Source organism: Ranitomeya variabilis, chromosome 4 (assembly GCF_051348905.1).
Source record: "Ranitomeya variabilis isolate aRanVar5 chromosome 4, aRanVar5.hap1, whole genome shotgun sequence".
Lineage (NCBI taxonomy): Eukaryota > Metazoa > Chordata > Amphibia > Anura > Dendrobatidae > Ranitomeya > Ranitomeya variabilis.
Window position 1 is genome coordinate 623,501,577 of NC_135235.1, and position 72,089 is coordinate 623,573,665.

The following is a 72,089-nucleotide window of genomic DNA, read 5'->3' on the forward strand; positions in this document are numbered from 1 at the left end:
CAGAAAATAATCTGCAGCATGTGAATTCTCTGTGCGTTTTTGTCTTGGGTTTTTCACCCATTGAATGCACTGAAAAAAAACGCACAATAAAGGCAATTTTTTTGAGGTTGCGTTTTATTTTGTCAAGAGATGCAGAAATGGTGCAGAAATTTCTGCAATCAAACACTAAACATGTGCACACACCCTAAACCTCTAAGGCCGCAACGCCAGGTGTCAGCTATGTGGTGGCGGTACTGGGTGTTATGATATCCGATCGGATATTAATGACATCCTAAAGATAGCTCATCAATATCTCCACCCGATAAACCCCTTCAAGCGGTTACACTGTAGAAGAAAACCATGACTGTTCCCTTCCATAAACAGCTCCACACCTGTCATTAGGTATGCCTGGAATTTCATCTGAGCGCCACTGAAATTAATAATTGCAATACCACGCACAACCTGTGGACAAATGTGGTGCTGTTCCTGGAAAAATCAAAGATGGAATCATTCATTTTCACAGCTTGTTTACATTTATTGTTTCAATATTCCTCTAGTCTTTTACCGAAGCATATAATTTAGATGAATCAAAATGAGTATTTTTCTAAAATTATATTAGTATGGTGTTTCCATTTTTTTTACATACACCTTAAATAATCTGTTTTATAGTCCTTCATATTTGGTGCTAACCACGCAGTCTCAAGCAAAAATTGTCAGTACTGAGTTTTCTAATGGCACTATAGACCAGCCATGGTTGACTTATTTTGAGGCTTAGAATTATCTTCTTTTAGCCAAAATCTAAACCCAGAAGGTGCCATGTATTATTGAAGTATCTTACAGTCCAGCACAAACCTCCATCTTTGCCTGCAGCAAAATCCAGTCTAGGTTTATCCAACGAACTTAAGTGCCAAAGATGTCCATCCCTGTGCGTCTCACAGCATATCTATATCTGGAGGCAAAACCCGTCTTCATGTGATGGTCACCACATTTTAGATGGTGCAATTTTACTCCTGGTCCGAAACCTCCGAAGAAGGGCAACCTCATACTCATGTTTTTTTGACCAACAATATCCATGGAAGTACTGCCGCCAAGACAGCCACGAGAAATATCAATAATAGGATCATTATTAAAGATGGAGAACGACAACAATTCGCCCGGGCATCAACACTGTGGGTTTCAGTGTTAGTAGTGACAATGTCTTCACTGCTCTCCATGAGTTGGCCTTGATCACTGATTATAAAAACTTGAGAGCCACAATTATGACCTATTAGATCTGGGTTGGTATCATCAGAACATGTACACCTGCATGGGTCTTGAGAACTATGTGGCCCGGTTGTTTCAGGAATGGGTATGACCAATGTGTTAGGGTTCCCTACTATGGTAGAATGCGTAAGACAGGAAAGACTGTGAGGAACCTCTAGAATCTGATTGAGTTCTCCAGTTTTTGGTGGCAAAATAAGTCCCCTCTTGCTGAGGAATGTCACATAGCGGCACAGCGGACATATGATATTCTTCTTTATTGAACCCTCTTTTTTGGCCGTCATGAGATACTTCACCAGGCAATCATGGCAGAAGGAATGACCACAACTCAACCTCCGCTCTGAGACATTGGGGTTCTGTAGACGTTCATAGCACACAGGACACTCGTTTGTGGGAGTCTCCTTGCCAATTTCTTCACCTGACATGGCTTTCAAATATTTCCTACACAGTAAAAGAAAAAAATGTAGATGAGATTGTAGTCTTGGCATATTTTCTTATATAACACACACTGTCTGGTGATGTATGGGATATTTGTGGTTGACTAGATCCAACCACACATTAGACTAAAGTCAGAATAACCCACTGATATCAGTGGGATCATCCGACAATCTAATATGTACAGGGACCTCCTGATTCTCCCTCCGGCAGATGAATTCAAAAGAGAGAAGGATCTGGGTGGTTGAATTTCAGCAGCGGATAGTTTTTATTCCTGGTAGTTAAAGCCACCACCAGAGGATTCTGGCAGCGACTCTGTCATAGAGGGCAAAGAAGCACTTGGCCAAGTCAAACATTCCTGTGTACTAGCTTATTTACAAAAACCTACAAAATCACCTACAGGTTATGACTTTACTACTTGTTGTTTACTAAATGCCAGCATTCTATTTAGCATTTAGTTAATACTATCTCTTGATGTGAACACTCTATTTTTATGAGACTCAAATTAGCACTTTAGCATTGCACAAGCACTTTAACCTCGGAAAAAAGCAGCTCTTTACAGTACCAGCAAAGTGAATGAGATTTCTGAAATCTCATGTAGATGCTGCTAAGATTTTTCTTGCATATTTGAACCTTCAGGCTATGTGCCCATGTTGCCGAAATGCTGCGGAAATGTCCGCAGCATTTCCGAAACTCCCTGCCACGGGTAAAACGCATGCGGAATTCGCATGCATTTTCCCGCAAAACCCAAGCGTTTTGCAAGCGTTTTTAGCTTGCAGAATACTTGCGCGTTACAAGCGATTTGAGGCATCGCTTGGAAAAGTGATTGACAGGTTGGTCACACTTGTCAGGCATAGTGCGTTTTTTCAAATCTACAACGTGATTTATTTCAGCATTTTTCAAACATTCAAATGAATAGAAAAAATTTGCAAGTAAAATGCATTAAAAAAGGTATACAAAATCTAGCGCAATTTTTGAAGCATTTTTCGAGACAGCTCTTAGCTATCTAAAGTGTAATTGGGTGTTCCCACGTTTAAAAGTTATCCCATAACCCTGGTATAGGGCATAACTTTCCAATCACTGGGGGGGTCCAACTGCCGTGGCCCCACCAATCCCAAGGAGTAGGGCTCTCCTGTTTGAATGGAGCAGAGGTCAATCATGCACAGTACTACTCTTATTCATTCTTAATGGAAGCGCTGAAGATTGCCAAGTGCAGTGCTTGGCTGATCTTAAGTGTTTTAATTAGAATGAACGAAGAGTCATAATCGACCTCCGCTCCCTTTGGACAGGAGACAACTTTCAAACCTGAGAAAACCCCCTTTACGAGAAGTAAGTCTGATAGTGTAAGTTCTCATCTTAGAAGGTCGTTCTCTCACTTGCAGATGGGTCACACAATTTGCTCAAAATATGCTTTTCGAACTTCAGATTTATAAGTATAGTTTATGCTGCAGAAATGCAATTAATAATTTATATATTCAGTGTTCATATATGTGGTAGTGCTCGTAGTGTGCTGCTGCATCCTTTGTAAGTGTATCTAAATTTACATGTGATACAAATGTCTATTCTGGTGTATCTAAGCATTTCATGTGTGATGTTGTGCTGCTGATCTTAGACTACCATGTGTGATACAGTCTTACCAGCTGATGAGCTAACACTTCTAAGCCAACCATGTGTGATACTTATCTACTGAGCGGGTGTATCTCATCCAACCATGTGCGATACTATTTACTGTTTCAATTGATATAAGCCTCAATATGTAACACAGTTTTAAAGAACTACACAGGACTCCTTCTGCTATCATAGTCTAATATATCTAAGCCTATCATGTGTGTAACTATTTGCTGAGCAGATGTATCTAAGTCTGTGACGTGTGATACACTTTTAAAGAACCACCCAAAACTACATCCCCCATTATGTAAAGCCTATGCTGCGTGACACTGTATATAAGTTACTATATTTTATATAGATTGCTATATCTTGAATATAATGTGAAGAAACAAACATAAAAAGCATAAAACACAGTCAGACATCACAAGCGGAAACTCATTAATGTTGTCTCTAAAAATACCTCATATTAGGTAAGAGTTTAAGCTACGTTCTTTTCGCACAGCCGAAACTTGACTGGTCAACCATCAATCATTAATGGGGGACTTACTAGTTGTGGCTCCAGAAAGCCAAAGGTTTGTTCTCCTTGTCAACGTCTTCTCCGTCTGGAGAGGCTGAAAGCAGAAGAAGACGACTGAAACTGAACAGGGTGTTTTCTACGTTATACGAAAGGCATTTTCCTCATCATCCAATACAGCGATTCCTTGAACTGACGTGAATAATCACTGAATGCTGCTTAACCTGTTTTTTTGCCTACTGGGTTTGGCATGGAGCTGGGAGTCTATCCATCTTTCCATGCCATGTAGTAACATGGCTCCTTTGGTATCACCTGAATTTGCACTGTTCACTCACTTTTTTAGTTTTGTCCGAGACTGGCAAAAGGCCCATCATTGTCTGAAGAATTATAAGTGTAGTCAAAGAAGTACATTTAACTTACAGAGCTCCTTAAAGACTGACTGATGGATGGGGAATACATGGCAAAAGCTTTCTTACAGACTATGGGTACACTATTAAAGAAGGCTCTAAAGAAGGTGAGCAGACAAGTGGTCAAGTGACCCAACAAGATGGATAATGATTAGTGATGAGCGAATATACTCGTTACTCGAGATTTCCCTAGCACGCTCGGGTGTCCTCCGAGTATTTTTTAGTGCTCGGAAATTTAGTTTTTATTGCCGCAGCTGAAAGATTTATCTGTTAGCCAGCATAAGTACATGTGGGGATTCCCTAGCAACCAGGCATCCCCCACATGTACTTATGCTGGCTAACAGATGTAAATCATTCAGCTGCGGCAATAAAAAATAAATCTCCGAGCACCAAAAAATACTCGGAGGACCCCCGAGCGTGTTCGGGAAATCTCGAGTAACGAGTATATTCGCTGATCACTAATAATGATCCTTAACATGACCCATACAGTATGTTCATGATGGGATGGCACAGTACTTACAAGGCAGTATCGATTGATGCATACCTCTGTAAACTCTTCCAAATGTACTGTATTTTGGCTTAATTGCTTTATAGTATAGCAGCATGGGTGAGGAGTATGGAATTGTTAAACGTTGTTAACAAGTTTACCAACCCTTGGGTGCCAGTTGTGAACTCTATATCAGGAGATGAAGCATAAAGGTGTCCATACATATAAGAACCAGCCGACTATCCTATGAGTATGGTGCCCTCAAGACTCTCCACCATCAGAGAAAAGAAGGGTTGGGTATGTTGACTTGTAATGCCTGATACCTTTGTTCTTAAGGAAGAACATTAGATTATGACCCATCAAACCCTCCAATATCGGTAGGATAGGCCGAACGTCTAATGTGACTGATGGGGAGATAAGGATGTCCTTGTGTTCTTCAGGTAAATAACTTGCTGGCAAAAGTGTCTTAAGGCCCCCATACACATTAGACTAATGTTGACTGAACCCACCAATATCAACAGGTACAGCCAAAAATGTAATATGTAGGGGGGAACCGACCAACTGATCGTCAAGGGAGATGTTGATTTGGATCGGACTGCGGATCTCATTGTTCTCCTTGAGATCACATTGTTCTCCCAGAGATAAGACTTTCTCATAGAGAACACAAGAGCTCTCAGCCGACTGAGTGCCCCTGAGTATGGTACAGTCAGTTGAGATGGTTGTCAGACGAACAGTTGGCCGAAGCTACGTTCTGCAGACAGCTATCTAATGTGTATGGCCGAGCTTTACTCCGCTCTCTATAAAGAACACATCAATCTTTAGCCCAGCCAAACATTCATGTGTAGAAATTAGTTGGGTGAGATAGGCATAGGTCAAACGAGCATTCAGTCAACAGTTATTGAACGTGTATGGGCACCTTTACTTCCCTGTGCACATTGACAATACATGTATTCTTGGCCTAGCTGAGCAGACCTGTATATTGGGGATATCTGAAGGTATAGGGGTCTTCCAAATGAGCATTCATATGACAGCTAGCTATTGAAGGTGCATAGGCAGCATTAGTGTAGCCCTGGGCATCATGGCTTTGAAGACAATTAACGAGCGAGATTACTTTTAAGTAGATTCTAGTGAAAGTCAGGAGTAATTTAGTGATTATCTAGTCTTAAGGCCCCGTCTCACATAGCGAGATCGCTAGCGAGATCGCTGCTGAGTCACAAGTTTTGTGACGCAACAGCGACCTCCATAGCGATCTCGCTATGTGTGACACGTACCAGCGATCAGGCCCCTGCTGCGAGATCGCTGGTCGTGTCGGAATGGCCTGGACCTTTTTTTGGTCGTTGAGGCCCCGCTGACATTGCTGAATCGGTGTGTGTGACACCGATCCAGCGATGTCTTCACTGGTAACCAGGGTAAACATCGGGTTACTAAGCGCAGGGCCGCGCTTAGTAACCCGATGTTTACCCTGGTTACCAAAAAAAACAAACACTACATACTCGCCTTTCGGTGTCCAGGTCCCTTGCCGTCTGCTTCCTGCTCTCACTGACTGCCGCCGTACAGTGAGAAGTGAGAGCGCAGCAGTGACGTCACCGCTGCGCTCTGCTCTCAGTGTACGGCGGCTCAGTCAGAGCAGGAAGCAGACGGCAAGGGACCTGGACACCGAAAGGCGAGTATGTAGTGTTTGTTTTTTTTGGTAACCAGGGTAAACATCGGGTTACTAAGCGCGGCCCTGCGCTTAGTAACCCGATGTTTACCCTGGTTACCGGGTGCTGCAGGGGGACTTCGGCATCGTTGATGACAGTTTCAACGATGCCGAAGTCGTTCCCCTGATCGTTGGTCGCTGGGGAGAGCGGTCTGTGTGACAGCTCCCCAGCGACCACACAGCGACTTACCAACGATCACGGCCAGGTCGTATCGCTGGTCGTGATCGTTGGTAAATCGCTTAGTGAGACGGGGCCTTTAGTGAAGTAACAAACATAATTAACTTTTTAAGGGCCTTCTACGACATTGGTGAATTGGAGTTTCTAGGCAGGAAGTTTTCCCATTTCTTGTGAGGAAATACCTTCTCCTAGAAGGAAGACATTTACAGGGGACAGAAAGAGACAATAACTTCTCTAGGTGACAACTGCACATTCCACTGGATGATGGAGACCCACTTTATGAATCGACTTTTGCTTTGAAAATTCTTGCAGATATTTTGTGATGTAAAATACTAGTCAAATTATGGGAAATTCTGATTTTTTTTACCAGTTTCCCTTAAAGAAGACCTGATTCTTGCCAATAATATGTATTGTGTTAGCCAAGGGGGTTTGATCCTTATGAACATTTAATATGGCATGGGGCGGAAGCCATGGCCCGGTACCCATTTTTCACGTCCCCCCACATTACTTGCAGATGGGGGTCCTGGCTGGATGTGTGTTCTGCGACTATGGTGGCAATATGATACCAATGACTTCGGTTGGCCAGGACAAAATGTTGGAAGACCACCAGTCAAAAATAAGCAGTCTTTTATTGAACATTAACTTGGTAGGAATTATGTACAATAGATAGAGGGTGCATAACGTCGCGAACAATTCCTTTTGACATGGAGCATCTTCACACACATTTTCTCTTACCTTCCCTAGGCTCACTGGTTTCTTCCTCCTCAGCTAGCATCTCTACCTTAACCACAACCCAACACAATGCTTCTGAGCTTCCCAAGCCCCCCAAATACTGGCCCCACAGTCCAATAAGTGAGAGACCTATACTTCAACCCATGGTTCTGCATCCTTTTCCCCTTAGGGAAGCTACTTTTGCCTCTATGACCGTGACTTAGCTTCTGAGCTACTGACACCAGGGGCACTTTCTTTATCTCCTGTTTCCTGTTCCATCCTATCCCATTACACCTCTGTCTTGCGAACTCGGTGCCGTCTTGCTAAGCGTCTTGTCCCAGGACCCGTCTCCAGTGCATCACTCTGTCCTTCTATTGCTTATCTTGTCCCTGCTCAGGATTACGCCATCAACTGCCTTGGTCTTGTCTCATGTCAGGGACATCCACTTCATGTAGCCTAACTCTCTGGTAAGACCATAGGTTTGCTTCTAGTGCTAAGCCCTATCTTACTTCCTGACAGGAAAATGTCTATGTCCCTTCACTTTAGCCACTCCCACTCTGGGCTAGTCCTAACTATTAACTTTAACTCTCCCTACTGTCTGTCAAACTACAACGCTGTCACTAATAACTAATAATGTCTTAACACACATTCTTACTAGGAAATGCTAGATGACTGATTTTTTTCCAGTAGATAAGCCAACCACCCACTCAAACAGTGAACAGGCCTGATTTAGCTGTTAAGAAGGTCAGCCACCCTCATTGACAACGGCACTGGTTACATTCCGACATAAGAAATGCTGCCAAGTGTCAAACCCAAACTGGGAGTGGAGCTTGAGGGACCCAGCACTGGAACTGGCACTTCTATTAGGGCACAATTGTTAATTGAAGAATTAACGCAAGCTCAATCACACCTGATGTCAAGGCACAGAAGGGGGCTGGCTTAGCTACTGAAATCAACAAGCTCCCTGCACACACAGCATTTGAGCTTAGTTTAAAGCTATGACTACAACAATATAAATTGTCACATACAGTATAGGAGAATATTGGCTTTCTGGCTTTGTGTTCCTGCAACAGTCAATGGAACATTATAATGAAGAATCAATATTTAAGCAATTTCCTGGTATTTTCTTTGTACCAACAATCTCAACCCCACATTGCTTTGCTCAGAAAGAGTGGAGCTCACATTCCTTGAGAAATCAAATGTATGTACAAACATGAAAAGGAAGCCACTTTCTGATATATCTATCTATCTATCTATCTATCTATCTATCTATCTATCTATCTATCTATCTATCTATCTATCTCTCTCTCTCTCTCTCTCTCTATATATATATATATATATATATATATATATATATATATATATATATATGTATGTATATAGTACAGACCAAAAGTTTAGACACACCTTCTCATTTAAAGATTTTTCTGCATTTTCATGACTATCAAAATTGTACATTCACACTGAAGGCATCAAAACTATGAATTAACACATGTGGAATTATATACTTAACAAAAAAAGAGTGAAACAACTGAAAATATGTCTTAGATTCTAGGTTCTTCCAAGTAGCCACCTTTTGCTTTGATGACTGCTTTGCACACTCTTGGCATTCTCTTGATGAGCTTCAAGAGGTAGTCACCGGGAATGGTCTTCCAACAATCTTGAAGGAGTTCCCTGAGATGCTTAGCACTTGTTGGCCCTTTTGCTTTCACTCTGCAGTCCAGCTCATCCCAAACCATCTCGATTGGGTTCAGGTCTGGTGACTGTGGAGGCCAGGTCTTCTGGCGTAGCACCCCATCACTCTCCTTCTCACACCTGGAGGTGTGTTTGGGGTCATTGTCTTGTTGGAAAATAAATGATGGTCCAACTAAACGCAAACCGGATGGAATAGCATGCAGCTGCAAGATGCTGTGGTAGCCATGCTGGTTCTGTATGCCTTCAATTTTGAATAAATCCCCAACAGTGTCACCAGCAAAGCCCCCCCACACCATCATACTTCCTCCTCCATGCTTCACGATGGGAACCAGGCATGTAGAGTCCATCCGTTCACCTTTTCTGCGTCGCACGAAGACACAGTGGTTGGAACCAAAGATCTCAAATTTGGACTCATCAGACCAAAGCACAGATTTCCACTGGTCTAATGTTCATTCCTTGTGTTCTTTAGCCCAAACAAGTCTCTTCTGCTTGTTGCCTGTCCTTAGCAGTGGTTTCCTAGCAGCTGTTTTACCATGAAGGCCTGCTGCACAAAGTCTCCTCTTAACAGTTGTTGTAGAGATGTGTCTGCTGCTAGAACTCATTGTGGCATTGACCTGGTCTCTAATCTGAGCTGCTGTTAACCTGCGATTTCTGAGGCTGATGACTTGGATAAACTTATCCTCAGAAGCAGAGGTGACTCTTGGTCTTCCTTTCCTGGGGCGGTCCTCATGTGAGCCAGTTTCTTTGTAGCGCTTGATGGATTTGCAACTGCACTTGGGGACACTTTCAAAGTTTTCACAATTTTTCAGACTGACTGACCTTCATTTCTTAAAGGAATGATGGCCACTCGTTTTTCTTTTGTTAGCTGTTTTTTTCTTGCCATAATACAAATTCTAACAGTCTATTCAGTAGGACTATCAGCCGTGTATCCACCAGACTTCTGCTCAGCACAACTGATGGTCCCAACCCCATTTATAAGGCAAGAAATCCCACTTATTAAACCTGACAGGGCACACCTGTGAAGTGAAAACCATTCCCGGTGACTACCTCTTGAAGCTCATCAAGAGAATGCCAAGAGTGTGCAAAGCAGTCATCAATGCAAAAGGTGGCTACTTTAAAGAATCTAGAATATAAGACATATTTTCAGTTGTTTCACACTTTTTTAAGTATATAATTCTACATGTGTTAATTAATAGTTTTGATGCCTTCAGTGTGAATGTACAATTTTCATAGTCATGAAAATCCAGAAAAATCTTTAAATGAGAAGGTGTGTCCAAACTTTTGGTCTGTACTGTATACTGTATGTATATATACAGCAATCGCTGCCTAGGCGGAGGCCACTGACCCATGTCCGGGTAAATGTAATAATCTACAGATCTTTTTCTAATGCAGCTGACCTGAACTGAGCTTACAGACAGAGCGGAAGTACTTAGTTCACTTATTATTGTGCCAACTCCAGATACCTGCTGGGTTTAGCACTGTTTCTGATCCCTATAGATGGCCTTAATGCTCAAAATACACTGTGGAGTGGTCAGTTGTAGGACGACTTATAATTCAGAGCACAAATCTCTGCCTAATTCTGCCTGACCAAGTCCTCCCTTTCACCCGGGATAAGGGTTTAGTTTGTTGCCCTATCGTTATATCTAAACTAGCTATTGAACCCGTTCTACGCCCTGGTGGCGAGCATTTATATTGGTATATGGTCTCCATCCTGTCATGTGCTGCTCCACCGTGTCATGTGCTGCTCCATCCTGCGCCCCCATCCTGTCATGTGCTGCTCCACCGTGTCATGTGCTGCTCCATCCTGCGCCCCCATCCTGTCATGTGCTGCTCCACCGTGTCATGTTCTGCTCCATCCTGCGCCCCCATCCTGTCATGTGCTGCTCCACCGTGTCATGTGCTGCTCCATCCTGCACCCCCATCCTGTCATGTGCTGCTCCACCGTGTCATGTGCTGCTCCATCCTGCGCCCCCATCCTGTCATGTGCTGCTCCACCGTGTCATGTGCTACTCCATCCTGCATCCCCATACTGTCATGTGCTCCAATCCTGCGCCCCCATCCTATCATGTGCTGCTCCATCCTGCGCCCCCATCAGTGCGGGCGGCTGTGCTGAGTGCGGGCGGCTGTGCTGAGTGCGGGCGGCTGTGCTGAGTGCAGGCGGCTGTGCGTGGCTGTGGGTGGCTGTGCTGGGTGCGGTGGCTGTGCTGGGTGCGGTGGCTGTGCTGGGTGCAGCGGCTGTGCGTGGCTGTGGGCGGCTGTGCTGGGTGTGGCGGCTGTGCTGGGTGCGGCGGCTGTGCGTGGCTGTGCTGGGTGCGGCGGCTGTGCTGGGTGCGGCGGCTGTGCGTGGCTGTGGGAGTCTGTGCTCGGTGCGGCGGCTGTGCTCGGTGCGGCGGCTGTGCTGGGTGCGGCGGCTGTGGGTGGCTGTGCAGGGTGCGGCGGCTGTGCTGGGTGCGGCGGCTGTGCGTGGCTGTGCTGGGTGCGGCGGCTGTGGTGGTTGCGGCGGCTGTGGGTGGCTGTGCGTGGCTGTGCTGGGTGCGGCGGCTGTGCGTGGCTGTGCTGGGTGCGGCGGCTGTGGTGGTTGCGGCGGCTGTGGGTGGCTGTGCGTGGCTGTGCTGGGTGCGGCGGCTGTGGACGGCTGTGCTGGGTGCGGCGGCTGTGGACGGCTGTGCTGGGTGCGGCGGCTGTCGCCACCTGATTCATTTCCGCCGCCATTTTCTTGGTCCTGCTCCCGGAATCAGCGCCTGCGCAGTCCGCGCTTTCCGGCGCCATTTTCTTGAAGACACACTGCAATGTGTCTTCTAGAAAATGGCGCCGGAAAGCGCGGACTGCGCAGGCGCCGATTCCGGGAGCAGGACCAAGAAAATGGCGGCGGAAATGAATCAGGTGGCGTAAGTAACAAATAGCTGTGACATGAAGTGCCACAGCCTCATGGCACAGCAATTTGTTACTTGTGCTACCTCATTCATTTCCGGCGCCATTTTCTGTGTCCTCCTGGTGCCGGAATCGGCGCCTGCGCAGTCCGCGCTTTCCGGCGCCATTTTCTTGAAGACACACTGCAATGTGTCTTCAAGAAAATGGCGCCGGAAAGCGCGGACTGCGCAGGCGCCGATTCCGGGAGCAGGGGGACATTCATGGCCCGGAAGCGTGTCGGTGGAACGGGACAGGTAAGTATACTCACCCTCCGCCTCCTTGCTCGTCCCTGCTTCTCTGTTGGAGATCGCGGTGTGCGTTCAGCGCTTACGCATACCGCGATCTCCTGGGAGCGTCGCTCTGTGGGGTCCAGACTGCGCCGGCGCTTGCCCTTGCGCAGTCTATAAAGGCTTCGGACAGAGTGACGCTCCCAGCGTTATATTATAGATGTGCAGGCTGAAGGAAAGTGGCTCATTGGTTCTCTCCCCAGCAACCAGAGAAAATAATATAATAGTCCCTTACCCCAGCTATACCCTTGCTTATAGGGCACTATAATTAGGGTCTTATTAAGCAAAGACTTTTACCTTGAATATATGGTCCTATTATACCCATACAGTCATATTAGATAAGATAACGGGCAAAAGGCACATCCATTATTACTTTTATCAAGGGATTGACTAAGATCTAACTTTATGACTCCTAGTTTCTAATACCTAGGTTAGCACTAACTTAAGCATATATTGAGGCTTCCATTTATACCATAAAGTAATTGCTTAAAAAGTCTTAAATGAGTTGTCCCATGAGCAATGTACATTTTAATTAATAGATCTTGGAATAATAATAAGTTCCACAATTGGGTGTGTTCATAAAAATTATCTGTGCCAAGATAATCTTATAAACAGGGCCGGACTGGGACTAAAATTCAGCCCTGGCATTTGAAGTCACACAGGCCCACTTGTCACATGGTGACTGTATAATATCTTTGTACACTTGTAGGCTACAAGAAGTGAGGGGAGTGTAACACGACTATATAACATATAATTACAGCTGTATCCAGCATTACAGCTCAGCCCCCATAGAATGTAATACAGCACAGCCCCCATAGAATGTAATACAGCCAGCCCCCATAGACTATAATACAGCACAGCCCCATAGAATGTAATGCTGCACAGCCCCCATAGAATGTAATGCAGCACAGCCCCCATAGAATGTAATGCAGCCAGCCACCATACAATATAATGCAGCACAGCCCCATAGAATGTAATGCAGCACAGCCCCCATACAATATAATGCAGCACAGCCCCATAGAATGTAATGCAGCACAGCCCCATAGAATGTAATGCAGCACAGCCCCCATACAATATAATGCAGCACAGGCCCATAGAATGGAATGCAGCACAGCCCCATAGAATATAATGCAGCACAGGCCCATAGAATATAATGCAGCACAGGCCCATAGAATATAATGCAGCACAGGCCCATAGAATATAATGCAGCACAGGCCCATAGAATGGAATGCAGCACAGCCCCATAGAATATAATGCAGCACAGCCCCATAGAATATAATGCAGCACAGGCCCATAGAATATAATGCAGCAGAGGCCCATAGAATGGAATGCAGCCAGCCCCATAGAATATAATGCAACAGAGGCCCATAGAATGGAATGCAGCACAGCCCCATAGAATATAATGCAGCACAGGCCCATAGAATATAATGCAGCACAGGCCCATAGAATGGAATGCAGCACAGCCCCCCCCCCCCCCAATAGCTCCACAATCCAGTCATCACTCATTGATAAAAAAAAACAACAAAACACTCTACTCACCTCTCTCCTCGTGCCCCGCGCTGCTCTGGCTCTGGTCTCAGCAGTCGCAGTCTGCCCGCCCGGTCACACAGCAGGTGCGCGATGATATGACGTCATCGCGCACCCGCAGTGTCAGTGGCAGGCAGAGCGGGGAATGATGGGAGAGGAAGCGTCAGCAGACGCTCTCTCCTCCATCATTGCATTCAACTGTACCGGCGTCTATGACGCCGGTATAGTTGAATGCGGGGCCGGGAGTGCGCCGACAGCGGCACACTCGAGCGGCCCACTACTGCCACCGGCCCTTCTGGCATTTGCCAGAACTGCCCGATGGCCAGTCCGGCCCTGCTTATAAACATAAATGTGCCCCATGCTATGTACTGTCTTATTTTCTGTGCCCTACCATTCAGACAGATGCCTCAGCTCCTGGGCAGGGGAGGGATCATAAGTCACTTATGATAAGTGAGTATACAGACATCACAGCAAGTGCTGACAGCTGCTTCTTACTGAGGTAACACATTTCTCTGCCTGTTTTAACACAGGAATGAGTGTTTCTCCAGTGTCTCCAGCCCTCTGAGCTCTTCACATACAAGCTCAGTGTCCCCTGGAGGTCCTACATCACTGACTTGATTTATGATGAGTTCAGAGGGCTGGAGACACCACAGAAACATTTGCTCCTGTGTTTAAAATAGGCAGGAAAATGTGTTACCTCAGAAAAAACAACTGCAAGCCAGTGTTTTGAAGACTGTATACTTAGTTATCATAAATCACTTATGCTTCTTAACCCCATCGTGACATGCACCGCACTAGTACTGCTCTGCTGGAGATGCGTTCACGCAAACTGCAGTACTAGTACGGCAGCATGACCGTGGGCTCATGCTGAACGCCTCGGCAATCGGGTGCGGGTGTCAGCTGTATGTGACAGCTGAAACCCCGCAGTAACGGTCACAATCAGTGCTAGCACTGATCATGGGCATTTAACCCCTCTGATGTTGCTGTCAGTAGAGACAGCGGCATAGAGAAGCATTGCGCAGGGAGGGGGCTCCCTGTGCGCTACCATCAGGACAACGCGATGCGATCGCATTGTCTTGATGGTCTCCATGGAGACCCCCCAGCTCCAAGATGGCTGTGGGGTCCTGCAGGTAAGGTGGCTTGTGAGTGCCTGCTGAGAGCAGGTGTTAGCATGCCTCCTTACCTGCCTGTCAGATCGCTGATCTGATGCTCTGCAGTGCAGAGTATCAGATCAGCAATCTGATGTTATAAAGTAATGTCCCATACTGGTACAATGTAAAAAAGTAAAAAAAAAAAATATTACAAAGTGTAAAAATATTTTTTTTTTAAATCCCTGAATAAAGAATTTTTTTTTTTCCAATAAATACATTTATTTCTGTAAATTAAAGAAACAATAAAAGTACACATGTTTTGTATCGCCGTCTCTGTAACGACCTGCTCTATAAAACTGTCCCACTAGGTAACCCCTTCAGTGAACCCCGTAAAAAATAAATAAAAAACGAGTCAAAAAACAATGCTTTATCTTCATATCGCCGAATAAAAAGTGCAATATAAAGCGATAAAAAAGGATGTAAATAAAAATGTTACAGCTGAAAACGTCATCTTGTCCTGCAAAAAAACAAGCTGCCATACAGCTCCATCAGCTGAAAAATAAAAAAGTTATAGCTCTCAGAATAAAGCAATGCAAAAATAATAATTTTTTTCTATAAAATAGTTTTTGTGTAAAAGCGCCAAAACATAAAAAAATGATATAAATGAGGTATCGCCTCATAAAGAATAAAGCTGCCGTACCAATTTTACCGCACACGGAATGGTATAAAAAAAAGCAATTCCTGAATTGCTGATTCTTGTTTATTCTGTCTCCCAAAAATCGGAATAGGAAACGATGAAAAATGTCATGTGCCCGAAAATGGTACCAATAGAAACGTCAGCTCGTCCCGCAAAAAACAAGCCCTCACATGACTCTGTCGGCCAAAATATGACAAAATGATAGCTCTCACAATATGGTGACACAAAAACTAGTTTTCACAATAATAAGCGTCTTTTAATATGTGACAGAAGCCAAACATAAAAACCCGATATAAATCTGGTATTGCTGTAATCGCATCAACCCAAAGAATAAAGTTGCCTAATCACTTATACTGCATGAGGAATGACATAAAAAAAATAGAAATAAAACCAATTCTTCACATGCTGTTGATTTTTTCATTCTGCCTCTAAAAGATCGCAGTAAGGCTCGGTGCATATTTATCCTGCGCTCTCCGCTGAGCGTTTACATCGGGGTGTCCATGTAAATCTCTGAAATACGTGATTCATACAGAACCTCAGGCCAAAAATTCCCTATATTGATGCAGATGTAGGCACTGTGGACTCCATCTGACCTGTGATCTGGTGGTGTACATCTTTTTAGAATTGCATAAAAGTGCCATCAGCCACAGTTTTGTGCTTCTGAAAAGAAGGACACCGTGGAACAGAGGCCAGACGGAGTCCAAAGTAACTCTGCTGCCTCATTATAGTGATTGGATCCATCGGGGGTTTCATCTGAATCACGTCATTCAGAGATTTAGATGGAAACTCCAAAGTAAGTGGTCAGCGTAGAGCGCTGAATAACTGTGATCTCAAACGTTATGTAAAGTGTTCCCAATAAAAGCTTACACTCAATTCACTGTCATCTGTTAACTGAAATATAGGGGGCTTCCACGTTACTGGTAGCACAAAGGCTTTGGAAAAGTGAAATGGCTCCTCACCTGCCAATAGAAATTCAACAAATTCTCCACTCCCAAATCCAAATGCCCCCTCCCTTCTGAGCCCCAGTGTGCCTAAACAACATTTAGCGCCCACATGTTTGGCATTTCTGTAGTGATGAGTGCCCGTCTAATTTACAGGTGCCTGCCTCCAGATGCATGAGCTGGGCATAATGTGCTGGTCACTACAGCGTACTGGTCACTACAACGGCAGTTTGCAATTTTCACTCAGCAACATCCACTGCTGCTCTGCTTGTTTCTGACAAACACCTGCAGCGCCCCAGAGTCCTGGTCGTTGCAGTACTGATGCTCCGCCGCTAAGGGGGGCTATGGTACGTCTGATGGCACTGAAGGAGTTCACCTGACCAGGTATCACAGACACCAATACACTTCACAGTCTGGCCTCCAGGGGGAGCTAAGGGCGCTATGTATTAGGCCACTCCTCACAGTCTGGTAAAACTGGGGGTTGGATAGGAAGTTAGTCAGAAAGCTGACTGGGTTGGAACCAGGCAACATCCTGTGGCAGAGGGTGTTGCAGGGGAAGATTCAGGGGGGTCCCTGTCAGGGGTGGGATCCTGACAGAGGCCTAGCGAACAGAGAGAACGTTACGGGACCGCACCTGCACCTGATCGCGGCGGTACCCTAAGAAAGGACAAGAAGCGAGGTTTATTGTGCTGAGTGAGAAACGAGATCAACACAACAAGGAGAAACACCAGTAGGAGTCGTGCTGTAAGACCGAGGCAACATCCTACTGAGGCGCGTAGCCGGTGGCCGGAACGCCGAGGAAGTATAGAGCTCCAGGCCTAACTTCAAACCTACGGCAGGACAGTCAGTTATAGGCGGGCTGTCTCACCCAAATCACCTAAGAAGACATAGGGGGCAACAACAGGAGAGGGGCGACACTAGGGTCCAGGAAGAGCTCCGAGCCTACCCGTCATACGGGTGCGTCCTAGCCATATCATCTGGGGGACGAAGAAGAACATCATAATCGAGTTGTGAGGGAACTTCAGAAACAGACACAACAGTTGTGGGGACTATCCCATAAGCACAGCAGGGGAGGACCACAGCACACAAGCGCTAGAAGGTAGGCACAGATTTCCACCTGCAAAGGGAACTCTGGAGGTGCCATCGGACCGGCCGGACTTGCGCAGCCCGGTTAACCGTATTCCGGACTGAGGATCCTGAAGCCTTCAGTAAAGAGGTAAAGAGACTGCAACCTGGTGTCCTTGTTATTTACTGCGACCTGCACCGCACCATAACATCACCCCCACCAACACCTTCATTGTACGCCCCTCAGCAGGGTCACGGACCGGGTCTAGCCACCGTGACAATCCCAGAGCAGAGACTCAGAGGCCCGGTACCGGGTACCCCTCGGCCCTGCGGCAGTGGGGGCGCTACACACCCATGGAGTAAAAATCATCACTACATCTGTAGATAAATTCCCAAAGGGTTATAATTTCCAAAATGGGGTCTCTTGAGGGGGGGAAGGGGGTGTCTGCTTTTTAGCATTTATGGGCTCTTATGGAATCCACAAGCTAGTCTAGGAAAATCTGCGCTACAAGAGGCAAACAGCGCTCTGTCCCTCCTAAGTCACTGCTTATAGCAAAGTAGTACTGTACAGTCACATATGGGGTATTTCTACATTCAGCAGAAATTGTGGGACAAATTCTTGGTGCCATTTTTACCCATATCCCAGTGTGAAAATGTAAAAGTTGGGGCTAAAACACAATCTTGGTGGTAAAAATGTAGATTATTTTTTCTTCACTGCCCAATGGCATAAAAGTTTGTGACACACCTGTGGTGTTAATATAATCACTGCACCCCTAAAGGTTTAATTGGTAAAATGGGGTCACTTATGGAGGGTTCTGCTGCTCTGGCACTTCAGCAGCTCTGCCAATGTAACATGGCTCCCTCAAACAAGTGCAGCAAAATGTAATATGGCGCTACTTCCTTTCTGGGCTTTGCACTGGACCTCAAAAGTAGTTTTCAACCACATATGGGGTATTGGTGAACTCAGAACTCAATTGCACAACAAACTTTGGGGTCCATTTTTTTTTCTTTTGCCCTTGTGAAAATACAAAATTTGTAGCTAAAAAAGATTTTTGTGGGAAAAATGTGATTTTCTTTTATTTTCACAGCGTAACGTTATAAACTTCTATGAAGCACCTGGGGGTTCAAGATGCTCAGTATACATCTAGATAAGTTCCCTAAGGTGTCTAGTTTCCAAAATGTGTCACTTGTTGGGTGTTTCCACTGTTTAGGCACATCAGGGGCTCTTCAATTGTGACGTGGCAACCGCTAATTATTCCAGCTATTTTACATTCAAAAAGTCAAATGGCGCTCCTTCACTTCCGAGCCCTGCTGTGTGCCCAAACAGTAGATTTCCGTCACATATGGGGTATCGTCATGCTCAGGAGAAATTGCACAACATAATGTATGGTCCATTTTTTCCTGTTACCCTTGCGAAAGTAAAAAAAAAAAAAATAGGTCTAAAGGAAAATTTTTGTGAAAGAAAAGTAAATGTTTGCTTTTACCTTCCACATTCCACCTGAATGGTTAATAAACTTCTTGAATGTGGTTTTGAGCACCTTGAGGGGTGCAGTTTTTAGAATGGTGTCATTTGGGGTATTTTCTGTCATATAGGCCTCTCAAAGTCACTTCAAGTGTGAGGTGGTCCTTAAAAAAAATGGTTTTGCAAATTTAGTTGTAAAAATTAGAAATCGTCAACTTTTAACCCTTATACCTTCCTAACAAAAATAAATTATGTTTCCAAAATTGTGCTGATGTAAAGAATACATATGGGAAATGTTATTTATTAACTATTTTGTGCGATATGACTCTCTCATTTAAGAGCATAACAATTAAATTTTGAAAATTGCAAAATTTTGGCCAAATTTCCATTTTTTTCACAAATAAACGCGTCATAGCAAAGAAATTTTACCACCATCATAAAGTACAATATGTCACGAGAAAACATTCTTGGAATCACCAGGATCCGTTGAAGCGTTCCAGAGTTATGACCTCATAAAGTGACCGTGGTCAGAATTGTAAAAATTGGCCTGGTCATGAAGGTGAAAATAGTCTTCGGGGCAAAGCCGTTAACCTGTCCAGGAGCTGTGGTATGCATCGACCATGTGCCTGTACAGTCAGACATATAAGACATAGCAGCTGCATATTTACAAGATTATCTCAGCACAGGCACCTTTTTTATTAACTCATCCAACTGTGGATCGTATTATTATTACAAGGTCTATTAATTAAAATCTACTTTAAGGTCTAACTAGGAAATGAAAACAATGCAAAAGTCACTGGGTTTGAAAAGTACTTCCCTGTAATGATAACCCAGTTTCTACCAGCAAACACTGACTCTCTTTGTATCGTTTGGCACCAGTTCAAAAAAAATCTGAATAATACCACAAAAATCTTGTTCATGTTGTTTTCACTTGTATTTCCTCGAAAAATTTGCTAAAGCTGCACCTGAAGTGACTGCCGAGTAGAGTTTGGTACATTTTATAACTACAGACTTTAAAGGGAGGCTCCAGCAGGTTAGTCTTCTAGACCCTTTAACATAAAGAAGAATGAGAGACCGGTGACCTCTGTTCACAGATTCTCAGCCGAAGTGCTTTTCCTAAGGATTTTGTTTCTCCCAAATCAAGTCATAGATCTGAAACTACACCTACCAGGCACTGATGAGATGTCCAGTGGATATTCTGTAAATGTTTTAGTTGAGAATACCCATCTATTAAGACTGTTGGCCCACTCTTCAAGTTGACTGGGAGGAGAAACTGTGCCCCTCCACACCTTGCTCCATTCTGTCATCAAAATTGTAATTGGTCATGGGGCTCTCTTTAAAGGTGGAACATCCCAGCATCAAGCACATTAAACTTTCTGGTAACATATTTTTCTGGTGAGGATTATGGGGGGTTCGTTAGTGACCAGGAGATTTGCAATCATCTCCGGAAGATCTCCCCTATTCTTTATAGAGGCTACAAGACATTCCGGGAGAGTTGACCAAGGAGAACATGGCCAGCACTCTAAACAAGGAGTCAGGGGATGCCACAAGTGTGTGACAACTCTAAATCTGATAACATCACAATAGAAGAACTAATCCTTGGTTGGGGACCAGTTGAACGCAATGATGGAAGAGGGACCCATCCGCTTTCTCCTCCATCATTTTCCTTCTTCATTTAAGCTCTGACGTCTTAGCGCAGATGGCATCACTAGTTCGCTGAGCCGAGCAGTCAAGAGCTTCAGAACACATGCTATGGAAACCAAAGCAGGGGGGAAATTAGGAAAGGTGAGTATTTATTTATTTTTTAAATAAGTGAGGACATTGTGGGATCTATTATACTGTATGGTATATGACTCCCATTATACTGTATGGAGGACTACGTGAGTCCCATTATACTGTGTGGAGGACTATGTGGGGCCCATTATTCTGTATGGAAGGCTATGTTGGGCCCATTACACTGTATGGAGCGCTATATGGAGTCCATTATACTATATGGAAGGATATGTTGAGGCCATTTCACTATTTGGAGGGCTATGTGGGGGCTATTATATTAACGTGAAGGCCATCATACTGTTTGCAAGTGTATCTGGGGGGGATTATACTGTTTGCAGGTTTATGTGGATGCCATTATGCTGCTTGCAGATCTATGTGGGGGCCATTATACAGTGTGGAGGGTTTTGTTGGTTCCATTATACTGTTTGCTGGTCTATGTGCGGTGCCATTATACTGTTTGCACGTCTATGTGGGGGTCCACTATTTTGTTTGGAGGATTATACGGGTACCATTAAACTGTTTGCTGGGCTATGTGGGGTCTATCATACTGTGTGGGGGACTGTGGGGGGGGGGGGTGGCCATCATGCTGTTTGGAGGGCTGTGTGGTGGACATTATACTATTTAGAGGGCTAATGGGGGCCATTATATAGTGTGGAGGGTTGTATTGGGGCATCATGCTGTGTGGGGGCCATTATACTTTATGGAAGAATTCACTCTGAGGATATCATACTGTGTTTGGGGGCTCTTTTGTTAGCATGATACTTTATGGAGGCAATGAAAAGGAAATCTAGTTGCTTCAATAGGAGGAAAAATTACTTTGTAAGGGCTGCAAAGTTGTGAGTTATGCCCTTCTGTGATACCGCTGAACATTATTTAATTTTTTGGGGGGAGGCTACAGGGGCAGAAATAGAACTTTTGCTATAGGGCCCCATGATTTCATAGTCCCTCCTAGAGGGGGTACTATGCGATTACGACTTGCCTTTACAATACATTTGATTTAGACCATAGGTAGAGAGAACAACAAATTTGTTTACCTAGAGAACTCCTTTAAGATTGAGATGGACCAATATGTTTTTAGGCAAACAAAAAAAAATTATATGAGTAAAAAGTCATTATGCTGTGGCTATGTGGCTAATGGACACCTTTAAAGGGTTATTTAAGATACGATATTTTATTACTTGTCTCTAAGCTTACCCTAAGCACTATAAACAGATTTGTAATTCATTTATATTGAAAATTCTGTCCCTATCTAATGTAATGTATTCATCTTGTGTGGGCTGCTCATATGTGGCAATTATGCATAAATGATTAAGCAAAAGCCATCCTCGTTCCCTCAAATGATTGAGCAAAAGCTATCCTCGTTCCCTCAAATGATTGAGAAAAAGCTATCCTCGTTCCCTTTTCTGCTGTGCTTGGAGCTCCTGATTATCTCTGCCTATCAGACAAGTCCTGAGTACAGCAGAAGAGGGGATTGCACTTCTCTTATGCTGCACCATGGAGCTGTATATACCTGAGGCTGAGCGGAGATAATGTGCTGCAAGAAGGAGACAGTATAAAGAGAGGGCTGAGAGGAGCGATGTACTGTAGAGACCAAGAAGAGCATTGTGCTGTTGGGGGAGGCTGAATATAGAGAGGGCTGAGAGGAATGATATACTAAAGGAAGAGGCTGTATACAGAGAGGGTTGAGAGGAGCGATATATTGCAGGAAGAGACTGTATATATGGGAGCTAAGAGGTGAGATTTTCTGCAAGATGAGTCTATGTGAAGAAGGCTGAGGGGAACAATATACTACAAGAAGAAGCTGTTTACAGAGAAGGCTGAGAACAGTGAAATATTGCAAGATGAGGCTGTATATAATTTGGCTGAGAGGAGCAGTTTTTTGCAGGAAGTCACTGTGTATAGGGAGGCCAAGAGGAGTGAGATGCTGCAGGATGGGGCTGTATATACACAGGCTAATATGGGAGATTAATATGCTACAGGATGGGGCTATATATCAAGGTGGCTGAGAGCAGGGATGTGCCGCAGTATGTGAGTTGTTTAAAGAGAAGAAGAGAGAAGTAATGTACTGCAGGAGAAAGCTGGATATAGAGGAGCTAAGAGGAATTATGTGTTGCGGGATGAGGTTGTGTATCGAAGCAGCTGAGAGAAACAGTGTGCTGTAGGATGGGGCTGTATATAAAGGGGCTATGAGGAGTATTATGCTGCATGATTAGGTTCTATATTAATGCAGCTGAGAAGAGCAATGTGCTGCAAGTTGGCGCTGTATGTAGAGAAGCTAACAGGAGTGATATGTTGATATGAGTGACAGGAGCTATGGGCAGCAGGATAGGACTTAGAGAAGTGATGCACTCACATAACAGATGATGTGCAGACTCAAGAGAAGCCAGAGTCGCGCTGGTCAGAGAAGAAGTTCTGAGGGGTGGGGTAAGAGCATTCAGAGAAGGATAAGAATGATGGGAAGTGTAGTTTGTAAAGACAAATCAGCGCTCAATAAAACAAATAAAGCTGAGGGCTATTTTTACAATACCTATATAAAATGATTTTCTAGTTAGTTATATGGCCATGTTGGAGATTTTTTAGATTTTGACATAGATCTCAGCAAAACGCCTTTCAGTGATGAAGAGCAAAAGTTATCACTTTAGCCTCATTATATATGGAAGATGATAGTGAGAGGCACAACATGGTGCCCTTATCATAAAACTTGTACTGATTTAGGGTACTGTCACACAGTGCCATTTTAATCGCTACGATGGTACGATTCGTGACGTTCCAGCGATATCCATACGATATCGCTGTGTCTGACACGCTACTGCGATCAGACACCCTGCTGAGAATCGTACGTCGTAGCAGATCGTTTGGAACTTTCTTTCGTCGCTTGATCACCTGCTGACATCGCTGGATCGTTGTGTGTGACAGCGATCCAGCGATGTGTTCGCTTGTAACCAGGGTAAACATCGGGTAACTAAGCGCAGGGCCGCGCTTAGTAACCCGATGTTTACCCTGGTTACCAGCGTAAACGTAAAAAAAACAAACAGTACATACTCACATTCCGGTGTCTGTCCCCCGGCGTCTCAGCTTCTCTGCAGTGTGAGCGCCGGCCAGCCGGAAAGCGAGCACAGCGGTGACGCGGTGACGTCACCGCTGTGCTTTCCGGCTATGGCGCTTACACAGTGGAGAGAAGCAGAACGCCGGGGGACAGACACCGGAATGTAAGTATGTACTGTTTGTTTTTTTTACGTTTACGCTGGTAACCAGGGTAAACATCGGGTTACTAAGCGCGGCCCTGCGCTTAGTAACCCGATGTTTACCCTGGTTACCCGGGGACTTCGGCATCGCTCCAGCGCCGTGATTGCACAGTGTGACCGCAGTCTACGACGCTGGAGCGATAATCATACGATGCTGCGACGTCACGGATCGTGCCGTCGTAGCGATCAAACTTGCACTGTGTGACAGTACCCTTAGAAAGGGCCATTAGTGTTGTTGAGACATCTCAATACCTATGGCCACAGCTGGAGAATGAGACAGACGGTGAGAGACTGAGACAGTGGATAAAGTCAGTAATACATGGTATCTCCGTTTCACCTTTGCTTTTGAGACATCACATTCACATAGACCCCACACTGTGGCAGCCGAGGCTCCACCATAGTGGGGGGTCAATCTACAGAAGTTGCAGAATGGAGATTGTGGTTGAATCACAAGAATTGGGGCAAAGAAATGCTCACGTTGCAAGGATCGAAAGGGGACAAGGAAAGTCAGCTGACCTCATCCATTCGCACGGGATTACCTGTGTTTGCCAACACTTGCCGTGTTTTTTAACAGACCTATTAAAAGCTACGTTTGTTACTTTTTATCACTGCTTCTGTGAAATTCATCGCTGGAGATCTATTCCTTCCTTTTCCCTCTAAGAAATGCTCACATGACAGCAGATTTTTAGGAGGTCTCGAATATTGCCCTAGATAACCAAGAGATTTGCACCTGGATCACTCAAGGCCATATCATCTGAGCCAAGGGAATATGGGAACAGAAACTATCTGTCACCACTTTCGATAACCGCCTTTCATATGCCCTAAATAATAGCAGAAATTCGCCCTGATCGATAGCCTCTTTTAGCAGTCAGTGCAGAGTCTCTTGTTTTAACAGTCCTCTTGTGTCAATAACGAATATCACTCTTAAGGGGCAATGATTAATAGATTACCTTTCCTGTAGTAAGGACCTCATGAAAAAGGTTTTTCAAAGAAGACAACCTACTGAACCCTTAAGGCCCCGTCTCACATAGCGAGATCGCTAGCGAGATCGCTGCTGAGTCACAAGTTTTGTGACGCAACAGCGACCTCCATAGCGATCTCGCTATGTGTGACACGTACCAGCGATCAGGCCCCTGCTGCGAGATCGCTGGTCGTGTCGGAATGGCCTGGACCTTTTTTTGGTCGTTGAGGCCCCGCTGACATCGCTGAATCGGTGTGTGTGACACCGATCCAGCGATGTCTTCACTGGTAACCAGGGTAAACATCGGGTTACTAAGCGCAGGGCCGCGCTTAGTAACCCGATGTTTACCCTGGTTACCAGCGTAAATGTAAAAAAAAACAAACAATACATACTCGCCTTCTGATGTCCGTCAGGTCCCTCGCCGTCTGCTTCCTGCTCTCACTGACTGCCGGCCGTACAGTGAGAAGTGAGAGCACAGCAGTGACGTCACCGCTGCGCTCTGCTCTCACTGTACGGCGGCTCAGTCAGAGCAGGAAGCAGACGGCAAGGGACCTGGACACCGAAAGGCGAGTATGTACTGTTTGTTTTTTTTGGTAACCAGGGTAAACATCGGGTTACTAAGCGCGGCCCTGCGCTTAGTAACCCGATGTTTACCCTGGTTACCCGGGTGCTGCAGGGGGACTTCGGCATCGTTGAAGACAGTTTCAACGATGCCGAACTCGTTCCCCTGATCGTTGGTCGCTGGGGAGAGCGGTCTGTGTGACAGCTCCCCAGCGACCACACAGCGACTTACCAACGATCACGGCCAGGTCATATCGCTGGTCGTGATCGTTGGTAAATCGCTAAGTGAGACGGGGCCTTTAAGCCATTTAATTATTGACATGGTGGACTATGCAGATTCCAAGCATTAGTAAAATTGTTAAAACTTCTATGACCTCTTTTTGGCACTGTCACAGAATGAAAAGAGAGAGTCCACAAGAGAGTCAAATGCTGGCACTCAAGAGACAGTACTGAGAGATGTCATAGACCGAAAACAACATATACAGGCAAACAGACATATACTGGCTTAAGAATTACCTCCTTTGATGGTTCAATGTTCACACGTGGAATTTTACAGCGCTTTTTCTGCTGCATTTTTTCCTGTGGCAAAAACACTTTGTTTTACAGTACTAGCAATGAAAATGTGTTTTAAAAAGGTCAAGCACACGCTTCGTTTTTTCCTTGCCGTTTTGAAATCTGCAGCATGTGAATTCTTTCAGTATTTTTGCAACGTTTTGCACATATTCTAATGAACAGGTAAAAAACGCAAGTAAAAAGGCAGCAAAAATACACAAATGTTATGCAGCGTTTTTCCTGCCAAAATTCAGAGAAAAAAAAACGCTCCAAAGACTCCACATGTGAACAAACCCTGGGTGTTCAGTTATAAATGTGGAGAGAGTAGAGTGACATATGTTGTGTCATGTAATAACTCCTTCATGTACGTGTCTAGTGAGTGCCACATGATTAGGCATCGCTCCAGAACCATTCATCAACTATTGATGCAAAACACTAATTTTCCAGTGAATCATCACTTGAAAAATAATCGAGGCCATGTGTCTAAAACTCCACGTACAATAATAGTATCAGAAACCTAGAGCGTAACATTAACCCGAACCTAAAAGGAAATTACGATGTAAAGAACATGGATGAAGTTCTTCCGGTTGGACTTCAGAGAAGTCTCATGTTTTCCTTCTTTGATGGTGGCCATTAATACAGTGGGTACGGAAAGTATTCAGAGCCCTTTAAATTTTTCACTCTTTGTTTCATTGCAGCCATTTGGTAAATTCAAAAAAGTTCATTTTTCCTCATTAATGTACACTCTGCACCCCATCTTGACTGAAAAAAAAACAGAAATGTAGAAATGTTTGCAAATGTATTAAAAAAAGAAAAACTGAAATATCACATGGTCATAAGTATTCAGACCCTTTGCTCAGACACTTAAATTTAAGTCACATGCGGCCATTTCCTTGTGATCCTCCTTGAGATGGTTCTACTCCTTCAATGGAGTCCAGCTGTGTTTAATTAAACTGATAGGACTTGATTTGGAAAGGCACACACCTGTCTATATAAGACCTCACAGGTCACAGTGCATGTCAGACCAAATGAGAATCATAAGGTCAAAGGAACTGGCCAAGGAACTCAGAGACAGAATTGTGGCAAGGCACAGATCTGGCCAAGGTTACAAAAGAATTTCTGCAGTACTCAAGGTTCCTAAGACCACAGTGGAATCCATAATCCTTAAATGGAAGAAGTTTGGGACCATCAGAAGTCTTCCTAGACCTGGCCGTCCAGCCAAACTGAGCAATCGTGGGAGAAGAGCTTGTGTGAGAGAGGTAAAGAAGAACCCCAAAATCACTGTGGCTGAGCTCCACAGATGCAGTAGGGAGATGGGAGAAAGTTACACAAAGTCAACTATCACTGCAGCTCTCCACCAGTCAGGCCTTTATGCCAGAGAGACCAGACGGAAGCCTCTCCTCAGTGCAAGACATATGAAAGCACGCATAGAGTTTGCTAAAAAACACATGAAGGACTCCCAGACTATGAGAAGTAAGATTTTCTGGTCTTATGAGGCAAAGATAGAACCTTTTGTTGATAATTCTAAGAGGTATGTATGGAGAAAACCAGGCACTGCTCATCACCTGCCCAATACAATCCCAACAGTGAAACATGGTGGCAGCATCATGCTGTGGGGGTGTTTTTCAGCTGCAGGGACAGAATGACTGGTTGCAATTGAAGGAACATGAATGCAGCCAAGTACAGAGATATCCTGGACGAAAACCTCTTCCAGAGTGCTCTGGACCTCAGACTAGGCCGAAGGTTCATCTTCCAACAAGACAATGACCCTAAGCACACAGATAAAATAACAAAGAATTGGCTTCAGAACAACTCTGTGACCATTCTTGACTGACCCAGCCAGAGCCCTGACCTAAACCCAATTGAGCATCTCTGGAGAAGCCTGAAAATGGCTGACCACCAATGTTCACCATCCAACCTGACGTAACTGGAGAGGATCTGCAAGGAAGACTGGCAGAGGATCCCCAAATCCAGGTGTTAAAAACTTGTTGCATCATTCCCAGGAAGACTCATGGCTGTACTAGCTCAAAAGGTGCTTCCTCTCAATACTGAGCAAAGGGTCTGAATACTTATGACCATGTGATATCTGAGTTTTTCATTCAATAAGTTTGCAAACATTTCTACATTTCTGTTTTTTTTTCAGTCAAGATGGGGTGCAGAGTGTACATTAATGAAAAAAAAAAAACCTTTTTGGAATTTACCAAATAGCTGCAATGAAACAAAGAGTGAAAAATGTAAAGGGGTCTGAATACTTTCCGTACACACTGTACAATATAAATAAATATAAAGGATAATATTAATAACAACATGCTAAGTAGCAATGTACACCTCATGATAACAGTGAATGTATTATAAACATTGCAGTATACAACAGGAAATGTCTTCTAACAATTCACAATGGTACAATCGTTAATCCCGACCCTCTTTATTAACCTCTCCCAAGGACAATTTAGCAGTAAGCTGAGAGTCAACCTAAATTAACATCACAAAGCCGGATGGTTTCTGTCTTCTGGAGGAGGAACACACATTATTTGATCAAGGATAATAAAGAAAATCTCAGTTACTGAGATCAATAGATGAATGTTGGCCAAGTGATGGTTTAGAAGATCGTCCAAGGGCTCTCTCTCCTGACTCCTTCATACACAGGAGAGCTCCCTCTGTGGGACAGCTGCCAGACTCCTCTGGTGGTGACTTATCTCAAGAAGAATAAAAAGATCGAAGTATGAAATCGGGCATGTTGAATCCTTGACATTAGAAGCAAACCCATAGATATTGGTGTGTTCGTCCAACGTTAATCTGTGTACATTGGCCTTACTTCTGCACCGCCCATACTAGAGGTTCCTCATTGGAAATCCAAGGTACCAGAGCAATCTTTCCCTTAACATCATCTGTTGTGTGAGAGTCAGGAGGACATTAGACTTTTTGCCGATCCCGCAGATATAGGCAGGTCTTTAGCCTAATGTATGTGGAAGCCTTACAAGTGCCCATACAATTTCATTAGGTGTCAAACTAACTCTTGCTTGTACTATAGATATTCCTTCCAACTTCAGCCACGCACACATGTGTTAAAGCAATAAACTACTGCCATATATCTCTGGTGCTGGTTCATCTTCCCTGAGAACAAAAGGATTGGGCATTGAAACTAAACATACCAAACCCTTCTCTCCCCTCACATCATCTGAGAATTGGGAGACCACCATATACATAACTGGCTGGGTTCATGCTTTGCTCTCATGTATATGGGCAGCTTAAAGGTGGCCTGATGTCGGTGAAGGACATGTCTCTGTCCGTGAACCACCTATAAACTGAAGTAAATGGACAAACTCAACTTCTGTAGTACCTCAAGTTTGGGGGTCAATTGATTTTTAGTTGTTTCTTGGAGCCACTTTAATAAAGATGCTACAAGAAAACTCTATATCGTTCCCAGCATCTTATCTTTTACATCAGTAAAGCATATGTGAATTTTATTGTAGCCTGTATTCCGACAATAAACCATCAGTCCCATTTGAGCAGAATAACAGAATACAGACTGCCATAAAAAGCATTTATTTATTGGATGTTCTGGTGTAATCGCAAAATGTTAGTAAAAGTCAGTAAATGCGAGAGATATTAGCTTCATATAAAAATAAAAATAATTACCGGTATTAGCAATTATAATTAATAACTGTAGTTTGTATTATTATTACTATTATTAAATAATTATTTAATAATAGTAATAATAATACAAACTACAGTAATAATATTTACATTTATTGCAATTATTTAAATTATTGTATATTAATTACAATACTAAAAATAATTCTGATTATTCATAATTATTACAAATCTATTATTACTAGACCTTTTTGCTATGTTAAAGATAAAATATTTAAATTGTTGTAGTAAATTATATTGACAAAATCTATAATTTAAAAAAAACAACAACAATATATCACTTGCAATCAATTATACTAAAGCATAGCTGTATATATAGTTTCCTGTATATTAAAATATAATTCCTAAATGTGTAATAATAATAACTACAACTATATGACGTAAACTGGTGATATAAATTATTAGCTTGAATGACTATAATGATAAATGTTTGCAGAAAAATATATCAATAAAAGAAAAAGAAAAAGAAATGTAAAATTAATTTTAAGTATTCATGATAGTGAAAAAAAGAAGAGCTTCGTAAAATAAAAATTCATAATTAATTAGATAAATACATAATAAACATAGGCATGCACAATACATTATGAAATGTGGTCTACAGCACCTGAGCAGTGACTCCGCTGTCACACTATAGGACCACGTGGAGATCTGTCTCAGCTTCATCTGATAAACTCTTTTCCAGTCCTGAGATTTTTGTCAGTCCTTGGGCTCCGCCTCATTGCTGGATTACAGGGGTGCGGCCTGTATTGTTGGCCCACAGGAACCTCCTCAGCCACATGTGTAGGACTCAGCTGTGCAGTACAATAGTTATACACGGGGTGGAACAAGTTAATGCCTGACAAGCTTTCACAGAATCTGAAAAATTGTGAATTTCTAAAAAATATCAGGGGAGGAATAGGAGTTGATAGTGAAAAAAATATATCATGAGAAAGAAATCACGGTGCGTTAGCTGCGTAAGGGGGTATATATATTTTCCTGAAACCCAAGGCTTGTAACCACTATGAGTAATAAACTGAATAGGATAGCGGTTTTATTTAGATATTGACTAGCAGTATTATGTATGAGGCTGTTATTTAGTGACAGTATATTGGTATTATTTCATCACTATATGGTAGTACTATGGAGCACTGTACAGTATATTATTCTTCCCGTGTATGATGGTGGTGGTGGCAGAGCAGTGTATTGCATTTCTGAAATAAATAATACCGTAATACAGTGCTTTTAATTAAAAGGGCCAATCAGGATTTTAAAAAAGACCCCAAAACAGGGAATGTAGTAAAAAATTTAATTACAGTCTCACATGGTAAATTGTTTAAAGCAATTATGGGTCTTAATTTTCTGTCCCGCATTGTTGGCGTGCTAATTAGCTGCGGCCAATCACTGTTCAATGGAGTATTGGCACGTGACCACTGAAGCCAGTGAGAACCGCGGTGTGCACTAGAAGCTAGTCTGGACTATGTCCCTGCAGGACAGAAATCTAAGGGCACCCATACTCATACACAGAAAGCTCAGCCTGCCTAAGCGTTGTGTTCTCAGAGCCGCTGCGGTCTAGCTGGGTAACAAAAAGATTGACCGTATCCTTCTCTCGCATGACAAATTTGACAAATTCATATTTCCAAGATCGTATGAAGTCGGGGCATCTCTGCTTGTTCCTTCCACTTCTAGAAGCTATGTATGTGCGGGTGGTGAATGTAGCAAAAAGAGTCCTTCAAAGGTCAGATCAAGACAACCATATAAAAAAATTGTCAGAGTTTCATCCAGAAAGAACCATATAAAAAAATTGTCAGTTTCATCCAGAAAACTTGGATGTTTTGCCAAGCGCTCATCTGTTCTCTGTGATAAAGCCGTCATCAAAAATCTTTTGCGGTGGATTATTTCTGTGATAAGAAAGCGATCAGCAGTCTGAAATCAGACATACCTGATCAACATCTCCCACCTGAAAATCAGTTGACGACATACACCTTAGACTGATGGCCAATCCCCAAGACATAGGCAATTGTGGCCGATATTAGTCATGGGGGGCTTTATTGCACCACATTCTCACATTCTCCCAGTTAACCCACTTTCTTGTGGCTCTTTAGGGTGATTTCCACTCCCAGGTGACTTGTTTGAATAGTGTCTACTTTCTGGGGCGTGGATTCCGCCACCCATTCCTGGATGAACCACTGGAGCTGTGTCCACATTCTCATGCGATGATGTCTACTGTGAGTTGAGTCACTGGCACAGAGTCTACTCTCTGATACCTCTATAATTATGACTCCAATCCCAGGTAACCCATTAAAGCGGTCTCCAACTTCTTCTGACTCAATTGGATGATGTCTACTTTCTGTTGGAGATGGTGCCCTCTTAGAGATCCAATGACAGTGTTATACACCCGTTTATCCTTTGTTTGCTGATTAAACCTTCGTCTGCTATAAGCTCAACGAGATTCCCTCAGGATTTGTTCTTATTCTCATTCTTATGTCTCATTCCGACACGACCAGCGATCTCACAGCAGGGGCCTGATCGCTGGCACGTGTCACACATAGCGAGATCGCTACTAAGGTCGCTGTTGCGTCACAAAACTAGTGACTCAGCAGCGATCTCGCTAGCGATCTCGCTATGTGAGACGGGGCCTTTACGCTGCAGCAATATCTTGGACTGGTTAGATTTTTTCAGTTCCTGTGTTTGTCCACACCCTCGGATCTGTGTGTTCTGCTCCATTTGCCTGCCATCCAGCTTTACCCCGTGGTCCTGGACCTTGCTATTCCACATGCCATTTTCCCGGTCCTGTCCACTGTGCCAACACCTTCGGTACCTGTGTTCACCCTTACCAGCGGCTTAGTGAATCCACTTCACCAGGTGAGGCCTAGCACACGGTGTCTAAACGTTATTGACTCTATTGGATAGTTTCCTATTTCTTCCGCTGAGATTGTAACCTTTCTGTGTTGCAAAAAAATGCACGTTGTGAAGCAAAAAATCTGGCGAGCATTAGGGGTGTGTTATTACATGGGGTGAGTCAGCTGCCCTTGATGTAGGAGGTGCATCAATTTCCTTGTTACCAAATACTTATAACCATCATGAATAACAAAAATCATTGCACAGCAGTTTAATTTCGAAGTTGCAGACCGTTTGGTCACGGAATGTTGGTATTATTTGAGTTCTATATTGTCTCACTGTACAACATATTATTTTTCCCCATGTATGATGATGGTGGCAGCACCAATGTATTGCATTTTTGGATAGGAAATAATACCACAATATGATGCTTATAAATAACAGAAAAAAAAAGGCACGAAAACAAACTAATTTACGGTATACTCACTTGTTAAATCTCTCACAGATCTATCGCCTCCAGTCCAGTGATCCCTCCCACTTAAATTCAACAGCCTGGATTCTTCATTCCGCCCAACATCATCTGCTGGTGGAGGGTTGGCAGACCCCCATAAACATATGAGTGTTTACCAATAATGCCAAAATTGGCGCATTTCATCAACTTTTATCCAATGTGTATGATAGTCTTAAATCGACCAGACCACAGGAGCTGCATTGATGTCTTGGCAGGGAATTTACAAATTGAATAATATCTACTGTTTTGTGGTCACTTTTTTAACATCTTTAAAGGGTAACCATCATTTTAATATTTATTTCATAAATCAATAATAGAGATGAAAAAAATAAACTTTGTAATATATCTTATCAGAGAATTTCCTCGACTGATCATTTATTTTAAAAATTCTCAATTCACAGGTAAAATCTGTCTTCAATGAAAACAGACTTTAATTAACGTTAATTAATTAACAGCCATAAATTGAGAGTGTAAGAACAATCCAGGATGAGAAGGAAGCAAATTTTTCTGATAAAATATATCAAAAAGCTTTTTATTTTCAGGTATACTATTGATTTAGGAAATAAAAATTAAAACTACAGTTACTCTTTAAAGGGAACCTGTCAGTAGTATCAACCCTCCTAAGCTGTCTATATGGGCATGTAGGCCATAGGAAGCTGAATAGATTGACACTTTGAAATGTGCTATCTGATGTCTTATTCCAGAGTAATTCATGATTTTGCTTAATATGTAAATGAGCTGTTAAGATCTATTGGGCCGGACATAGATCTCCCTGAGAATCTGCTTCCAGAACTTATTTGAAACGTTATGGGACGTTACCAATGTGAGACATGTAATGACTGACAGTCTGCTCTGCTCATCTATGTTTTTCACTGTAAACGCCGCCAGATATCAAGGTATCATTTTATTCAACTGTCTATGACCTACATGCCCATATAGACAGTTTAGAAGGGTTGATCCTACCGACATATTCCCTTTAAGAACTATTTATAGGTGTTAGGGCACATGATCCAACATACCGTAGGTACAATATTCCAGAACTTCAGGAGATGAATACTACGATATATCCAACTGATGTACGAAAATGGGTTTAATTTTTTTAATGTTTTTTTTAGCTGCATATTCACATAAAAGTGACTCTATCTTGTTCCGACCCACACAGCCGGTTTCAGCTAAGACTTTACAATACTCTCAGATTTGACCTTTGTTGGTAAAGCAGTAAAATGTTTCTACATTATGATATGTGTATTAAACAGAAAAATCCGTGAGCGCTGACATGGCCACAGTTACGAGTTTAATTTGTTTTATATCATGTCTATCTGATGTCACATCAATAACGCTATGTTTTATGTTTGGTTACATTACAGATAGAATGAGAGATTGGAGTTATTGCCAAATGTATGAAAGATAACAACATTAGGTAAGGTGGAAAATGCAATAGAATGAGATTGTTTTCCAAGAATAGTGCAGATTCTACATCTCTACGTTAGATATGGAGTCAAAGTCCAGCCCTAGGTTCATTGAGGAACACAAACTGTTAGTTTGAGATGCTCTATCTTGGAGGGGATTTTTGGAAATGATTTTTAGAGAATAATACCTATCACATGCTTTCTTAGTCACCTGAAAATAATTGTTATCCTACTGAGTCACTGTAAGTTTCACATCATCCACCTGGATCACCAGCCATGGCATGTTATCCCACTGAGTCAACATAGAATAATTGCAACCTCAATGGAAGGTATAATAAACTATTTCATTGACCCACTAGAGATCAGACACTGTGACAGTTGGCCACTCGGAAAGGGAATCATCTTATTGAGCCATCTGAGGGTAGACATCATCCCATCGAGCCTCCAGAAGTAGATACATTTTAAACGGGTGGGTGGCACAATTATTGGGCCACCAGAGAGAAGATGCTTTTCCTATGAGTCACCTGGGAGTACACATTGTCCCATTGAGAAGGTTGAGACAGCTTTAGTGGGTCAACTGCGAGTGGATGGCACAATTATGGATCCTTCAGAATGCAGATATTATTTCAGGGAGTCACCGAACAGTAGATAACAAGGCATTGAGTCATGTGAAAGTGGACACCATTTTGGTGGCTCCTCTTGGGAATGAGTGTCACAATTGTAGATCCACCATAGAGCAGACACTATTCCAAGGAGTCATTTTGGAGTAGACATTATCCCACTCTGCGACGAAAGGTTGGACACCGTTTTAGTGAGGCACCTAGGAGAAGGCACCATCTTATCAAGCAACCAGAAAGTAATCACTATTCTTGTGAGCCACCTGGGAGTAGATATCATCCAAATGTGCCATTAGAAAGTATACACAGTTTCAATATATCATCTTGGAGTGGGTGACACAATTACTGAGCCACGAAAAAATAGATACTATTCCTATGGGGCAACTGAGATAAATACTATCCCACGGAGCGACAAGAAAATGGACATTACTCCATTAAGCCACCGGAGGGGACAAATGCCTTCTAATATTTTGGATTTTCATATAATTTGACCATGTTGAGTTATATGCATCAGATACCCTTATTTCTTGAACGCACACTTAAGGCTATGTTCACACTAAGTGTTTTTACAGCGTTTATTAAAGCAAATTTTCAGCTGCGTTTTACAGTACCAGCAAAGTCTATGAGACTTCAGAAATCTCATGCATACACCTTGTTTTTTTTGTCATCAGTATTTTGCATATTTTTTTTGCACAATAGAGCATGTCACTTCTTTCAGCGTTTTTTCAGCGTTTTTCACCCCTTGAAAGCAATGAGTGGTAAAAGAAGTGTTGAAAATCCGCACCAAAAACCAGAGGTATCAGGTTTTGCTGCATTTTTTTTGTGCCAAAACCTGAAAGTAGAATGAGATTTTATTTTTGCACTAAACTTTATCAGCATGCATAAGAGACAAATGTAGCATGACAAATACGCAGGAAAAAAAACAACACAACAAATGCATGAAAAACCAAGGAAAACCTGCTTTTTTTTCTGCAGCTTCTTTCCTGCAGGAAGGAAAGCCTGCAGACAGAAAAAAATGCTGAAAAAAGGCCAAGTGAGTTTCCTATGAGATAAGGAAACTGTTGTTGTTTAGTAAGACAAAGGTCCTTCCAAAGAGATGTTCTGTCAATGTTTTTACGTATTCCAAGCAGCACCTGTAATTGAATACCTGCCAACATGTCAACATGGACTTGACCAAGAAAATGATTACAGACCCTTTCATTTACTAAAGTTTCCCCATCTTGCCATGAGCTTCATATTCCTGTTAAGACCCCCCATACGTTTTGTACTAATGTCGGCCAAACCCGCTGATATCAACAGGTTCAGCCAATTGTTTAATGTGTATGGAGGTGCCAGACGACTGATGCTCGGTAGAGATATCGATTGCGAGTGTTGGCCAAGCAAGTACTCCTGAGTCTGGGAGAGTCAGCCGAGAAGGCTATCGGACGATCGGTCGAAGCATCATTTGGCCAAGACCCATCTAATGTATATAGCCAGATTTATACTAGCACTTTCACACTGAAACAAAACAATGGGTGGTATTGGAACTGGAGAAGACACCAAACCCATTAAGAAACTTTGATTGGATCCAACCTGCTGACAAACTACAAAACACTATGCATTGTTACTGAAATTTGACCTAAAAATTTAGGATAAATTAGTACAGTCCACAAAATATACAATCCACTTGCTACCATATTTTCACCACAGCATTCCCCTCAGGCCTTTCCAGAGAACCATTCTCCAGTCGCCAGCCAGTAGATGATCCTCGCTTCATCCTTACACTTTTAGATTCTACCCTGCTTGCATTTGATGATCCTAGGATTTGTAATCTGTTTATGTAATTTTTTTCCCATAGCTTGGTCTTGTGTGACCTGTTTGTATCTCCTTCTCTCAATACACAAAAAAGTAATAAAAAATAAATTGTGTCAGAGCTATAAATTCTTTGGACGGAGCATTGTTTCATAATTTTGTGTGATAAGAACAATAACTTGTTTTATTAAAGGTCAAAGTTTATTAATAATATCATCAGTTTCAGAAATCTCTAAGTTATGCTATCTCCCTATACTGTACAGTATATCATGGAACTATATCAGAAGATTATAGGATCATGAGATACTGGAGCACCTGCTAGGGCCGTGGGATACTCGGTACCGGGTTGGCACAGTTCTTAAAGGGGTTGTCTCGTCGGAAGTGACCCGGTCCGTGGCCCTGGGCATCCAATTAAAGGGGATAAAGTGTAGTGGGAAATAAAGTCTAATATAGTAATGTTCGTGACGCTACCTGTGGTAATCGGCCAGGGATGGCCGACGCTGCTTAAAGGGATCCGCTGGGGCCGATGGTGGTGCAGCTTAGATGTTTTTTTTCCCCACAGGTGGAGCGGAGGCCCCAGTGCTACCAGGACAGTCTATGAGTGGTTGTAGATGTTTGGGTGCAGGAAATAATTGGAGGACACAGGATTTGCAGTCTCTACCTTTTAATTGTCAGTGCAGTCTGGGGCGCAGGTTACAGGTGATCTTTGAAATCCGGACAGCCTGGAAGCGGTTCAGAATCCCCCTAGCCAGGTGGGGTTGGAAGCCTTCCTTCTGTGCTGAATTCTGCGTTCTTGATACTTTAGCTTTCCTCAAGTCCCTCTCTCAATCTGTCCCTCAGGTGGGACACTACCCGCATGGCAGGCAGCTGGAGCCTTTTTACAGGTGTCCCTTTCTCATAGTGACTCCGGGCTCTAATCTGCTGCTGTGCCTTCGGGTGTTAGATGGGCCAAGAGACCTGCAATCTCCTGCCCTCCGGTTTCAGCAGTGGGGCATACAGTTCCCACACAACCTCAGACCCCGGTGTCCGGTTTCTTGCACTTAATCCTGTGGGTGAGCTCAATCACTGCTCCACTCCCAGTTTCTCTTCCCTTTGCTTCTTCTCCCTTCACTGTCTAACACAGACTGACCTCTAACTTCTCCTCCACACCACAACTTATAGGGAAGCTACCCTGAAACTGGGTTTAGAGCTTCCCCTTCTGGCCTGGAGTCAGGAAAGTGTTGTATGCTAGTGTTGCCTGCCAAGGGGATTCCTTCTCACTTCCAGGCATGGAATCACCCTCCCAGGGAGGCAGGCAATACCAATGTGGTATCCGGATTCCTGGGGTGTCACATTCCCCACATTAAATCCAGTACTCCGGAACTGGGAAAACATAAACAATAAACAGGTGAAGACATACAAACATTTTTGAAATGCAATTCAACTGTAACAGGTAAACAGGTAACATAATCTTTTCTTCCCTTTATGGGAGGCTCTTTTGTTTAAATGTTGCATAAATAATAAAATACAAAAAGTACAAACATATTGAAGGTGCAAAAATAGCATTTAAGTGTAAAACATAACATTTTAAACAGGTCTATGTAGCAGGTTGTGAGATCCCGTACCAGGGTGTCCTCACCAACTGTAATGATATGGAGCACCAGGTCCAAACCCCTAACGTAGGCTTGGGCGTGCTGCAAGCCATAACTATTCAGACTATTCTTCGGCTACGCCAAACGGTTTTGGTTCTTGGTCACTTTCAAATAAACAGGCTTCTACCCACGCTGCCAGTGCATGGTAAAACCAATAAGGGACACTTTAAGAAGTGTTAACTATGTACAATAATAGTTTTTGGGTCACTCATCATTCAAGATCCTTCAGTCTTTCCAACTTGCAACACCTAACCAGGTAACAGTAGCTTTCAATATTTACATTTTCCTCTGGTGACAATGCCAATTTACTTTTTCTTCTCCTAAGGCAGGACCTGAGTACTGCCACCCTCTGGATGCGCAAGCACGGGGTCATATCTGGCCATGGGCACACTGTGATAAGCCAAGACAGTTGATTCCCCCACAGGTGTTTGGGTGGACTGATGACGCTGAGTAACTGACCTGGCCGGGCCTGTTGCTGCACCTGTAGGGACTGATGCTGCAGCCGGGTCTACAACCTCTGGTCGCTTTTGTACTGGGATGCACTTTTTACAGTCAAGAGCGTACCATCCTTTGTTGCCGATGTGGCGGGTGTAAGCTACCTTGTCACTGGGTAAAGGTTTCGGTTAGGGTGGCCTTCCATCGGGTGGGACTCTATGTCCCTTCAGTTGCCAAAAATGTCATTTAACATCCCCGACTCTTTGATGAAGCCTTTCTTTAAATTAAAGACGACTACTTCTCCCTGTCATAGTGGTCCCCTGTCTGTCTGTGGGATTTTACGGGTTTGGGCCTTTGCCTGCAGATTCCTTTTCTCATACTCTGCCTGCTGGGCCAGGTACTGTTGTCTTTCCTGCTCCCACAATCTACAGTGCTCCAGCCAGGTCATGGTGGGCATTTCCCCCCGGAGCTCTATCATATTCACCCCGGTTGGTCCCCTTACAAACACTACGGGTTCGATGTATTTAACCTGGAGCCCACTGGTTGGAGTTAATGGGACTGTCATTTAGTCAAGGCTGCCGTCCCCTTGATCCCAGCGAAGTTGATGAGTCACTCCTCCGGGCATTGGAGTTGGTGGGGGCGGTAAGGGACCTACCAGGGTGTCATCTGGCGCAGGAGCTGCGTGGAACTTGACGCCGGAGTACCCTTGGTAGCTGCGTGGAACTTGACGCCGGAGTACCCTTGGTGCTCAGTGACAATTCGACCGAGGAACCCAAAACCCTGATCGGGAGTGTATAGCGGTGAAGATGACTCGAGCCTAGCTGCTGGTTCTTCCGCCGCTGGGGTCAGGTCCGCACCCCTTACCTTCTCTTCCAGGGTGCCGGATCTTTTCCCCTGCTCCAAGACATACGATGTCGTTGGCGGTCGCCTGGTAAGCTTTCTCAGGAAGGCCTCCTTCCATCCTGTCACTGCCGCCAGCTGCGTCCTCATGAGCTGACGGGTGAGCGCCTCCACTTCCACATCTAGGAGGTCCGAATCCAACACCGGTGGCTGGGAAGGATCATCTGAGGGTCGGCTGAGGGAGTCCTCCTGCTCCACCCCACGCATCGGTGCCTGTCCTCCATTCCCCGCCATGTTGCTTCCTGGGTCTCCTGCGTTAGTCTCGTTTCCCGTGGTTTTGCTGTACCACGCCCATCTTCGTGGGCAGTTCCTTGGTCTGGATGGGTGGTTTCTTTTTCTCTTCTTCCCGCCATCCCAAACGAGGAGGCGGATTTCTCTAGTAGATGGCCATATTTCCATCATATAGTAGTATTGGTGATGGGCGGTCATGGCTTTTGCGCTGTTCTTCCAAGCTCCACCCACGACCGCATGCCCTCCTCCACCTGCACGCCACATGCTGGTGCAATGGTGGCAATCTCTCAGTCCAACGATTTCTCAGTTAAACACAGTCTTTTAGGCACACAAGACCCAGTTCGATGGGTCAGTCCATCGTGTTCACTACGCCAAAATGGAGTGCCCACTAGGGCCGTGGGATACTTGGTACTGGTTCGGCACAGTTCTTAAAGGGGTGTTCACGTCAGCAATGACCTGGTCCGTGGCCCTGGGTGTCCAATAAAAGGGGTTAAAGTGCAGTGGGAAATAAAGTCTAATGTAGTAATGTTCATGATGCCACCTGTGGTACTCGGCCAGGGATGGCTGATCCTGCTTAAAGGGATCCGCTGAGGCCGATGGTGATGCCGCTTAGATGGTTTTGCTCCCCACAGGTGCAGCGGAGGCCCCAGGGCTACCAGGACAGTCTATGAGTGGTTGTAGATTTTGGGGTGCAGGAAATAATTGGAGGACACAGGATTTGCAGTCTCTTTACCTTTTAATTGCCAGTGCAGTCCAGGGTGCAGGTTACAGGTGATCTTTGAAATCCGGGCAGCCTGGAAGCGGTTCAGAATCCCCCTAGCCAGGTGGGGTTGGAAGCCTTCCTTTTGCGCTGAATTCTGGGTTCTTGATGCCTTAGCTTTCCTCAAATCCCTCTCTCAATCCCTTTCTCGTGGTGACTCTGGGCTCTAATCTGCTGCTGTGCCTTCGGGTATTAGATGGGCCATAAGACCTGTGATCTTCTGCCCTCTGGTTTCAGATGTGGGGCATACAGTTCCCACAAAACCTCAGACCCCAGTGTCCGGTTTCTTGCGCTTAATCCAGGGGGTGAGCTCAGCTCCACTCCCAGTTTCTCCTTTGCTTCTTCTCCCCTCACTGTCTCACACAGCCTGACCTCTAACTCCTCTTCCACACCAGAACTTATAGAGAAGCTACCCTGAAACCAGGTTTAGAGCTCCCCCTTCTGGCCTGGAGTAAGGAAAGTGTTGTATGCCAGTGTTACCTGCCAAGGGGATTCCTTCTCGCTTCCAGGCATGGCATCATCCTCCACGGGAGGCAGGCAATACCACCACCAGCTAGTTGGAGAATGTAGAAAGTCCATCATAACAGCACTGTATATGTGAAAGTTTCCTGGGTTGGTGCTACTGTTGGCGTCCACATGAGTTTGCATTTTCTGAGGTCGTTGTGAGTTTTCATGGTCTTTGCTGTTCTCTGTGCAATATCTACTGCCGTTTTAGGAAATTTTCTGGAGCAACATCTCTTGGAGTTCTGCATATTATCACTTACACAACCCATGTATATGCTTTACCTGCTATAATATCCGGTGGTGTATTGTGAATATTTTTTAATTAAATTGGTTATGAATACAAGTCCGGGTGTATGCATACTTGTGTAACTAATTGGATGTCATATTTAGAAGCCAGAACAGATAGCACGTACAACGGTTGCTGTCATATTAGATTTATGCTGTAATCCTGTGACAGCGACAATGGTATAAATATTATTAGTCTGAATTATACACAAGGCATTAATCTGTTATCTCTACACAACAACCAAACGATACTGCCTCATATGTAAAAAAATAAAATAACTATTACTATTATACTGCCACCTGTGAATAATATAATTACTATAATACTGCTCCTATGTACAAGAATATAACTACTATAATTCTGCTCCTATGTACAAGAATATAACTACCATAATACTGCTTCTATATAAAAAAAAGAATATAACTACTATAATACTGTCCCAATGTACAAGAATATAACTACTATAATACTGCTTCATCTGTACAAGAATATAACTACTATAAGGGTATGTGCACACGTTGCGGATTTTGCTGCGGATCCGCAGCGGATTGGCCGCTGCGGATTGGCCGCTGCGGATTCGCAGCAGTTTTCCCTGAGTTTACAGTACCATGTAAACCTATGGAAAACAAAATCCGCTGTGCACATGCTGTGGAAAAAAACACGCGGAAACGTAGCATTGTTTATTCCGCAACATGTCAATTCTTTGTGCTTATTCTGCTGCGGTTTACACCTGCTCCATAATAGGAATCCGCAGGTGTAAAACTGCAAGTGGAATCCGCACAAAATCCGCCAAAAAAATCGCAGTAAATCCGCGGTAATTCCGCAGGAAATCCGCAGTGCGGTTTACCTGCGGAATTACCAAAATCAGTCCGAAAAAATCCGCAGAGTAATCCGCAGCATGTGCACATACCCTAATCCTGTCCCTATGTACAAGAATATAACTTCTATAATACTGCTTCATATGTACAAGAATATAACTACTATAATACTGTTCCTATGCACAAGAACATAACTACTATAATCCTGTCCCTATGTACAAGGATATACCTACTATAATACTGTCCCCTATGTACAAGAATATAACTACTATAATACACTGTGTGCAGAATTATTAGGCAAGCATTTATTTACTAGCATTTATCTATTATTATACTGCCCATATGTACATGAATATAACTACTATAATGCTGCCCCCTGTGTACAAGTATATAACTACTATAATACTGCCCCTATGTACAAGTATGTATATGTACAAGTATATAACTACTGTAATACTGCCCCTATTTACAAGAAGATAACTACTATAATACTGCTCCTATGTGCAAGAATATAACTATTACTGTACTGTCCCTATGTGCAAGAATATAACTACTATAATACCATTCTCTATGTACAAAAATATATCTACTATAATACTGCCCCTACGTGCAAGAATATAACTACTTTGATACTGTCCCTATGTACAAGAATATAACTACTGTAATACTGACCCTATGTACAAGAATGTAACTGCTATAATACTGTCCCTATGTGCAAGAAAATAACCACTATAATAATGCCTCTATATACAAGAATATAACTACTATAATAGTATTCATATGTACAAGAATATAACAACTATAATCCTGTCCTTATGTACAAGAATATAACTACTATAATCCTGTCCTTATGTACATGACTATAACTACTATAATCCTGTCCCTGTGTACATAAATATAAGTACTTTAATACTGCCCCATGTACAAGTATATAACTGCTATAATACTGTCCTCTTATGTACAAGAATATAGCTACTATAATACTGCCCCTAAGTACAAGAATATAACTACTATAATACTGCCCCTATATACAAGAATATAACTACTATAATATTGCTTCTATATACAAGAATATAACTACTATAATACTGCCCCTAAGTACAAGAATATAACTACTATAATACTGCCCCTATGTGCCAGAATATAACTACTATAATACTGCCCCATGTACAAGAATATAACTACTATAATACTGCTCCTATGTACAAGAATATAACTACTATAATACTGCTCCTATGTACAAGAATATAACTACTATAATACTGCTTCATATGTACAAGAATATAACTACTATAATACTGTTCCTATGCACAAGAATATAACTATTATAATACAGCCCATCTATGGATAAGAATATACATTTGACCAGAAAGAAATATTTCATATACTTTACCTAAAATGCTAATTATTTCAGCAATGTCTGTGTGATATTTCAATGCGTTCTAAGAGCTGGGGTTTTATTTCTCCTTCCTCATTGATTTTGACTTCCAATTTACATGAGTTAGGGTTTCTTCAGTTCAGAGTCAGGACTTGTCCGGCAATAACCAGTCTGCAGCCAGAATCTGCATGATGTATCATATTGTGTTTTAAGATAAAGGGGAGATTAGGAGGACCAATAATAAGGGTTTTGATGGTGACCTCCTGTTGACCGCTGACCTCTCCCTAAATGGCATCTGTTGAATCTAAACATAGCTAATACAATTTATGGTCAGAAAATGTTTAGTAAATATATTCCCAGTTGCTATCTCTTACATGTTATGATGTACATAGTAATTTCCAGGAATTATTTCCCCAAATACCAAGAAAGATAAAGAGAAAACATTATTTCACAAAACGTGAGTATATAGATATTATAGGTATATAGATATTATATAATAAAAGTTGCCTCTGAATATCTTCCTCAAGGTTTCAGGGATTGCTATATATTTTCATATATAGGAGGCAGTATTATAGTAGTTATATTCTTGTATATAGGGGACAGTATTATAGTAGTTATATTCTTGTACATAGAGGCAGTATTATAGTAGTTATATTCTTGTACATAGGTGGCAGTATTATAGTAGTTATATTCTTGTACATAGGAGGCAGTATTATAGTAGTTATATTCTTGTACATAGGGGCAATATTATAGTAGTTATATTCTTGTACATAGGAGCAGTATTATAGTAGTTATTTTCTTGTACATAGGAGCAGTATTATAGTAGTTATATTCTTGTACATAGGGGCAGTATTATAGTAGTTATATTCTTGCACATAGGATCAGTATTATAGTAGTTATATTCTTGTACATAGGAGCAGTATTATAGTAGTTATATTCTTGTACATAGGGGGCAGTATTATAGTAGTTATATTCTTGTACATAGGGACAGTATTATAGTAGTTATATTCTTGTATATAGGTGCAGTATTATAGTAGTTATTTTCTTGTACATAGGAGCAGTATTATAGTAGTTATATTCTTGTACATAGGAGCAGTATTATAGTAGTTATTTTCTTGTACATAGGAGCAGTATTATAGTAGTTATATTCTTGCACATAGGATCAGTATTATACTAGTTATATTCTTGTACATAGGAGCAGTATTATAGTAGTTATATTCTTGTACATAGGGGGCAGTATTATAGTAGTTATATTCTTGTACATAGGGACAGTATTATAGTAGTTCTATTCTTGTATATAGGTGCAGTATTATAGTATTATTATTATTATTTTTTATTATTATAGCGCCATTTATTCCATGGTGCTTTACATTGGAGGAGGGGTATACATAATAAAAACAAGTACAATAATCTTGAACAATGCAAGTCACAGCTGGTACAGGAGGAGAGAGGACCCTGCCCGCGAGGGCTCACAATCTACAAGGGATGGGTGAGGATACGGTAGGTGAGGATAGAGCCGGTCGTGCAGTGGTTTGGTCGATCGGTGGTTACTGCAGGTTGTAGGCTTGCCGGAAGAGGTAGGTCTTCAGGTTTTTTTGAAAGTTTTGATGGTAGGTGAAAGTCTGATATGTTGTGGTAGAGAGTTCCAGAGTAGGGGTGATGCGCGAGAGAAATCTTGTATGCGATTGTGGGAAGAGGAGATAAGAGGGGAGTGGAGAAGGCGATCTTGTGAGGATCGGAGGTTGCGTGTTGGTAAGTACAGGGAGACGAGGTCACAGATGTATGGAGGAGACAGGTTGTGGATGGCTTTGTATGTCATGGTTAGGCTTTTGTACTCGAGTCTCTAGGTAATGGGGAGCCTGTGAAGTGATTGACAGAGGTGAGAGGCCGGGGAATAGCGGGGGGACAGGTGGATTAGTCAGGTAGCTGAGTTTAGAATAGATTGGAGGGGTGAGAGAGTGTTAGAGGGGAGGCCACAGAGCAGGAGGTTACAGTAGTCGAGGCGGGAGATGATGAGGGCATGGACTAGGGTTTTTGCAGATTCTTGGTTTAGGAATGTACGGACGTGAAATATTTTGGAGTTGAAGGTGGCAGGAAATTGAAAGGGCTTGGATATGTGGTTTGAAGGAGAGATCAGTGTCAAGGATTTCCCCGAGGTAGCGAGCTTGTGGGACTGGGGAGAGTGGGCAGCCGTTTAATGTAATGGATAGGTTCGTTGGGGGGGTCGCGTGAAATGGGCGAAAGACAATTAATTCTGTTTTGTCCATGTTAGGTTTTACAAATCTAGCGGAGAAGAAGGATGAAATAGCGGACATACATTGAGGGATTCTGGTTAGTAGGGAGGTGATATCTGGTCCAGAGATGTAGATCTGTGTGTCATCAGCATAGAGATGATACTGAAAATCGTGAGATTCTATGAGCTGTCCCAGGCCAAAAGCGTAAATGGAGAAGAGCAGGGGCCCTAGTACTGTACCTTGAGGGACTCTGACAGATAGGGGGCGAGGTGAGGAGGTGGTGTGTGAATGGGAGACGCTGAATTTTCGGTCAGTTAGGTATGACGAGATCCAGCATAGGGCCAAGTCTGTGATGCCAAGGGATGAGAGGGTCTGTAGTAATAGGGAATGGTCCACTGTGTCAAAGGCAGAGGACAGGTCCAGGAGGAGGAGGATAGAGTAGTGTCGCTTGCTCTTGGCGGTTAATAGGTCATTGGTGACCTTAGTTAGGGCAGTTTCAGTGGAGTGGTGTGACCGGAAGCCTGATTGTAAGTGGTCGAAGAGGGAGCAGGAAGTTAGATGGGAGGACAGTTCAAGATGGACGTGTTGTTCCAGTAGTTTTGAGGCATAGGGGAGAAGTGATATAGGGCGATAGCTAGATACAGAGGATGGGTCAAGAGAGGGCTTTTTGAGGATAGGTGTGATTGAGGCGTGTTTAAAGCTTGAGGGGAAAACACCAGTTGTTAGTGATAGTTAGAAGAGATGGGTTAGAGTTGGGATGAAGACTGTGGCGAGGTTTGGGATGAAGTGGGAAGGGATTGTGTCAAGAGCACAGGTGGTGAGATGCGATCTTGAGAGTAGAGTGGAGCGTCGATCTTCTGTAATGGTGGAGAAGTTGGTTTTGGAGGTGGAGGGCTGGGTAGTTGGGAGGAAGGGCTCTGGGGGTTACGACTAAAACTGTCTCTGATGTTCTCAATCTTCTGCTTGAAAAATAAGGCAAAGTCTTCAGCTGAGATGAGTGGGGAGGGAGGAGGTGCTGGGGGACGGAGGAGAGAGTTGAAGGTGTTGAATAACTGTTTAAGGTTGTTATAGTAGCTATTTTCTTATATATAGGAGTAGTATTATAGTAGTTATATTCTTGTACATAGGAGCAGTATTATAGTAGTTATATTCTTGCACATAGGGGCAGTATTATAGTAGTTAGATTCTTGTACATAGGATCAGTATTATAGTAGTTATATTTTTGTACATGGGGGCAGTATTATAGTAGTTATATTCTTGTACATAGGAGCAGTATTATTATAGTAGTTATATTCGTGTACATAGGAGCAGTATTATAGTAGTTATATTCTTGTACATAGAGGCAGTATTATAGTAGTTATATTCTTGTACATAGGGGCAGAATTAGGCTATGTGCACACGTTGAGTATTTGCTTTCGGAAATTTCTGCAAGGTTTCTGCATTTTTTTTGCCTCTTTTTTGTATGTATTTTTTTGTTCTCGTTTTTGCGTGCATTTTTCTATAGCAATGAAGGGTTTTTATTAGCTAAATAAAGATTTTTTTAAGTTTTGTGCTGTAATTTTTTAGATCAATATCACCTTTTTCATTCTGATGCAGTAGCATCAGGGTAATGGGATTAGGGCTTGGAGTCAGCAGCTATCATAGACACCTAGCTGTCGGCTTAGTAATGAAAAGGTGTCAGCCCGACATTGTCATTACTAAGCCGATAATTAAACACAAACACACACACACACATTGTCACCAGCCTATGTAGGAGCATTAACAGAATGAACGTACATAGGCTGTAACCAGACAACAACTGTTAATTTTAAAGATAAAAAACTTGCATGGCCTCCCGCAGTTAAATTAGTTTAATAACCAACAGAGGGAAATCTGACAGCTGAAGGCTGATGTTAATATTCTGGGGAGGAGCCAATAGCCATAAAGGTTCCCAGGCTATTAATATCAGCTCACAGCTGTTTGCTTAGCCTTTACTGGCTAGTTTACAGGGGGACCCTAGAAAAAAATTGACATAGGATCCCCCTATAAAATCTAACCAGCAAAGGCTAGGCAAACAGCTGCGCTCTGATATTAATAGCCATGGATATTGGCCCCTCCCAGACTAAAAACATCAGCTCTCATCTATACGATGTGCCAAATATGGCGCTTAACCTCGCCTTTCCCTCTTGCCCTGTAGCGGTGGCAAGTGGGGTTCATATTTGTGGGGTTGATGTCACCTTTGTATTGTCGGGTGAAATCAAGCCCACAGGTTAGTAATGGAGAGGCATCTATAAGACACCTATCCATTAGTAACCCCATAGTTATATTGTATAGACACCCAGAATAAATTCCTTAATTTGAAATAATGACAGACTCCTTTAATGAATCTTAATTAAACCATACTTACCGAATGCCTAATCCAACGAAGCCAACATCTCATGCAACAAAAATAAAATAATAAACCACAATATTCCTCACCTGTCCGCCGAGAAGATAATCCATTATGTCCCATGATGTGTTGTGAATTCTGCTCTTGGGCTCCCTCCGGTGGTTGTTAGTGGTAGTGCAGTTGTCTTGGAGTTGTAATCCAGGGCAGGTGTTTCTGCTGATTGCAGCTCTACTAGGTATTTAGGGTTGCAGGATCCATTACTTCTGGCCAGTTGTTCATTGTTCTTGGAGGGATTGTATCTCTTTCTGGTTCCTCATGCTCTGCTGCCAATTCATCTAAGATAAGTGCCTGTTTTTTTGTCTCTGTGCACACATGCAGTGTGCTTTGTAATTCATTGCAATTCATTGTGTTTTTGTCCAGCTTAGACTTTGTTTTTGAGAATCCAGCATGACTGAAAAATCAAAACAAAGTGAAAACGCATCAAAAACACACTGTGTGCACATAGCCTTATAGTAATATTCTTGTAAATAGAAGCAGTATTATAGTAGTTATATTCATGTAAATAGGGGGCAGTATTCTAGTAGTTATATTCGTATATATAGGGGCAGTATAATAGTAGTTATTTTCTTATATATAGGGGCAGTATTATAGTAGTTATATTCTTGTACATAGGGCAGTATTATAGTAGTTATATTCTTGTACATATGAGCTGTATATAGTTGTTATATTCTTGTACATAGGAGCAGTATTATAGTAGTTATATTCTTGTATATAGAGGGCAGTATTATAGTAGTTATATTCTTGTACATAGGAGCAGTATTATAGTAGTTATATTCATGTAAATAGGGGGCAGTATTCTAGTAGTTGCATACTTATATATAGGGGCAGTATTATAGTAGTTATATTATTGTACATAGGAGCAGTATTATAGTACAATATAGTAGGCAAAGGAAAAATGACAGAGACATAAAAGAAAAGAGAGACCAGGTAAGTCTTCAACATTGTGACTCTTTCTCTGTTGGTCAGCCTCCAGTTCTTCCATCGCTGAACCTTTGCATTTCCGGTTTCCAATTTCTCCTCCCAATTTAGCGTGGCATTATCATCCCTCCCAAATTTAACCCCTAGGATCTTAATATGGGTGGAGGCTTTGGCAAACTGCGGCAGATCAAAGCTGGGATCAGTATCTAATGTCCACAAAGCTTGACTCTTCTCAAGGTTGACCAGAGACCTGGAGGCCTCTGAGTTAAGCCCCGGTCACACTAAGTGAGGTCGCTAGCGAGATCGCTGCTGAGTCACAAGTTTTGTGACGCAACAGCGACCTCAGTAGCGATCTCGCTATGTTTGACACGTAGCAGCGACCAGGCCCCTGCTGTGAGATCGCTGGTCGTGTCGGAATGGCGTGGACCTTTTTTTGATCGTTGAGGTCCCGCTGGGTAGCACACATCGCTGTGTTTGACACCTTACCAACGACCTCGTTGACTACAACGTCACACAGGACGTCCCTCATCTAGGTCTGAATCGTCATAATAGCTGCCATGTGACAGGGTCACAACGACCAACGACATCGTTGTACAGGTCGCTACAGGTCGCCGCATCGCTGCTGCGTAGTTGGGAAGATCTCACTGTTTGACATCTCACCAGCGACCACATAGCGACGCAGCAACGATCCCTGACAGGTCGTATCGTTGTCGGGATCGCTTTAGCGTCGCTAAGTGTGACGGGGCCTTAACTTCTGAAAGACGCAGATAACATCTGCACCTCTCGAGGATTAGAGATCACCAAGGTCACATCATCTGCATAGGCAACAACATTCAGAGACAGGCAGTGGGGGACTGGCACCCCCTGAAAATCGCACTCCTGCAGTAACCTCAGACACGGGTCTAGGACTCAGTGGGCAACCCTGTCTCACCCCCACCCCAACTCCAAAAGTGTCACCCTGCCAACCATTAATCAGAGGAAAGCTCACCACCTCTCTGTACAACATCTTCAGCCAATCCACAAATTGTCCCGGAATACCGTACTTTGACAAAGTGGCCCACAGATAGTCATGATCAATCCTGTCAAAGGCTTTAGCCTGGTCCAGATTAACAACATATTTCCCACACCGCAGAGCTTTACATCTCTCAAACATCTCCCGTATCGAGATGACTGCTCCAGAGATGTTCCGCCCTTTTACTGTGCCAAACTGAGAGCCTGCAACAGTGCCGGGGACAAACAGACTAATCTGGAAAATAGGATCTTTGCTAGAATCTTCCTGTCCACATTCATGAGGGAAATCGGCCTCCAGTTCTTGATGTCGCTCGGCTCTTTCCCTTTAGACAGCAGAAATAACAAGGACACTCTCATTGATGGAGGCATCAGGTGATTTTCTAGACAACTTCTATACACATCCACGAGGATTGGAGCCAGGAGGTCTCTGAATTTCCTATAAAATTCTGCTGTTATGCCATCTGGACCCGGTGCCTTCTTCAGATGTAATTTATCAATAGCCTCCTTAACTTCCTCCACCGTTAATTCTGCTGTCAAAGGAGAAAAGTCCAGATCATTAGTATCAGGCACAGGAGTTGCCTCCAAGAATTGAACCACCTTATTTTTATCCAAAACTTTCCCCTGAAACAAATCAGCATAGTAAGATCTCACCACCTCCAGGATACCCTCCCTGTGAATCCTGCAATACACCCTGGAAGTCAGTTAGACCCGTAACCATTTTTTTGACTACCCTCTCCCTGCAATTCTCAAAGGGATCAGGGGCCCCTAAGGAACCATAATCCCGTTCAAGAACCAGGGAGGTATACCTGCTATACTGATACTGCCTTATCTCAGATTTCAGTCAGTCGATCTTCACTTTGTCATCCCCGCCCGCTGAATATAGTGACTCCAATTCTTTAAGCAGCTTTAGGTACTGGCTGTACTTATTCCTCCCTTTATTAACTGACAGTCTCTTTAAGAGGGATCTGATATCCTCCTTGACGTCCTCCCACCGGTCGGTCATGTTGTCATAGAAGTCAACCCTATCTACTGCTCCTGTTGGAACATGAATACGTGAATTTTGGCTCTCGACATCCCTGTGCGAAAACGTCAGTCAGTCCAGCCTGCATTATGATGTTATGTAGGACCTTACCGTCCCTGGTCACTGTCCTGCCCGAGGAACGGTCACCTGACGTCAGTATGGCATTAAAGTCCCCTGCCATCACCACCGGAAGAGAAGTGAAGAGGTAAGGCTTGACGTTATTAAACAGCTGGATCCTGTCAATCACTGTCTGTGGCCTATAGATGTTAATAAGCCGAGTCGCTTACCATGAATAGTGACTTCCAGGACCAAACATCTTCCCATGACCACCTCCGTCATCCTATTCACAGTCACATCATTGGTGTTAAACAGGACAGCGACTCCGGCGTAAGGCTCCACAGCCAGTGACCAGAAAGAAGGACCGAGCCGCCATTCCCTCTCAGCCTCTCTCATAAGCCTGTTGTGATTCGGTTCGTGGGCTCCCCCGGTGGTCTCTTGTGGTTCTGGTGTCCTGCAAGCTTTGCCTTCTCAGTTCACCTGTTCCTATCAGGATGTGGGAGTATCCTATTTAACCTTGCTCCTCAGTCATTCTAATGCTGGCCATCAATGTATCCAGAGTGATTCTGTTGCATGTTCCTGCTCCCAGTTTTCTGCTCAGCTAAGTTGGACACTTTAGTCCTTAAGTCTATTTTTGTATGTTTTGTCCAGTTTGCACTTATGTGAATCTCTGCAGCTGGAAGCTCTTGTTGGGCTGAAATTACCACTCCAGTGGCATGAGTTGTCACATGAGTTAAGGTAATTTCAGGATGGTGTTTTGAAGGGTTTTGCAGCTGACCGCGAAGTCCTCTGTTGTATCTTTCTGCTATTTAGTTAGCGGGCCTCTCTGTGCTAAATCTGCTTTCATACTACGTGTGTCTTTTCATCTGCTCTCACCGTTATTATATGTGGGGGGCTGCTATCTCCTGTGGGGACATTCTCTGGAGGCAAGCCAGGACTGTGTTTTCTTCTACCAGGGGTAGTTAGTTCTCCGGCTGGCGCGCGGCATCTAGAGACAACGCAGGAATGCCCCCTGGCTACTTCTAGTGTGGTGTGTAGGTTTAGCATCGCGGTCAGCTCTAGTTTCCATCACCCGAGAGCTTGTCCGTTTATTCTATGCTTCTGATGTTTCCTTGCCATTGGAAACCATAACAGTATGGCCAGCCCAAATGTTTAATCTATAGGCTGAAGCAGGAGAGAAAAGGAACTGTGTGAAACCTTTTTTTTTTTTTTTTTTCCTTCCTCTGAAGTTGCACTTCAGCTCTAATTGCAGTCTCCTGTTTTCCTCTCCTCTTAACCCCTGAATGGCTCAGACTTTATCTGTTGAAATATGGATCCCCAGAGTCTGGCTACCAATTTGAATAATCTTGCCTCTAAAGTTCAGAATATACAAGATTTTTTGTTACATGCTCCTCGGTCTGAACCTAAAATTCCTATACCGGAGTTTTTTTCTGGAGATCGATCTTGTTTTCTAAATTTTAAATACAATTGTAAATTGTTTCTTTCGCTGAGATCTCATTCTGCTGGAGATCCTGCCCAGCAAGTAAAAATTGTTATTTCTTTACTGCAGGGTGACCCCCAAAATTGGGCATTTTCATTGGCACCAGGGGATCCTGCGTTGCTCAATGTGGATGCATTTTTTCTGGCTTTGGGGTTGCTTTATGAGGAACCAAATTTGGAGATTCAGGCTGAGAAAGCCCTAATAGCCCTCTCTCAGGGGCAAGATGAAGCCGAAATATACTGCCAAAAATTTCGAAAATGGTCTGTGCTTACTCAGTGGAATGAGTGCGCTCTGGCGGCAATTTTCAGAGAAGGTCTCTCTGATGCTGTAAAAGATGTCATGGTGGGGTTTCCTGCGCCTACTGGTCTGAATGAGTCCATGACAATGGCAATTCAGATTGATCGGCGTTTACGGGAACGCAAACCTGTGCACCAGTTGGCGGTGTCTTCTGAAGAGGCACCACAGAGGGGATGTTTTCATTCCTGGAATATTAACAAAAAATGCTTTTCACTATAAGGTGGAAGAGAATAAATGCAGAATGTGGCGGCTACGATATCCTGTGCTTCTCTATTTGCTATGAAACTACAACTCTCAGCATGCCCTGACAGTCTCAGGCTTAAAGTGAACCTGTCAGCAGGATTGTGCTCACTAAACTACAGTCAGTGTCAGGTCAACTCCGTTGTACTGATTAAAATGATACCTGGGTTGATGAAATCCGTCTTGTGGTTGTTGTTTAATTTATACTTTCAGTTTTGAGTTAATGATATGCTCGTGCCCCGATGTGGCCTGTGGGGGTCTTCATGTGGTTTTCTGATTACATGTTCATCTGTATGGACTTATGACACTATCCCCTATTTCACATAATGAATACACTATTGTATGAAAAATAAAATAACACTTATACAGGCGGCGGATGTTTTTATTGTGTTGACTTTTTACCCTTTATGCACATGTATTAATATTATGAAAGTAACATACTGTATTATCACTTGTATATATTATGATTGGTTAAATTACACACCTTTGCAGTGCCTCATGCACCACTTACCCCCAGGCATACATACCCACCCTTTTTTCCAGTACTTGTCCTTCCCCACTTTTCGTGGTATATACAGTGTATATATATATATATGTATATATATATATATATATATATATATATATATATATATATATATATATATATATCAGTGACCTGTCATAAGCCATAACGTCATGAAGATGAATATGTAAGCAGAGCACCACCTGAAGACCCCCCACAGGCCACTCCGGTACAAAAGAATCTTATTAACTGAAAACTGAAAATAAAGTTTAAACAACAACCACAAGACAGATTTCATCAGCCAAGGTATCATTTTAATCAGTATAATGGTGCCAACCTGACGCTAACTGTAGTTTAATGAGCACAATGCTGCTGACAGGTTCACTATAAAAGGGTTGTTTAGGCCTAAGTTATTGATGACCTATCTGTGGGATAGGTAATTGATAGGGTTAGACTGGTGTGTCTGGGTCAAACAAAGGGGGAATTGACTCAAGGGGCCTACACTACAGATATATGCAAATAAAAAAAGAATTGAGCTTGGTTTAAGCTGGTCTACATGCAGCACATATGACCAGACCACATAGTGACCAAATAATCCTACATACAAGGGACAAATACCGCCACACCATTACCAGACCACATATTACCATCGCTAGTGACATTATACACAAAAGCTATGTATATAGTGTATAGGTAATACAGTGATCACCAGTGACATTATACACAGGAGCTCTGTAAATAGTGTCAGTGTGCAGGTAATACAGTGAACAACGGTGACATTATACACAGGAACTCTGTATATAATACAGTTTATAGTGTAAATGTACAGGTAATACAGGAGCTCTGTATATAGTGTACAGGTAATACAGTGATCACCAATGACATTATACACAGGAGCTCTGTATATAGTGTCAGTGTACAGGTAATACAGTGATCACCAAAGACATTATACACAGGAGCTCTGTATATCATGTATAGTGTACAGGTAATACAGTGATCACCAGTGACATTATACACAGGAGCTCTGTATATCATGTATAGTGTACAGGTAATTCAGTGATCACCAAAGACATTATACACAGGAGCTCTGTATATAGTGTCAGTGTACAGGTAATACAGTGATCACTAGTGACATTATACACAGGAGCTCTGCATATAGTATCAGTGTACAGGTAATACAGGGATCACCGGTGACATTATACACAGGTGCTCTTTATATAGTATGTAATGTATAGTGTGCTGGTACATGTAATACATTGACTTACCAGTGAAGTTGAAGTTCTTCATCTTTGCTTTTCTTCTTCATCCGGCCCTGGCCCTCCATAAGTGTATCCTGGCCCCCAGATATCCATCCTGGAACCTATATGTGCATCCTGGCCCCCATATGTGCATCCAGCCCCCCATATGTCTTTTGTCCTGGCCCCCATATATCCATCCTGGCCCTCATATGCCCCTTGTCCTGGCCCTCCCATACAACCATCCTGGCCCCCATATGCCCCTTGTCCTGGCCCTCCCATACAACCATCCTGGCCCCCATATGCCCCTTGTCCTGGCCCCATATATCTCTCCTGGCTCCACCATATATCCATCCTGGCCCCTTCATATATCCATCTAGGACCCTTGTCCTGGGTCTCCATAAATAAATCCTGGCTTCCCCATATATCCATCCTAACCCCCATATATCCATTCTGGCTCCCCCATATAACCATCCTGGACCCCATACATCCATCCTGGTCCCCCTCATATATCCATCCTGGCCCCTCCATATATCCATCCTAAGCCCCATATATCAATCCTGGCCCCCCATATATCCATCCTGGGCCCTCCATATATCCATCCTAAGCCCCCATATATGAATCCAGGTCCCCCCCCATATATCCATCCTGGTCCCCCTCATATATCCATCCTGACCCCTCCATATATTCATCCTAAGCCCCCATATATCAATCCTGGCCCCCCCATATATCCATCCTGACCCCCCCATATATCCATTCTGGCTTCCCCATATATCCATTCTGGCTTCCCCATATAACCACCCTCTAATAGATTTGACGTGCTCATGTTAAAATGACTGCTGACCTAGCAGAGGCCGGCGGCTGACGTTAATGCGCCCGTCGCAGGCGGCGCATGACAGTGACATCTGACACACATTCGTTAGCGTTCATCGTGACATGCTGCGGTTTAGGTAATTAATGCTGCGTGCGCGTGCCCCTGCACATACCATGCCTGCGCTTTTAAAGGGCCTGCACCACTAAAAACTGCAGTATCCCCCCATCTCTTGTCCACAGCAAGGGTCCAACGGGGATTTCCCTGATACCCCGCCAGGCCAGTCCGATCCTGGTAATTGATATCAGATCATAGGAGGTCCGACTCCCACTTTCCCCCGTAATCAGCTGTTACCAGGCCCCCTAGCTTCCAGGGCAGAAACCCTGCAGTTCCGTACACTGCATAGTGGCCACTGTTGGGTGCTGCAGGTCCCATTGAAGTAAATGAGAGCTGAACTGCTGTGGCTACAGCATGGTAGTGGTGCTAAATAGGATCTGTATGGTGGTAATGGGCTGTCATTTGGATTCTGTATGCTGGTATTACTTGGGTAGAGTACGGGACTATTAAAACCTGTCAGCAGGTGTTCACATATGGAAATAGTATTATGGCTGTACAGACGCTTGTCCCCCCACTTAGTCCCCAAGAAAATTGATACCTTAGAGATGAGATGAGAAATCTAGCACAGAAACCATTTGAAAGCCAGGTTGGAAGTGCACTGGGGCTGGCACTGCTTCTTCCAAGTGAATTGATACGCCCCCTGGGCACTTTCTGGGTTTGTTTCCACACTTGGTAAACCAATACACATTTCAGACTGAAGCCCTAAATAATACTGAAAATGCCCAGACAAAACCCCCTAAATCTATAAAGACCCCAGACCAGACCTCATAAATACAGACCACAGACTAAAACCTGTAAACAAACACAGACCGAAGACCAAACATCCTAGCTAAATAAAGACCTTAGACCAGATTCCCTAATAAATTCAGACCACAGTCGGAACATCTGAAATAAATACAGACCTCAAACAAGACCCCTTAAATAAATATAGCCCCTAGAGCAGACCCTCACCCAACACATCCCAAACCAGGCCCCTTTCAGAAATAGACCCAAGAATAGACTCTTTAAACTAATAGACTCCAGAACAACCCCCCTAAATACAGCCCCCAAACCAGTCCCCTTACATTAATATAGACCCAAGAACAGACTCTTTAAACTAATAGACTCCAGAACAACCCCCCTAAATACAGCCCCAAACCAGTCCCCTTACATTAATACAGACCCAAGAACAGAATCTTAAAACTAATAGACTCCAGAACAACCCCCCTAAATACAGCCCCCAAACCAGTCCCCTTACATTAATACAGACCCAAGAATAGACTCTTTAAACTAATAGACTCCAGAACAACCCCCCTAAATACAGCCCCAAACCAGTCCCCTTACATTAATACAGACCCAAGAACAGAATCTTTAAACTAATAGACTCCAGAACAACCCCCCTAAATACAGCCCCAAACCAGTCCCCTTACATTAATACAGACCCAAGAACAGAATCTTAAAACTAATAGACTCCAGAACAACCCCCCTAAATACAGCCCCCAAACCAGTCCCCTTACATTAATACAGACCCAAGAACAGAATCTTTAAACTAATAGACTCCAGAACAACCCCCCTAAATACAGCCCCAAACCAGTCCCCTTACATTAATACTGACCCAAGAACAGAATCTTAAAACTAATAGACTCCAGAACAACCCCCCTAAATACAGCCCCAAACCAGTCCCCTTACATTAATACTGACCCAAGAACAGAATCTTAAAACTAATAGACTCCAGAACAACCCCCCTAAATACAGCCCCCAAACCAGTCCCCTTACATTAATACAGACCCAAGAACAGAATCTTTAAACTAATAGACTCCAGAACAACCCCCCTAAATACAGCCCCAAACCAGTCCCCTTACATTAATACTGACCCAAGAACAGAATCTTAAAACTAATAGACTCCAGAACAACCCCCCTAAATACAGCCCCCAAACCAGTCCCTTTACATTAATACAGACCCAAGAACAGAATCTTTAAACTAATAGACTCCAGAACAACCCCCCTAAATACAGCCCCAAACCAGTCCCCTTACATTAATACAGACCCAAGAACAGAATCTTAAAACTAATAGACTCCAGAACAACCCCCCTAAATACAGCCCCCAAACCAGTCCCCTTACATTAATACAGACCCAAGAACAGAATCTTAAAACTAATAGACTCCAGAACAACCCCCCTAAATACAGCCCCCAAACCAGTCCCCTTACATTAATATAGACCCAAGAACAGACTCTTTAAACTAATAGACTCCAGAACAACCCCCCTAAATACAGCCCCAAACCAGTCCCCTTACATTAATACTGACCCAAGAACAGAATCTTAAAACTAATAGACTCCAGAACAACCCCCCTAAATACAGCCCCCAAACCAGTCCCCTTACATTAATACAGACCCAAGAACAGACTCTTTAAACTAATAGACTCCAGAACAACCCCCCTAAATACAGCCCCCAAACCAGTCCCCTTACATTAATACAGACCCAAGAACAGATTCTTTAAACTAATAGACTCCAGAACAACCCCAGTAATACAGCCCCCAAACCAGTCCCCTTACATTAATACAGACCCAAGAACAGACTCTAAACTAATAGACTCCAGAACAACCCCAGTAATACAGCCCCCAAACCAGTCCCCTTACATTAATACAGACCCAAGAACAGACTCTTTAAACTAATAGACTCCAGAACAACCCCAGTAATACAGCCCCCAAACCAGTCCCCTTACATTAATACAGACCCAAGAACAGAATCTTAAAACTAATAGACTCCAGAACAACCCCTCTAAATACAGCCCCCAAACCAGTCCCCTTATATTAATACAGACCCACGAACAGACTCTTTAAACTAATAGACTCCAGAGCAACCTCAGTAATACAGCCCCCAAACCAGTCCCCTTACATTAATACAGACCCAAGAACAGACTCTTTAAACTAATAGACTCCAGAACAACCCCCCTAAATACAGCCCCAAACCAGTCCCCTTACATTAATACTGACCCAAGAACAGAATCTTAAAACTAATAGACTCCAGAACAACCCCCCTAAATACAGCCCCCAAACCAGTCCCCTTACATTAATACAGACCCAAAAATAGACTCTTTAAACTAATAGACTCCAGAACAACCCCACTAAAAACAGCCCCCAAACCAGTCCCCTTACATTAATACAGACCCAAGAACAGACTCTTTAAACTAATAGACTCAAGAACAACCCCACTAAATACAGCCCCCAAACCAGTCCCCTTACATTAATACAGACCCAAGAACAGACTCTTTAAACTAATAGACTCAAGAACAACCCCCCTAAATACAGCTCAAAACCAGACATCTTACATACAGACAACAAATCCGAACTCTTAAATACAGACCCCAGACCAGAGGCCTTACATAAATACAGACCCAAGACCAGACCCTTTAAACTAATACAGACCACAGATCAAACCCCCTAGATACAACCCTCAAACCAAACCTCCCACATAAATACAGACCCCAGACCAGACCTCAACCTAATCCAAACTGTAGTGAAGAGGAGGATAGAGACAATGAGAGGTGAGTATCAGTCAGCGCCTCTTCACTGGTGACCTGGCACAGCACTATACATTTGGGGGCTTCTGTCCTTTATTTCAGCTCCGATCCATTTATGCATATTGGCCTGGAGTGCATTGCCAGCAGTCACTCGGAAATGTACAGTGCAGTGCCAGGTGAGCAGTGAGAGGGACACACAGCTTTATCTGACCCTTGGTGCATTTAGGAGCCAACCCCACTGAAGACTATGATGCCCTGTCCTGCCCTGCTGACTTTCTGTTGTTTTTTTTGTGTGTTTCTTTCGCCATCTAATGGTGATATTAGGTATCGCTACATAAGTGAATAAATATTTCCTCCAATAAAAACAAAACAGACAAAAAAAAAACACCTTAATAAATAATCACACTTTCACATTTATTTCTGTTTCTGGGTCAGTAGGAAGAGCAATTGCACCATTGGATTTTGGGGTCTCTTCACTGTATCCAGATAACGTTAGTCCGTGGATTATTATACTTATGGCAATAGTATTTTTTTGATATTTTACTACTTTTGTGCAATAAAACACTTTAAAAAAAAACACGCTTTTCTATTACCATATCCTAAGACCCCCTAACATTTTTATTTTCCCTTTGGATGTGTGGGCTTTTTTATTTTGCACTTATCGATTCTTATTGATTATTTTTGGGAACATACCACTATGGCGATAACTTTTTGTCTAAATGTTTGTGATAAGAAATCATCCCAGCAATTTTGCCATTGTTTTTAATTTATTTTTAATATTATCACAATAATTTATTGATATGGACGTGATTATGTCAAATATGAATAGTTCATTAATTATTAGGCCTAATCATTTTTTTTTACTTTTTCCTTTAATTATGGATCTTATTTTAAACATATTTTAGGCCCATTTTGGGATATGATTGAGTCTAAAATACAGGGCTTTACTTCTTTTTTTGCTGTGTATTTTTTCTTTTCAGCAAATACCTACAGATATCCTATTTGTAGGGCATAATAGAGAGTCAAAGATTGGGGGGTTTAGAGGTGCCATATAAACCTATAGGACACCCAGACATAGAGGCCACATGCACAGAAACTGCAGACACAGGCTGCACCGACACTCCGATATCATCAGAGAGTGGCGTTACTAGAGTGTTAAAAACTCAGCTGCACATTCCCCAAGGTATAAGGTTCCCCATATGTCCACAGGTGCGAATATACCAGGACTAAATGCAGAGGTGTATCTAGCCTTTCCTGCACCCGGGGCAAAGGATCAGTTTAGCCCCCCCCCCCAAACCTCCCCCATTTGAACCTTAACTCTATTGAAACTGTATGACCAAGCCAAGGTATATTCCTGAATCCCAATAATGTTAAAATAGATACCAATAAAAGTTAAATTAATTGAGACATCAGTAGGTTAAGTGTTTTTGAATATCCATATTGAATCAGGAGCCCCATATAATCCTGCATAAAAGTTAATAATGGCCCCATAAGATGCTCCATAGACACATTTGCCCAATATAGTTCTGCAGAAACGTTGATTATGGCCCCATAAGATGTTCCATACAGACACTTGCCCCGTTATAGTGCTGCACAAACGTTATGGCCCCATAAGATGCTCTATACAGACACTTGCCCCATATAGTGCTGCACAAACGTTATGGCCCCATTAGATTCCCCATACAGACACTTGCCCCATATAGTGCTGCACAAACGTTATGGCCCCATTAGATTCCCCATACAGACACTTGCCCCGTTTGCTGTTGCTGTGATAAAAAAAAAATCACATACTCACCTCTCCGTCGCTCAGGCCCCCGACACTTTCAATATTCACCTGCTCCTCGTTCCAGCCGCCGCTCCATCTTCAGCACTGACGTTCAGGCAGAGGGCACGCACTAACTACGTCACCGCGCCCTCTGACCTCAGTGTCACTGCTGAAGACGCTGAAGACAGAGCGGCAGATGGAACGAGGAGCAGGTGAATATCACGCTGCGCTCCCCTCAACGTTATACTCACCAGCTCCTGGCGCGGTGCAGTCCCTGCTTCCCCGGCAGCTTCTTCCTGTACTGAGCTGTCACCGTTACCGCTCATTACAGTAATGAATATGCAGCTCCACCCCTATGGGTGGTGGAGCCGCATATTCATTACTGTAATGAGCGGTACCATGTGACCGCTCAGTACAGGACGAGGAGCCTCCTTGGACCGCCGCATCATCAGGCGGCCCACTGGCGCCTCACTGTCCGCTGCGCCCGGGGCACATGACCCGGCTGCCCCCTGGATACACCACTGACTAAATACAAGAAATTTTTGAGAGAAATGTACATGCAAATAAGGTAGGAACACCACAAGTATATAGGCAAAAAATGTACAAAAGTTTATTTCCACACAAGAATATTACACACAATTTTTAAAACCATCTAAAAATACAGTCCACTTAGTGGAGTGCATGTCCACTCCAATCTATCATGATACAATATTTTTGAAAATATATAACTGTACATATGAAATGTCTGGCTTATAAACATATAGTGCACCAAAAATAAATTATATCACAGTATTGCTGCATGGAACACCTAGATAATCTGTAGATTCTAATATATGGACCCTTAAGGTGGCAATCCTAAGACCAATGTCCCCTGTACGCCCTATTATGGTTTACAACAGTATATAATAAAGAGCAGTAGATATACATAGGGCTCCTATTCTAGGTGCTATTGGTCCGGACAGTGGAAATGCATGTTGGAGATCAAATACCCGGCATCTTTAAATAGTATCTACAAACATGCTCATATTGAAGGTGCCCTGTGCCTCCCTCTTGTCTATACCAGAAGGTAGTATGCCTGGTGAGAAGAGGAAAAGAGACACGTGCTATATACTTAGCCCTGTCCAGTCCACTAAGGTCGCCCCCTCGTCCCATGTGCAGCGGTGCAGCCAGTATAGAATGGAGTGTGGAGTATGGAGACCCACGCGTTCCGACACACCAGGTGTCTTTCTCAAGGTGAGTATATCCAGTGTGCAGAAAATGCATTCTTTTTATAGTATCTAGGTTACTTTACCATTAAAACAGCTGCGGGAAGCAAAATGCGGCTGTGACGCCAGCGTGTGCGGCCGTTGACCCGGAAGTTGTATTTGGCAAGGTCATGACTCACAGAGCGCCTGCGCGTGTGTTTTTTGTATGATCCTCTGCTTAGTTACCTATGCGCCTGCGCGTTTTAGGGAAGAATCCCCCGCTTGGTATGCGCTTGCGCATCAGGTACACTGTGCCTGAACCCTTTTACATTTCATGTTTTGCTTCAGCGTATTGTATATCGTACCGCAAAGCGCTTAGTGAGTACGATACAGGCAAAAAGAGGTAGATTTTTATAAAACCTGGACTCCTTGTATAGCCCTCGCTAGATTGAAAATATTTGAATAAGGTAACTACTACAGAAGCATGTCACAGTTAGTGTTATACATCCTAGATACCGTATTCCATATACATTTCATTCATTGTATGTTTTGAGGGAATTGTGTCCCCAAACTTTCATTATAAAATGCAAATACAATACCAAATGAATATCAATCTATCATGCATTGTTTTTTATATATGAACAGCATTTTTTATATATTCTTATTTGGACTATACTTAGTGGGACTCTATGCCCATACCTCATGTGTCTTTTTGAGAGGCCATATAGACCAGAGCAAAAATAGCTCTACATATCCACCAAGGGTTTGCTCCTAATGCCTCATTATAGGCCCATGTATCAATAACTGGCCTCTATTGGCATATGCATACCTCAAATATAGTTAATATATTAACACATTATAGTCCATGAGCATGATCCGGATGAATATCCTTAGATATTGCTGTTTTTTTGGAGGACTGGACCCAAGAGTTGTATCTTCTTGATTGTTGTTCAAGGTTTCTTTGATATCTACTGGGAAGGAAAAAGGAGAGAAAAAATGCATGAGGGCATGCAGAACCTTAATGTAGGTACACATGCATATACATATACATTTTGGGACCCCCCTGTGTACATGCAGTTGGATGTACACAATGTGTGCAAAACCAGGAGGAGGAGTTGTTAGATTACTTCTTTTTATAGAAGCCTGAATAAAGCAACTCTTCATTCAGGCCATCCGGTGCTAAGCTACCCAGTTCATAAATCCATCTAGCCTCCCGGCGTAGAAGCTCCTCCGTTACATCACCCCCTCTTATATTTGAATTAACCCTCTCCAAGCCCATAACCTTGAGGGAGTCTGCTGCTCCTGCGTGAACCTCCAAAAAATGCAGAGCCACTGACGAGATCACCTTACCTTTGGATCTATCCGATCTAGCCATTGCTATGTTTGACAGATGTTGTTGTGTTCTCCGACGTATCTCCTGTGTCGTCTGTCCGACATAAATTTTGTCGCAACCACAGATCAGTGCGTAAACTACGTTGCGTGTTCGACAGTTGAAGTACGCTTTGGATTGTATCTGTGTGGACAAATGTCGGACTGAGATACCTCTATTTGCTATCATTCGTGGGCAAATTGTACAACTGCCACAAGGAAAAGATCCTTTGTTTGAATGGCCTGTTCTTAATTTTGTGGTGGGGCGTCTAAAATGGCTATTGGATAGGTGATCTTTTAAGTTCTTTGCCCTTCTAGCCACTATCTTGGGTCGATCCCCAATAAATGACCTTAATCTAGGTTCACTCTTCAGAATCCCCCAGTTCGCATCTAGGATACGGTAGATATCATTCCACTGATTGTTGTATTTTGTGATTAGGTTGATTGTATTTACTATGGGTCTTACCCGTGGTAGAAGTGCCTCCTCTCTTGTTTTCCTTCTTGAGAATTCAAATGCTCCTGAGATGACTCTATGGGGATATCCTCGTTCACGGAATCTGTGGGTCAATTGTCGAGATTCTTCCAGGAAGTCTTCTGTACGGCTGCAATTCCTTCTGAGTCTGAGGAATTGTCCTTTCGGAATACCTTTTCTCAGATGTGTTGGGTGGAAACTCTCGAAGTGCAGCAGATTGTTTGAAGCCGTCTGTTTCCGGAATAGTGTGGTAATGATCCGGTTCTGGACTATCGTTAGTTTTAGATCTAGAAACTCCACTGAGACAGGGGAAATCCCCATAGAGTCATCTCAGGAGTCAGGAGTCCAGGTTTTATAAAAATCTACCTCTTTTTGCCTGTATCGTACTCACTAAGCGCTTTGCGGTACGATATACAATACGCTGAAGCAAAACATGAAATGTAAAAGGGTTCAGGCACAGTGTACCTGATGCGCAAGCGCATACCAAGCGGGGGATTCTTCCCTAAAACGCGCAGGCGCATAGGTAACTAAGCAGAGGATCATACAAAAAACACACGCGCAGGCGCTCTGTGAGTCATGACCTTGCCAAATACAACTTCCGGGTCAACGGCCGCACACGCTGGCGTCACAGCCGCATTTTGCTTCCCGCAGCTGTTTTAATGGTAAAGTAACCTAGATACTATAAAAAGAATGCATTTTCTGCACACTGGATATACTCACCTTGAGAAAGACACCTGGTGTGTCGGAACGCATGGGTCTCCATACTCCACACTCCATTCTATACTGGCTGCACCGCTGCACATGGGACGAGGGGGCGACCTTAGTGGACTGGACAGGGCTAAGTATATAGCACGTGTCTCTTTTCCTCTTCTCACCAGGCATACTACCTTCTGGTATAGACAAGAGGGAGGCACAGGGCACCTTCAATATGAGCATGTTTGTAGATACTATTTAAAGATGCCGGGTATTTGATCTCCAACATGCATTTCCACTGTCCGGACCAATAGCACCTAGAATAGGAGCCCTATGTATATCTACTGCTCTTTATTATATACTGTTGTAAACCATAATAGGGCGTACAGGGGACATTGGTCTTAGGATTGCCACCTTAAGGGTCCATATATTAGAATCTACAGATTATCTAGGTGTTCCATGCAGCAATACTGTGATATCATTTATTTTTGGTGCACTATATGTTTATAAGCCAGACATTTCATATGTACAGTTATATATTTTCAAAAATATTGTATCATGATAGATTGGAGTGGACATGCACTCCACTAAGTGGACTGTATTTTTAGATGGTTTTAAAAATTGTGTGTAATATTCTTGTGTGGAAATAAACTTTTGTACATTTTTTGCCTATATACTTGTGGTGTTCCTACCTTATTTGCATGTACCTTTCTCTCAAAAATTTCTTGTATACGTTTTACATGCCTGGTAGTGAACCCATGTTATTTATTGGAGATTACTCTATGGTGCCCACTTAAAAAGGTTTTTCTTCGCCACTGACTAAATGTTACCTTCATACTGTTGCATACAAGGAGCATTATTACCAATAATACTGAATAATACCACCACACCATGATCACTTTCATTACCACTCCACTACACACTGAATATTACTGTACCTCTACAGAACAAAAACACATGGTACACAAACCATTATTACCAATAACACCACTATACAATGCCAAAATAATACTTTCATAGGGTGACTGACCACTGCTACTATCACTAAATAGTAAATAAAATATATTGCCAGATTTATACAGAACAAAAACACTACCTAACGACCAATATTACCAATAATACAAAAAATACCGTCATAGTGTGACCACTACCATTACATGAATAATAATATTACTATATTTCTACTGACCAAAAACACTACACCAACTTTTATTACCAATAATACCGCCACACCATAATCACTACCATACCAGTACATAGTGAATAAATAATATTACTGTACTTCTACAAAACAAAAACACACGGTACAAAGACCGTTATTACCAATAATACCAATATACAAGGTCAAAATAATACTGCCACTACCATTGCCACACTATATTTATACAGAACACAAACACTACAACAACCATTATTAGCAATAGCACCAAATCATAATGCCACACCGTGATCAGTACCATACATTTACAGAACAAAAACACTGTACAACGACCTTCATTATTAATAACACCCGTATAGAAGATCAAAATAATACTGGCACATCGGGAACACAATCATTGCCACTTCAGCACATACTGAATAAATAATATTACCATATGTCTACAGAGCAAAAACACCATACAGCCACCTTTATTATCAATAACACCCGTAGAAAAGGTGAAAACAATACCGCCAAACCTTGGAACACTACCATTACATAGTGAATAAATAATATTACCATACGTCTACAAAACGCTATACAAAAACCAATATCACTACTGCAGACCGTATAAGTGAAATCAGTTGCACTTTAATCCAGTGATTTACAGGTGACATTATTCACTTTTTCATTTGGCCCAGACCACCTTGTCTTGCTGTTCGATATAGGTGACGGATTTTGGGAAAGAACAAAGATGCTCTTTATTTTTTCTTGAACCTGTTTTTCACCTTTTTGGGTAAAGAGTCACACATTGTTATAAAATGTTGCGCATTAGTGTTCTACTGCACAAAAGTAAAATTTGAGAAAAAATAATTGTGAGCCCTGTACGCCCTATAAAACAATTATAGTAATGCCCCCACTGTGTACCCTAAAAGGGAATCTCACCATATGTTTGTGCATTGAAGAAAGTAGACGTGCCCCTAATGCCCCCTTAAAAAGTAATGCCCTCTTATTACCTGGCTTAAAAAGAATGCTTCAAAGATAACAATCTTTATTAGTACAAATGTTAAAAAACATATACCTGTACTGTATAGCACACAGTTTACACTTAACCCCTTAGGGTATGTTCCCATGGTCAGGAACTGGCAGTGCTTTGTACGCAGCACATGTCCACTCTGTCCAAAGCGCTGCCAGCTTTTGAACGCAGGTGATTCCTCATGTGTTCATTGAACTGAACGGAACCCTATACATTGGACGGGAAATTTATCTTGCGGAGACTGAGCATCTACGCAAGATAAATTGAAATGCTGCTGTCTCGAAAGCATTGAAATGCTGCTGTCTCGAAAGACACGACGCATGTTCGTCTCCGCAGGGAAGCCAGAGGCGTCAGTGTACATATGGTGGAGATGGGATTTCTTCAAATCCCTTCCACTATGCTGTAACATCTGGCCGCTGCGGGTTGGACGCTGCGGATGTACGCAGCATCCAATCCAACCCGCAGCATTTACTGACCTTGGGAACGTACCATTAGTGACTGAGACAATTTTGACCTTAGTGCCCAGGCCAAATTTTTTAAATCTGACCAGTGACACTTTATGTGGTAATAACGCTTCAACAGATCATACCGATTCTGATAGTGCTTTTTCGTGACATATTGTACTTCATAATAGTAGTAACATTTGTTCGATTCGACTTGCCTTTATTTGTGAAAATATTGGAAATTTAGCGAAAAATTTTAAAATGTAGCAATTTTCAAACTTTTAATTCCTATGCCCTTAAATCAGAAGGTTATGTTACACAAAATAGTTAATAAATAACATTTCCCACATGTCTACTTTACACCTGCATCAGTTTTGAAACTTTATTTTTTGTTAAAAGGGTTAAAAGTTGATCATCAATTTCTAATTTTTCCAACAAGATTTACAAAACCATTTTTTAGGGACCACCTCACATTTGAAGTGGGAGGCCTATATGACAGAAAATACCCAGAAGTGACACCATTCTAAAAACTGCACTCCTCAAAGTACACAAAACCACATTCAAGAAGCTTCTGAACCATTCCAACCCAAGAGAGCAGGCCCCAACCACAGATCTCCACGCTGACGATCTGGCCAATTACTTCAAAGAAAAAATTGACCACATTCGACAGGAAATCATTTCCCAATCTCTTCATACCAAGCACTGTCCTCCCTCCCCCACTGCATCTAGTTCACTCTCTGACTTTGAACCAGTTACAGAAGAAGAAGTAAGCAGGCTCCTTGCATCTTCTCGCCCGACCACTTGCACCAGCGACCCCATTCCGTCGCATCTCCTCCAGTCCCTTTCCCCGGCTGTCACCTCTCACCTAACAAAAATATTCAACCTTTCCCTCACTTCCGGTATTTTTCCCTCCTCATTTAAGCATGCCATCATACATCCACTACTTAAAAAGCCCTCCCCCGATCAAAATTGTGCCGCTAATTATAGACCTGTCTCTAATCTTCCCTTCATCTCTAAACTCCTGGAACGCCTGGTCCACTCCCGTCTTACCCGCTATCTCTCAGATAATTCTCTTCTCGACCCTCTTCAATCTGGTTTCCGCTCTCTACACTCTACTGAAACTGCCCTCACTAAAGTCTCTAATGACCTACTAACAGCTAAATCTAATGGTCACTATTCCATGCTAATTCTCTTGGATCTCTCCGCAGCATTCGACACTGTGGATCATCAGCTCCTCCTCACTATGCTCCGCTCCATCGGCCTCAAGGACACCGTTCTCTCTTGGTTCTCCTCCTATCTCTCTGGCCGATCCTTCACTGTTTGTTTTGCTGGTTCCTCCTCCTCTCACCTTCCCCTTACTGTTGGGGTTCCTCAAGGATCAGTCCTAGGCCCCCTCCTCTTCTCTTTGTATACTGCCCCTATTGGACAAACAATCAGTAGATTTGGTTTCCAGTACCATCTCTATGCTGACGACACCCAATTATATACCTCTTCTCCTGTTATCACGCCGACCTTTTTAGAAAACACCAGTGATTGTCTTACCGCTGTCTCTAACATCATGTCCTCCCTCTATCTGAGACTGAACCTGTCAAAAACTGAACTCCTCGTGTTCTCTCCCTCTACAAACCTACCTTTGCCCGACATTGCCATCTCTGTGTGCGGTTCCACCATTACTCCAAAGCAACATGCCCGCTGCCTTGGAGTCATCCTTGATTCCGAGCTTTCATTCACCCCCCACATCCGATCACTGGCTCGCTCTTCTTATCTGCATCTCAAAAACATTTCCAGAATTCGCCCTTTTCTTACTTTCGACTCTGCAAAAACTCTTACTGTCTCACTTATTCATTCTCGTCTGGACTATTGTAACTCTCTACTAATTGGCCTACCTTTTACCAGACTCTCCCCGCTCCAATCTGTCCTGAATGCTGCTGCCAGGATCATATTCCTCGCCAACCGTTACACCGATGCCTCTACCTTGTGCCAGTCATTACACTGGCTACCCATCCAATCCAGAATCCAGTACAAAACTACTACCCTCATCCACAAAGCACTCCATGGCTCAGCACCACCCTACATCTCCTCTCTGGTCTCAGTCTACCAACCTACCCGTGCCCTCCGCTCTGCTAATGACCTCAGGTTAGCATCCTCAATAATCAGAACCTCCCACTCCCGTCTCCAAGACTTTACACGTGCGGCGCCGATTCTTTGGAATGCACTACCTAGGTTAATACAATTAATCCCCAATCCCCACAGCTTTAAGCGTGCACTAAAAACTCATTTGTTCAGATTGGCCTACCGCCTCAACGCATTAACCTAATTATCCCTGTGTGGCCTATTAATAAAAAACAACAACATAATCACGTTCCTCCATCATGTTCTCATACACTTTATGCAGTTAATAGCCTCTGTGTCTGTACTGTTACATACTTAGGCAGTTAACTGGTTCATGCAGCTTTACATGAACACCCGAGCCTTACACTATGGCTGGTCCAAATAACTAAAGCAATTGTTACCATCCACCTCTTGTGTCTCCCCTTTTCCTCATAGATTGTAAGCTTGCGAGCAGCAGGGCCCTCATTCCTCCTGGTATCTGTTTTGAACTGTGATTTCTGTTATGCTGTAATGTCTGTTGTCTGTATAAGTCCCCTCTATAAGTTGTAAAGCGCTGCGGAATATGTTGGCGCTATATAAATAAAATTATTATTATTATTATTATTATTATTCCGGTGCTTCACTGGAACTAAAGCAATGTGGAATGAAGAAAATAACTTTTTTTTGTAAAAATTTTACTTTAGCTCCAAATTTGTTATTTTCACAAGGGTATCAGGAGAAAATGGACCCTAAAATTTGTTTTGCAATTTCTCCTGAGTATAACGATACCCCATATGTGGGGGAAAACCTCTGTTTGGGCGCATGGCAGGGCTTGGAAGGGAAGGAGCGCCATTTGACTTTTGAACACAAAAATGGCTGGAATCGAGAGCTGACATCATGTGGCCCCTGATGTGCCGAAACAGTAGAAACCTCCCACACGTGACCCCATTTTGGAAACTAGGCCCCTTAGGGAACTTATTTCAAATGTGTCATGAGCACCTGGAACCCGCAGGTGCGTTACAGAAGAACGTAGAGCTGTGAAAATATACTTTTAACCCCAATTTTTTAATTTTCACAAGGGTAAAAAGAGAAAACTGCCCCCAAAATTTGTTGTAAATTTTCTACTGAGTATGCCAATACCCCATATGTGGGGGAATATTACTATTTAGGTGCATGGCATCTTTTTAAACGCAAAAACATCTGGAATCGAGAGCGGGCATCATGTCGCGTTTGGAGAGCCCCTGATGTGCCTAAACAGTGGAAACCCCCCACAAGTGACACCATTTTTGAAACTAGACCCCCAAGGAACTTAGATAGATGTGTCTATCTATCTCATCCTATACATAATCTAGGGTGTCATATTGCTTATATAAATATATATCTATATACACATATACAAATACAGTATGCTAGCTATTGAACCCGTTCTACGCTTGGGTGGAGAGCATTTTTATTGTTACACATCCGGCGCCATTTTTTTAAGACACTGTGTCTGCGAATTTGCACAGTGTCTTCAATAAAATGGTGGAGGAGTTGGTTTTCTCCTGTCAGATAACTGCTCCTTCACCCCAATCCCACTGCCACCCTCTGTTACCCTCCCTTCCTTTGAGGTGCACTCTGTGCGCATCTACTCCCCCTCCAACCTCCAACTGGCTGTCATTTACCGCCCCCCAGGGCCAGCCACCACCTTCTTTGACCACTTCACCACCTGGCTACTTCATTTCCTTTCTGCGGACATCCCCACTATCATCATGGGCGATTTCAACATACCCATTGACACTTCCCTCTCAGCTGCCACTAAACTTCTATCTCTCTCTTCCTCCTTCGGCCTCACTCAATGGTCTTCTGCAGCCACTCACAAAGATGGTCACACACTGGACCTCATCTTCACCCGCCTCTGCTCCCTATCTAACCTCTCTAACTCGCCTCTTCCTCTCTCTGACCACAACCTTCTCACATTCTCATCTCTCTCCACTCCATGTCTAGAGTCCCCACCCCACAAACTTTCACACCCTCGCAGAAATCTTAAACATCTTGACCTACATTCATTCTCTGAATCCCTCCTCCCTCTCACAGACATAAGTTCCATACACAATGCGGATGACGCTGCCGCTCTATATAACACCACAATAGCTGTAGCTTTGGAATCTGCTGCCCCACTTACACATACCAAAGCTCGCAAAATCAACAGACAGCCCTGGCACACCAGCCTGACCAAAGAACTGAGGCAAGCTTCCAGGGCTGCTGAGCGCAGAT

General features: G+C 43.1%; 1 protein-coding gene across 1 annotated transcript; it reads right to left on the reverse strand.

Moving 5' to 3' along the window:
• Positions 1–478: 478 nt before the first annotated feature.
• RNF222 (ring finger protein 222) lies at positions 479–30,368 on the reverse strand. The gene is made up of 3 exons (XM_077257782.1): positions 30,304–30,368; positions 3,830–3,893; positions 479–1,680 (listed from the first exon to the last, which is right to left on the reverse strand). The coding sequence occupies exon 3, from the start codon at positions 1,662–1,664 to the stop codon at positions 1,026–1,028; it is 639 nt and encodes a 212-aa protein (XP_077113897.1). The 5' UTR covers positions 1,665–1,680; positions 3,830–3,893; positions 30,304–30,368; the 3' UTR covers positions 479–1,025.
• Between the last annotated feature and the right edge of the window lie 41,721 nt (positions 30,369–72,089).

Bases quoted from the DNA above. Each gene is read 5' to 3' on its own strand.
- RNF222 (XM_077257782.1), bottom strand. From the start codon at position 1,664: ATGTCAGGTGAAGAAATTGGCAAGGAGACTCCCACAAACGAGTGTCCT.